The sequence below is a fragment of the Cervus canadensis genome, chromosome 2, assembly GCF_019320065.1.
Source record: "Cervus canadensis isolate Bull #8, Minnesota chromosome 2, ASM1932006v1, whole genome shotgun sequence".
Taxonomy (NCBI): Eukaryota; Metazoa; Chordata; class Mammalia; order Artiodactyla; family Cervidae; genus Cervus; species Cervus canadensis.
The window spans coordinates 18,100,626-18,168,451 of record NC_057387.1 but is presented as its reverse complement, the minus strand read 5'-3'; the positions used below and the strand labels follow the sequence as shown (position 1 = coordinate 18,168,451).

General features: G+C 43.6%; 6 protein-coding genes and 1 non-coding gene across 13 annotated transcripts in view; 4 read left to right on the top strand and 3 right to left on the bottom strand.

Annotated features, from left to right (window-relative positions):
* The window catches only part of CIART (circadian associated repressor of transcription), a 3,994-nt gene extending 3,641 nt beyond the window's left edge, over positions 1–353 (bottom strand). The window contains exon 1 of the mRNA XM_043457304.1: positions 1–353. This exon is cut by the window's left edge and continues 37 nt beyond it. The gene's annotated coding sequence lies outside the window, so the exon portion shown is untranslated.
* Positions 354–1,637: 1,284 nt separating this feature from the next.
* C2H1orf54 (chromosome 2 C1orf54 homolog) lies at positions 1,638–9,788 on the bottom strand. 2 transcript variants are annotated; one of them, XM_043457381.1, is made up of 6 exons: positions 9,681–9,788; positions 8,381–8,464; positions 7,672–7,730; positions 7,150–7,257; positions 2,377–2,475; positions 1,638–1,706 (listed from the first exon to the last, which is right to left on the bottom strand). In XM_043457381.1, exons 1-5 carry the CDS (start codon positions 9,724–9,726, stop codon positions 2,380–2,382), a joined length of 393 nt encoding a protein of 130 aa, XP_043313316.1. In that variant the 5' UTR covers positions 9,727–9,788; the 3' UTR covers positions 1,638–1,706; positions 2,377–2,379. The 2 variants fall into 2 exon arrangements, with proteins under 2 accessions (XP_043313316.1, XP_043313325.1); XM_043457390.1 differs by having other exon boundaries at positions 2,377–2,472.
* LOC122434165 (60S ribosomal protein L19-like) lies at positions 4,872–5,515 on the top strand. Its single transcript, XM_043457369.1, has one exon. It carries the CDS (start codon positions 4,903–4,905, stop codon positions 5,491–5,493), a length of 591 nt encoding a protein of 196 aa, XP_043313304.1. The 5' UTR covers positions 4,872–4,902; the 3' UTR covers positions 5,494–5,515.
* Positions 9,789–12,538: 2,750 nt separating the features above from the next.
* APH1A (aph-1 homolog A, gamma-secretase subunit) lies at positions 12,539–16,795 on the top strand. 2 transcript variants are annotated; one of them, XM_043457361.1, is made up of 7 exons: positions 12,539–12,878; positions 13,670–13,840; positions 14,012–14,085; positions 14,321–14,443; positions 14,598–14,725; positions 15,134–15,257; positions 16,522–16,795. In XM_043457361.1, the coding sequence occupies exons 1-7, from the start codon at positions 12,766–12,768 to the stop codon at positions 16,545–16,547; spliced, it is 759 nt and encodes a 252-aa protein (XP_043313296.1). In that variant the 5' UTR covers positions 12,539–12,765; the 3' UTR covers positions 16,548–16,795. The 2 variants fall into 2 exon arrangements, with proteins under 2 accessions (XP_043313296.1, XP_043313291.1); XM_043457356.1 differs by lacking the exon at positions 16,522–16,795 and adding an exon at positions 15,602–16,402 and having other exon boundaries at positions 12,540–12,878.
* On the bottom strand, positions 16,695–23,871 carry CA14 (carbonic anhydrase 14). 3 transcript variants are annotated; one of them, XM_043457340.1, is made up of 11 exons: positions 22,939–23,871; positions 20,789–20,809; positions 19,679–19,858; positions 18,883–19,025; positions 18,564–18,659; positions 18,303–18,369; positions 17,964–18,121; positions 17,741–17,861; positions 17,510–17,530; positions 17,304–17,388; positions 16,695–17,181 (listed from the first exon to the last, which is right to left on the bottom strand). In XM_043457340.1, exons 1-11 carry the CDS (start codon positions 22,991–22,993, stop codon positions 17,118–17,120), a joined length of 1,011 nt encoding a protein of 336 aa, XP_043313275.1. In that variant the 5' UTR covers positions 22,994–23,871; the 3' UTR covers positions 16,695–17,117. The 3 variants fall into 3 exon arrangements, with proteins under 3 accessions (XP_043313275.1, XP_043313267.1, XP_043313279.1); XM_043457332.1 differs by having other exon boundaries at positions 20,713–20,809; positions 22,939–23,076; XM_043457344.1 differs by lacking the exon at positions 20,789–20,809.
* Positions 23,872–52,617: 28,746 nt separating this feature from the next.
* Positions 52,618–67,143, top strand: ANP32E (acidic nuclear phosphoprotein 32 family member E). Of its 3 annotated transcripts, XM_043457269.1 has the most exons (7): positions 52,618–52,989; positions 55,920–56,069; positions 56,553–56,675; positions 57,663–57,828; positions 59,099–59,277; positions 63,885–63,942; positions 64,606–67,143. In XM_043457269.1, exons 1-7 carry the CDS (start codon positions 52,936–52,938, stop codon positions 64,674–64,676), a joined length of 801 nt encoding a protein of 266 aa, XP_043313204.1. In that variant the 5' UTR covers positions 52,618–52,935; the 3' UTR covers positions 64,677–67,143. The 3 variants fall into 3 exon arrangements, with proteins under 3 accessions (XP_043313204.1, XP_043313212.1, XP_043313218.1); XM_043457277.1 differs by lacking the exons at positions 63,885–63,942; positions 64,606–67,143 and adding an exon at positions 60,020–60,052; XM_043457283.1 differs by lacking the exons at positions 57,663–57,828; positions 63,885–63,942; positions 64,606–67,143 and having other exon boundaries at positions 59,099–59,260.
* TRNAR-CCU lies at positions 55,562–55,634 on the top strand. Its single transcript has one exon. It is a non-coding gene; the product is annotated as a tRNA-Arg (tRNA).
* Positions 67,144–67,826: the final 683 nt, after the last annotated feature.

Sequence of the window (67,826 nt, the reverse complement as noted above, 5' to 3'; positions counted from 1 at the left end):
ACTCTCGTTACTGAAGTTCACATCCCATTTGCTACAGCATACAGGGGTTCGGCCAATAAAGCGGCTGTCAGGGGACGATTGGTTGGATGGTAAGCATTCTGTGCTCCGCCCCTACATGCGGCTAGCAAGGAGGACCCGGTGATGAGAAAAGGAGGAGGATGGAAAAAGGGAGGAAAAGAAGGGAGGGGAGAAAAAGGGCGGAGCCCGTGGCCTTAAATAGGATGGTGGTGCGTGAAGCCGCGCGGCTGGAGTGTGCAGACTAGTAGTGTGGCCTGAGGTGTGAGTCTTGCCGTGTGGGACTCTTGGTTCTCCCTTGGTAACCGACCCCTGTGCCCCCTCTTTCAGCGCCTCCGCTCACAAGTGCAGCACGTGGAACCCGTCAGCGACTTGCGTCTGCAACGTGTGTGAGAACACGGACGTGTGCCCCTGTGTATCCTCCTCCTCCCCCCTCCGCGGCCCAGCCCTCGTGACTCCCGGGTCTCTGTTTCACTTTCCCCTCCTCCTTATCCTACAAGTTGGGTGCCTCCTGCCCTCTTGGGTGAAGAGGGTGGGGACTGCTGCCGAGAACACCGCGTCCTCTCCCCGGCTCCCGCTGGGGCGGCTCCTCCAGCCCTTTGCTTACATAACCCGCCGCGCACGTTACCAGCTCAGATGCCAGCCCGCCATCAATCTAGAGGTCAAAACCCAGCCGGGTCGTTCCTGACTTCTACCCGGGTTCCTCAGGCCCTGTGCCCTTACTTCCATTTTACTTAGCACAAGGAATGGGGAGGCGGGTAGGTCTGTGATTTCCTAGATTATGCCTTTGTTTAGCTTTAGTTTCTTCATTGGTCCTCTGGAGAAGATTTGAAGAAGGGAGGGTGGCAAAGTCCGGAGTTTACTATTCACCGCCCCTTGCAGGTTTTTTTTTTTTTTTTTCCCTTTGCTGCACCCCCGGGAGGCTTGCAGGATCTCAGTTCCCCAACCCGGGCAACAGCAGGGAAAGCTCGGAGTTCTAACCACTAAGCAACCAGGGAACTCCCCTTGCAGTGTTGAGAGCACCGTGGAGAGAAGGGGACGGGGCTCAGAGACTGTGGGCTGATTCAAGTTTTGACATTGAAGAGACCGCAAGGGGGCAGCCTAGTTCTGATTAGGGTCGCAAGGATAAAGGGAGAAAAAATTTTTTTAAGTTTGTCCTTGCATGCCCTAATTACTAACTGAAAATGGTACATATTTAGAGGCGGGGGTGGGGGGGTGGCTAGGGGTGTGGAGAGTAAGTAGAAGAGGGTGTGAATTTTTGAAATCTATTCTAAGTAGCTTTTGATGGTTTACGTTTGTTTAACAACGTGCTCATTTTATAAAAAGGATAAAAGGGTTCTACTTCAACTTTCTCCAAGCATATTGTTTCAATACTGTATATGATAAGGTAAAGCGATAGAATTAGAGGGAATTATAGGCCGTGAATAAACCTGTTTGTGGGTGCTTTTCTCTGTTCTTCCCAAAATTTCAGTTCCACCCTCCTCCCCATGGTCCTAATAATTCCCTCTAAATCTACTGTTGCCTAACTCCGTTTGTAATCCACCCTTCCCACATATCCTGGTGCTCTCTTCAGTGTTGTGGCTTTAGAACTGGCCCTCATAAAGGAGTAGAGAGTAACCAGATTACTTCATTTATTTATTTAATCTTCCACTGTCCTCTTCCCAGATCCCCATCAAGGAGTCTTCCTTCTCCTAGAAAACAAAGGGAGGAGGAGGAGGAAATCAGGGTCAGGAGACTCAGGAAACCTTTCAGGCTCTTCCACCTCTATGGAAACTGCCCAGATTTTATATTTTGAGCTAGATTTCCTCGTGACATCTATTAGATGTGTCCCCTCCTTCATTCCTTCCTTCTGCTAAACTTCTTCGTGCCTCTTACTGTGGTTACCAACTTAAATTCCTTCCGTATAATTCAAGTTTCTCTCCCCTCTTCCTTTCGCCCACTGTCTCTCCCCTTCGTTAGAGAACCATTCACGCCCCCACTCTGAACTTCAGCCTCTCAACTCTGTCAGGTTGCAGGGCCCCTCCCGTTTTGCCCTCTGGCACCTGCAGAACCTTAAACCAGTCCAGGCTGAAACCAGCTCTGATTCCTCAAGGCAGACTGGAACCTGGAGAAATTTCTTGTCCCTTCCACCTGCTTCTGCTCTAGGAGGTCCTGAAATCATCCCAGTTCAGAAAAAGTAATGACTCTTATGACAAAGGCCTTTGCCTCAACATCTCCTAAACCTTCTTGAAGTTAGGTAAGCTTTTTCTAAATGTGACCCCTCTTCCTTTAAGCAGCTGAAAATTGACCAGGCTGGGAACACTAGCTGGAGATACTGGTAAAACTTCAAAACTGCCCCAAGGCCAGTGGCTGCACTCTTACCTTTTACAGGAAATACATCCCCCCATGAACAAGGGCCCAGAACAGGAGTGGACCAGAACTCTGCAGACTGGATACAGCGTCATTCAGATCTGGACTCTGCTAAAATACAGACATCCCCTCATAGTAGGCTAGTATCATCCTCCTACCACCCAGTTCCCACTCTGGAAAGATAACCATCTCTTTATGCCAACCTCTGTCGTCTTTCTTCTGAGCTTAGAGAAAGATCCAGCCCTCCTCCCCATCACTATAAGAAGTCCTTTCCTCTGTGCCTTTCAGCCATTCCTGACCATACTAGGGAGGCCTGACTCAATTCAGTGACATGTTTTTTGTTTTTTAACCTATGCACGTGACACTGTGCTAGTCACTGTGATAGGTGCCATATTAGTCACTCAGTCGTGTCCGACTCTATGCAACCCCATCGACTATAGCCCGCCAAGCTCCTCTGTCTGTGGAGTTTTCAAGAATACTGGAGTGGATAATCATTCCCTTCACCATGGGATCTTCCTGACCCAGGGATTGAACCCGGGTCTCCGCATTGCAGGCAGATTCTTTACTGTCTGAGGCACCAGGTTCAGGCACAGGTGCCGTGTGTGGTAAGTCGCTTCAGTTGTGTCTGACTCTTTGAGACCCTATGAACTGTAGCCCACCAGGCTCTTCTGTCCATGGGATTTTCCAGGCAAGAATACTGGAATGAGTTGCCATGCCCTTCTGCAGGAGATCTTCCTGTCCCAGGGATCGAGCCTGGGTCTCTTGTGGCTCCTGCATTGCAGGCAGATTCTTTAACGCTGAGCCACTGGGGAAGCCCGCATGAAAGTGAGAGTAAAGTGAAGTCGCTCAGTCGTGTCTGACTCTTTGCGACCCCATGGACTGTAGCCCACCACGCTCCTCTGTCCATGGGATTCTCCAGGCAAGAATACTGGAGTGGGTTGCCATTTCCTTCTCCAGGAGATCTTCCCAACCCAGGGATGAAACCCAGGTCTCCCACATTAGAGGCAGACGCTTTAACCTCTGAGCCACCAGGGAAGCTGGGAAAGCCCACGTAGGGGGATATAAATATGATTAAGACATTGGTCCTACCCTCACAGAGTTAACAAGCTAAAGGGAGCCTGCTGCTGCTGCTAAGTCGCTTCAGTCATGTCCGACTCTGCGACCCCATAGATAGCAGCCCACCAGGCTCCTCCGTCCCTGGGATTCTCCAGGCAAGAATACTGGAGTGGGTTGCCATTTCCTTCTCCAATGCATGCATGCATGCTAAGTCGCTTCAGTCATGTCCGACTCTGCGACCCCATAGACGGCAACCCACCAGGCTCCTCTGTCCACAGGATTCTTCAAGCAAGAATACTGGAGTGGGTTGCCATTTCCTTCTCCGAAAGGAAGCCTGCCATATACTTCAAAATATTTATCTGTCCTTGTCAGTCATCAGCTTTCCATTCCTATTGATTCCTCCCATCTATGTTCAACTATATTCAGACTGCACTTCGGTTCTGCACTTTGGCCCTTTCTAGCTGTTGCTCCTCTCTCCCTCTGTCTCTCTCTTTGGCCGCACCTCGTGGCATGGGGGATCTTAGTTCCCTAGCCATGGATTGAACCCATGCCCCTGCATTGGAAGCATAGAGTCTTAAATACTGGACTTTCAAGGAAGTCCTCTGCTTCTTTTCTCATTACCAGATTTCTCAGATAGTTGGTTTATCCTCTCCCTCCACTTCCTCACAATGTATTCCCTTTCTAATGCCACAGGAAGTAGCTTGTGGTACAACCACTCAATTGAAACTGCCTTCTCTGTAGTTATCAATGACCTCCTTCTCCTTGGCCTATTGGTAGCTTTTCCCTGATTATATTAAACTTTCTCTTCTAGACTCTTTAATACAAATTTGGCTATCTACCTACCTCTCCAATCAATTTGTTTCCTTTTCCTTGGTTGATTCCTCTGCTACTAACTAAAGGCATGGTTATTGGCCTTTCCGTATTCTGTAAATACTAGATCTCCTGAGCTTGTCTGCATTCGTAACTTTGTGCTTAGAACTGGAGCATGGACTTAATTCAGCTACCTTTAGGACACCCTCACAGGCTGTGCAGAGAAGGTAACGGCACCCCACTCCAGCACTCTTGCCTGGAGAATCCCGTGGACGGAGGAGCCTGGTAGGCTGCAGTCCATGGGGTCGCTAAGAGTCGGACACGACTGAGCGACTTCACTTTCACTTTTTACTTTCATGCATTGGAGAAGGAAATGGCAACCCACTCCAGTGTTCTTGCCTGGAGAATCCCAGGGACGGGGGAGCCTGGTGGGCTGCCGTCTATGGGGTCGCACAGAGTCGGACACGACTGAAGCGACTTAGCAGCAGCAGCATAGGCTGTGACTGTAAATTCAACTTGGCCAATACCAAATTTATAACTTCCCCCCCAAATCACTCTGATCACAGTTCCCATTTCAGTCAACCATTTTCCCAGACGCCCATATTTAAAATTTAAAGTTATTTTTAAAACTCAAGTTATTTTCTCTTTCCTTTCGCCGCTGCGGCCGCGGCCATGAGTATGCTCAGGCTTCAGAAGAGGCTTGCCTCCAGCGTCCTTCGCTGTGGCAAAAAGAAGGTCTGGTTGGACCCCAATGAGACTAATGAAATCACCAATGCCAACTCCCGCCAGCAGATCCGGAAGCTGATCAAAGATGGGCTGATCATCCGGAAGCCTGTGACTGTCCATTCCCGGGCTCGATGCCGGAAAAACACCTTGGCTCGCCGGAAGGGCAGGCATATGGGTATAGGTAAGCGAAAGGGTACTGCCAATGCTCGAATGCCCGAGAAGGTAACCTGGATGAGGAGGATGAGAATTCTGCGCCGGCTGCTCAGACGATACCGTGAATCTAAGAAGATTGACCGCCACATGTATCACAGCCTGTACCTGAAGGTGAAGGGTAACGTGTTCAAAAACAAGCGGATTCTCATGGAACATATCCACAAGCTGAAGGCAGACAAGGCTCGCAAGAAGCTTCTAGCGGACCAGGCTGAGGCCCGCAGGTCTAAGACCAAGGAAGCCCGAAAGCGCCGGGAAGAGCGGCTCCAGGCCAAGAAGGAGGAAATCATCAAGACTTTGTCCAAGGAGGAAGAGACCAAGAAATAAAGTTCTCCCCCTCTTCTCTGTACATAGTGGCCTCGAGAATTGCATAGATCACTCATTCAATAAAAGACAAGCCTTTATCTGCCTAAAAAAAAAAAAAAAAAGTTATTTTAACTCTCCTCTTATTTATTGCCCATATGAAATTATCACTGGAGCAAGGCATTTTCTTCAAAGTGTTTATTTTTCTCTGCTCCATTAAAAATGCCACTTCTGGGGCTTCCCTGATGGCTCAGTGGCAAAGAATCCACCTGTCAATGCAGGAGACATGGGTTCGATCCCTGATCCAGGAAGATCCCACATGCCTTGGAGCAACTAAGCCCGTGGGCCATAACAATTGAGCCTGTGCTCAGGAGCCCAGGAGCTGCAACTACTGAAGCCTGCTCGCCCTAGAGCTTGTGCTCTGCAACAAGGGAAGCCACTGCAAGGAGAAGCCCTGGCAGCAATGAAGACCCGGCACAGCCAAGAATGAATAAACAAACAAACAAAATGCCACTTCCCTCATCCAGACCTTTAATGGATGCAAATCTCAATATCTCTCCAGTCCATTGCATCCTTCATACGACCAGATAAATCATTTTTTAAAAATACCACTTTCATCATGCATTTAGCACATGGGAGAACATACTAGGCCCCCTATTGTTTATAAGTCTGAAATTTACCTTGATACTTCAGACTGTAATTTGGCCCTGTGTTCCCATATGTGAAATTACCAAGCAAACACATGTAGCTTTGAACATTTTGTGTGTTAGTTTCCTACTGTTCCTTTCCATATACCATCTCCTTCAATCATACCTCAACCACTAAATATACCCTTCTTGTTCTGTCCTCCTTGTCTGTGTAGCTCTTTCACTCTTGGAAGAACTTTCTTCCGAATTGCTTTCATCCTTTTATAACTTACTGCCAATCAAAAGCTCACCTATTCTTCAAAGAAGTCTCTCAAGAACAGTCATCTTCTGAAAGTCTTCCAGACAACTTCAACCTGTACTAATCCCTCTCCTTCCAGTGCCTAAAGCACTTGTTTGTCGTATGCTGTCAAATTTGTATGCAATTTAACACTGTTAAAAACCTTTTCATTTTGTTCCAAATGTTTCATAAGTGTAAACTTGAGTTTTATGAATACTTTGAGGACAATAACATGATAGATTTCTTTTTCATTAGCAGCAACATCCTTAGCAGCTTTAGGCATAGGTTACAAAAACATGGTGGCCAAGTGGTAATGAATCTGCCTGCCAATGCCAGAGACACAAGAGACACAGGTTCGATCCCTGGGTTAGGAAGATCCCTGGAGAAGGAAATGGCAACCCACTCCAGTATTTCTTGCCTGGAAAATTCCATGGACAGAGGAGCCTGGCAGGTTACAGTCCATGGAATCACAAAGAGTTGGACATGACAGAGCACCAGACTCTATGTGTATGTAAACACATTAAATACTATTCAACTGAAATTTAACTGCACCAACTCTTCCCTGTGTTCTGTATACAGTATTAAATCTCAGTGAAAGAAATGATGGCTAATCTGAGATGAACACCTGCGTTGTAGTACTAGTTATTTGGTTCCCCCATCCACCAAAGCTTCCCTCTGCTCCGCATCACCAGTCTGGGGATCCATCCAGGGTAAGGGATGTCTGTCTCCCTCCCCACTTATCCCCAATCCACTCACTGGTTCCATTGTCATTGGTTTCTCTGTTACAGGCTTCTGATGGTCAGCGCGGTCTGTTTCATAACTAATGGTAGTCTCTGATGCTTCCACCTTCTCATCCAACCTGTTCTGCCCTCAGTAGGATTAGGAAACAGTTATCATTGCCTCCGTTCAACATCCTCATAGATTCTCTATTTAGATTTCTTTTTTACTTCACCACCTCTTCTCCCCTCCAACCCCTTATCCAAGACTTACACTCAGGGAGCTTTCCTACTTCATGTTTGCATGGATTATGTACCCACCCCATTCACCAACTCCCTTGACTCGAGGACTGTTCCTCCCTTTCAGTGTCTTAGCAAACCTACTGCATTCTGGCTTCATCCCCAGCTGTTATTAACAAATTTGTTTCAGATTCACTACCTAGTTTCACTTCACCTAAATAGTTTTTATTCCTGTTCATTATTTACATTTCAACAATGTCTAGTTTCTTTTTAACTGCTACCTATCCTGATCCTCCTAGGGGATCATGTAGATTTCACTCACCACTGTGTTCTCTGGCTCAAACATAGAGTAATCAACAGTGAAGTTCACACTAAAGTCATCTGGTGAGGAGAAAAAAAATAAGTAGTTACAAATCAGAAAGGTAGCACTAGATCCGGAAATGAGAAGAGTAAGAAATTGTTCAGAATACTTCAGTTTGCTCAAGTTATAAAATTAACTGGTATAATATAATTCCACAAACTTTAAGGACTTCTCAGATGGCATAGTGGTAAAGAATCCGCCTGCCAATGCCGGGGATGCAGGAGACTTGGGTTCGATCCCTGGGACAGGGATCCTGGAGTAGGAAATGGCAACCAGGTCTAGTATTCTTGCCTGGAAAATTCCATGGACAGAGGAGCCTGACGGGCTAAAGTCCATGGGGTCGCAAAGAGTCAGACATGACTGAGCGACTACGCACATGCACACAACAAACTCTAATGTTAAAAATGTTTGTGAATGTGTATGCATTTATATTTTCAACCTGATATCTAAAATCATGCCCAGATTTGAAATTTTTCAAGTTATTTCAACCAGTTTCTAAAGGATCACTAGTTCGAGAAATAACATCATGAGTTTGATGGCTTTTGCTCAGAGCGAAATTTCTCTCTGATCTAGTTATGCCATTGCAGAAGGAAAAGTCAGAGTCTAAGAACTGAGTAGCTCCCAAACCTCTCTCCAGCCTGTGAAGGATCAGAACCTTATATGTACTCACCATAGCTGGGGGTGATTGTGTAATAATAGATCACCTGATAATACTCATCCTCTTCCAGTTCTTCTCCATCCTCATATTCTTGTCCTAGGACAAGAACTAGAGGTCAAGGGGGCATCTGGAAAGCCTTAGCAATACAAGGACACCGGACGTTGACCTCAGCTCTATCAGTATTCTTTGTTTCTGCCTCCCCTTTATTATCTCCCTGCCTCTGTACCTCTAAACCCTTCTCTGTCTTCTGGACTCCTTAATGCTGACAAGGCCCGTTACTCTCCACCCTTTCATCTGGGAATCCCCAGAACTGAAAATGTGAAAATCCTCTTCACATACTGGAACCCAAACTAAGCCTTAAAAACGTAGGAAGCAGGGAGACACCAGAAATTAAGACCTTCAAATCTACTCCTCAGGATTATGCTCCAGACTTACTGTATTTGTGAGAGATCTCCTCTTAGCAGTGTCCCTCACAATTAACTAATACACCTGGCCTTAGGCTTTTGGACTTGGGCTTTAGTTCTCCTTTCAATGCTAACTAGCAGGATATCTCTGAACAACACAGTTAACAGTGCTTTCTTCAGATGAGTCAGAAGGACTAAATGATCCATCTGCATTAGTTTTTCTTCCTCCCCAGGATTAAAAATATGTGGCTTTGACGTGACAGGGTCAGGAATTCTAGGCCGCCTGCTTAATCGTTTTCTAAACTCCTTGCATGCACTCTCTTAACCCCAAGCAGTGACACAACAGTCTGGAGGAAAAGGAAACAATGAGCGCACCTGGAAGGCTGGGAACAAAGGAGGGAAGAAGCCAAGCTACTTCTGGGACCCTGTCACTGAAGGCAGCCAGTACTCAGTATTCTAAAGGTCACCCCTCCTGGGTCTTTACTAATACAAGGCTTTTTCTCCAGTTCTCTGGGAAAGAAGATACCCTGGCTTCCCTCGATAGTTTCAGACTGCTCCACCTTCAAGGAGCCTGCCTCAGTCCACTCTCACTTGAGTCCTTATCTCACTCAACTCTGATGATGGTGAGCTGAGCTCACTCTTGTTAGGACCTCCCCATGTCTGGGGCTCCATCCGCACCAGCTGCCTCTTCTTTGACAGGACTCTGCTCTCCTCCCCGTTTCCTGTCTCTAATTTCCAGGTCCTCCCGCTGCCCCTGCCATCTAACACCGATGGGAGAGTGTTGTCCCTCTTTCCTGAACCGCACCTCCGGCCCTCTTCTCATTTGCTTTTCTCCCACCATTTATGGTTTCTCCCCATTTATGGTTAGAAGGCCTGGCTCAAAAGCCCAGGGAGAGACGTGAACTTACCCAGGATGAGTGGCACAGCAAGAATGGCTACAAAGAGGACATCCATTCTGGATTCTGCTCTAGTGCCTTGCAAAAAGGAAATTACACAGTTTCCCACCAAACTTACCCCGCCTTCTGCCCTCCTCCAAAGCAGCGAAGGAGCAGCAGCAACTCTTCTCCTGGGGGGGGTGGGATTTCTCCGCCCACTTGCTGCCTGACTAGGCCATCAGCTACTACCGGTGCAGTCCTCAGTCACAGTGGCCCAGATTAGAGAGACAAAGTGAATTTTGAAGGGAACATGTTCACTGAGACTCCCTGGCCCTAGACCAGATCCAATCAGGCCACCTGCTGCCACTTTCTGAAAAACAAAACACACAAACGAAAAACCAAACCAAACAACAACAAAAAACCCAGCTTACCGTGAAGTTTCCCCTCTCCCCTACTTTCCTTCCTTGTGCCCAGTCCTCACAAAAAGCTCCCTCTCCCTCTCACTGTCCCTAACTGACTATCCTCTCCAGAACTGCTCTTCTCCCTGAGGCTTCATCACAGTCTCTTTCTTCACAGTCAAAATATTCTGAGGAAGGGATAAGCATTTTTTTCTAGAGTGAGAACAGTCCCCTCCCTCTGCTTATCTCAGACTACCAAGTATGGGAGCAGTATCAACATCACCATCCGACTCTATAAGCACCTGCTGCATTGATTCTCATTAAAAAAAAAAACAAAAACAACTTTTCAGTCAAGACTAGTTCCTTCCTCTCTGCTAAGTACTGACCTCAACTCACCTCCTTCTCAAGTTTCTGCACACAGGATGGGAGAAGGGAGGAAGCAGGTACTCTTTCCCTGCGGTACATGCCACACCTCTTCTCCCCTTTCAGTCCTTTGGTGTGTTCGCTTCCTCCTAGCTTACAGGGGTGGAGTTCATCTTATCCTCTCTGCTTTTATAGTTCCCATTTTCATTCCATCCAGTGTAGAAACATTTAGTGACATATTGCTGGGCACAGTGTGCTAGGCCTAGTCTGATAGGCAATTTAGGGTTCAGAGGCAAGGAAATAAGAATTTTTTTTTTTTTAAAGGGAGTTAATAAACACCTATTCAACATCTACTATGAGCCAGGCACCATGCAAGTGTCTGTGGAAACACTAATGAACAAGATAGGTTTGGCGCCTGTTCCTAAGTCAGAAGATGCTGTGATAAGAGCTCAGAGGAGAGATGATGTCTTATCCCCACCTCTTCTGGATTGCTATCTCAGAAGCAAGACAGTATAGAGTCTTGAGCACCGACCAGGATGCTCCCATCCTCTCAACCGTATTGGGGGCAGATTTGTATCGTTCGTTCTCATATAAATCTATATAATCTACCCCTTCAGCTCCTTTCCAGAATTTTCCAGAAAAAATGTAAAACTTTTATATGGATATACATCTATGCATTGCCATAAATCATTTCCAGAAGGAAAGGAAGGCTGGTTCTCTTTGAACAATTTTTATAGTGTTTTGGGGGTACTTTGATAACTTTCTCAAAAGCGATGTTCCAGTTTCCCTCACCTTCCCATCCTGGCACTCTTTTGCCAAAACATCCTCCCTAAGGACTAACCCTGCTGCTGCTGCTGCTGCGTCACTTCAGTTGTGTCCAACTCTGTGCGACCCCATAGACGGCAGCCCACCAGGCTCCTCCGTCCCTGGGATTCTCCAGGCAAGAACACCGGAGTGGGTTGCCATTTCCTTCTCCAATGCATGAAAGTGAAAAGTGAAAGTGAAGTCGCTCAGTCGCGGTTGACTCTTAGAGACCCCATGGACTGCAGCCTACCAGGCTCCTCCGTCCACGGGATTCTCCAGGCAAGAGTACTGGAGTGGGCTGCCATTGCCTTCTCCCAAGGACTAACCCTGCTGCTGCTAAGTCACTTCAGTCGTGTCCGACTCTGTGCGACCCCATGGACAGCAGCCCACCAGGCTCCCGGGTCCTTGGGATTCTCCAGGCAAGAATACTGGAGTGCAAAAAAAAAAAAAAAAAAGAATACTGGAGTGGGTTGCCATTTCCTTCTCCAAGGACTAACCTTACCCCCATCCAAATGAAGTTACAGTACCCTCTAACACTTTAACTTTCTTTCTAAAATGCATCCCTTGTGTCTTCCCTTCCCCCAGTCTGAGGAAAAGACACCCCTGATGTTCATTTTCAGAAAATAAATAAAGGAAGTATGACATAAAAGGAACTGAGTAACTTTGGTGGTGTGGGGGAAGGGGGTAGTTTTCCTTCAACTCCACAGCTATAATTGCTTTTTACAAAGAGCTTTAACTCCCAATTCCAACTCAAAATCCTCTCCAGCCTACCTAACATTGCTATCCAGGCTCCTTTTACTTCCTTCTTATTCGCTTCTCATTATAGATGAAAGCTTCATTAGCGACACTGTATTGTATGTTTCCTACACTAGCCTGTTCAAAGAGCACCTACCCTCAAGTGTAACCTTCATTTCTTCGGCAGTATCTCCAGCTCATTTCCTCTCATTCAAGTAAGAACAATACCCGTCCCTATCTTCCGGCACTCTCTATCCTGTGATTTCTTTGTATTTGTTCTTTAGTTTCTAACAGGATCTTCCCCCTCTGCAGCTCTTCAAGAAAACGTAGGATTGCTACCACCCTGCCCCATAAAATAACGAAAGGAAACAGCGACCAAGGCCGAACCGAACCGAACCAAGGAACCTGGGCCCGGGCCCAGCCCACTGCTTTTAACCGGCCGGAGCCACTCCCAGGTTCGAGGTCCAGGGCAAGGAGAGCTGGACTACAACTCCCAGCAGGTCGTGAAGCCACGCCCCACCTCCGCAGCTCCGCCCCCACGGAGTCTCCCTCCATTGGCCTCCAGGGGGTGGGTATTAGATGGGAGGTGGCCATGAGGCTGCAAAGGGGTTTGTTCCCTCCTCGGCTTCCGTAGAGGAAGTCGCGCGGACTAGTGTCTGGGGTTTCGATCTCCCCGCCTTCCCCGGGGGTCCGGGGGTGACATTGCACCGCGCCCCTCACGGGGTCGCGTCGCCACCCCACGCGGACACCCTAGCTGGCGTGCTCCTCCCCTTCCCCTCGCTTGGCCGGGTCTCCACCCCGCCCCCAGCTGCCCAGCCATGGGGGCCGCAGTGTTTTTTGGATGCACTTTCGTCGCTTTTGGCCCGGCCTTTGCGCTTTTCTTGATCACTGTGGCTGGAGACCCGCTTCGCGTCATCATCTTGGTCGCCGGGTGAGTTAGGGGGTTGGGGAGACGCGGAAGGACGCCGAAGAGTGAGATCCGAAAGAAGCTTGAGGACCTGGGGCGAGCCTGAGTCTTGCTCCTGCTCAGTGGTGTCCGGTTCTTTTACGACCCTATGGACTGTAGCCCGCGAGGCTCTTCTGTCCATGAGATTTTCCAGGCGAGAATACTGGAGTGGGTTGCCGTACTGAAGATGCTACTTCAGGAAATCGTCCCTACCCAGGGATGGAAACCGCGTCTCCTGAGTCTGCTGCATTAGCAGGCGGATTCTTTACCACTGAGCCACCCCTGGGACGCTCCAAGGGAAGCCTGAGTAGGGGGAGACAAGTTGGAGGTGAAGATTGAGAAGGGTCGAGTCAGGGATCTGAGTGATTTGCTCTTTCCCGCAGTTGGTTTCCGCCTTGCAGGGACCGCACAGATTCCTCCTGTACTCCTCCCGGCGACGTCAGAGGAGGCCCAGGGCCAAGACTAGTGAAGGGGCTGTGCTGACCTCACCCGTCCCTACGGAAGTATCCAGGAATGGATACCTCGCCCTCTTGTGCTCCTGCACTCTGGCTTTCATAGCTCTGCAGACCCTTTAATCAGATTTCTAGGCCTTCCCCTGCGTTCAGATCCCTACAAACTCCCTTGGTGGAGACACTTATCCTATCTCCTCCCCGTCTCCCTGGCCATCCAGAAGTCTAACTTCCGCTTTTTATGCTGCAGCCTTGATTGGTTTCTCTCTTTGATGTCTCAGGATGCCTTCTACCCTGGCTTGTCTGATTGTCCTTGTCTTTCCTCAGGGCATTTTTCTGGCTGGTCTCCCTGCTCCTGGCCTCTGTGGTCTGGTTCATCTTGGTCCATGTGACCGACCGGTCAGATGCCCGGCTCCAGTATGGCCTTCTGATATTTGGTGCTGCAGTCTCCGTCCTTCTACAGGAGGTGTTCCGCTTTGCCTACTACAAGCTGCTTAAGTAAGAAGATGGGATGGTCTGGAGGGGAGAAGGGGAGAGGACTGAACTATGAATGGGGCAGCCCTGGGTGGTGGTTTGGATGAGAAAGCACTAAGGGAAGACGTTAGAGGGAAAGGAGATTCCTGCCCTCCCTCATGTTTCCCCTGTCCCACCCACCCCACCACACCCCAGGAAGGCAGATGAAGGGTTAGCATCGCTGAGTGAGGACGGAAGATCACCCATCTCCATCCGCCAGATGGCCTATGGTGAGCCAAGGGAGAGGGACTGGAGGAGGGAGTTGGACACTCTTCTCTCCCAGGGAAGCCTCTAAACATCCACGTGTCCTAAGTGGCTTCTTGTTTTTCTTCACACCTGACTTCCAAGGATAGGTTGCCTGGAGGGAGAGAAGGTGGGGGGGAATTGTGCCTGGGAATGGGGAGGGATCACTGGCAGTCAGGCTATAGTGATCTCTGGCATTGATGAGACCCTCCCTCCCCCCAGTTTCTGGTCTTTCCTTCGGTATCATCAGTGGTGTCTTCTCTGTTATCAATATTTTGGCTGATGCACTTGGGCCAGGTGTGGTTGGGATCCACGGAGACTCACCCTATTACTTCTTGACTTCAGGTAAAGTCCACTTTCTTTCTTGCCTTCCTGCCCCATCCATCCCTAAGCCCTGACCTGATTTACTGGCCCTCCCTGGGAGACTTCTTTGGCTCAGCATCTCAGGAGGCTGGGAGAAGACGAGGGATGTATCTCATCCCCATCTCCCCCCCTGCAGCCTTTCTGACAGCAGCCATTATCCTGCTCCATACCTTTTGGGGAGTTGTGTTCTTTGATGCCTGTGAGAGGAGACGGTACTGGGCTTTGGGCCTGGTGGTTGGGAGTCACCTACTGACATCGGGACTGGTGAGTTGGGGACAGGGGCCTGAGTTAGAGAGAAAAGAACTTAATGGTGAGTGGGATGGAGGGGGAAATACATCCTCACTTCTTAACGTTTAAAAATCTGTCATGAGAGGAGGCAGAAAGGTGAATCTTGAGACGTCTCTCACCTCAGCATCAATTGTATATCCTGCTCTGGGGATTCCCTGGGGAGGAGTTTGAATGGATTAATCAAACCATAATGCAGATGGCCTGAGGTGAGCAGAAGTAGCAGAAACCTTTGGGGGAGCTGAAAATCACAAGATACTTACTGGTGCTCTGAAGGACTGAGGGATTTGAGGGAGATCTCTGGGGAAGTTTGGGTCAAAGGCACAATGGGAATATAGGGATTAGAGGGAGAATCTAACTTCTTTTCTATTCTTCCCCCATCACCAGACATTCCTGAACCCCTGGTATGAGGCCAGCCTGCTGCCCATCTATGCAGTCACTGTTTCCATGGGGCTCTGGGCCTTCATCACAGCTGGAGGGTCCTTCCGAAGTATCCAGCGCAGTCTCTCGTGTAAGGACTGACTACCTGGACCGATCGCCTGACAGATCCCACCTGCCTGCCCACTGCCCATGACTGAGCCCAGCCCCAGCCCGGGTCCATTGCCCAGCATTCTCTGTCTCCTCGTCGGTCTGTTCCACCACCTTCAGGGTCTTGCTTTGCCCACTCGTGTGTGACCTTTAGTCTCTAGGCTTTACCAGGAGCAGTCTGGGTTCAGCCAGTCAGTGACTGGTGGGTTTGAATCTGCACTTATCCCCACCATCTGGGGACCCCCCTTCCCCTTGTGTCCAGGACTCCCCATGTGTCAGTGCTCTGCCCTCACCCTGCCCAAGACTCATCCCCCTTCCCCTCTGCAGGCCGACGGCAGGAGGACAGTCGGGTGATGGTGTATTCTGCCCTGCGCATCCCACCCGAGGACTGAGGGAACCTTGGGGGGGACCCCTGGGCCTGGGGTGCCCTCCTGATCTCCTCGCCCTGTATTTCTCCATCTCCAGTTCTGGACAGTGCAGGTGGCCAAGAAAAGGGACCTAGTTTAGCCATTGCCGTGGAGATGAAGTCAATGGAGGTTCAAGGGTAGATGAGCTCTGAGTTTCCCAGTACCCCCTCCCCAGACTGGACATCTTGGTCTTTTTCTCAGGTCTGAGGGGAACTATTTTTGGTGTGATAAAGACCCCAAATTGCCTTTTTTTTTTTTTTTTTTGAGTCGGGGGAGGGAGGAGGTATGTTGGAATTCTTCTCCTAACCTCCTTGGACTGTATTTTCCCTCCTCAACTTGCTCCTTATGACTGGGCTTATACCTGTCCAGCTTTCCCCTTGGTCCCAGACTTTGGGGGAAAGGAAGGAAGTGCATGTTTGGGAACTGGTATTACTGGAACTAATGTTTTAACCTCCTTGACCACCAGCATCCCTCCTCTCCCCAAGGTGAAGTGGAGGGTGCTGTGGGGAGCTGGCCCTCTCCAGAGTTGCAGTGCTCCTGGAGGAGTCAGCCTACCATGACATCACAGGGAAGGAGGGCAGATTTTTTTCTAGTTTTTAATTGGGGTGTGTGGGGGGCGGGGAGGTTTTCTATAAACTGTATCATTTTCTGCTGAGGGTGGTGTATCCCATCCTTTTAATCGAGGTGTTTGTGATTTTGACTAATAAAAAGGACTTTATAATTGTGGGGGAACTTGGCTTTAAAAGGAGGGGATAACGTGTTAATGAGGTTTCTGTCCTCTCATGGCTGTTTTCCAACTGCCTTTCTAACCTGGCAATTTCTGGTTCCCTCCAAGGATAGCTTCGATGCGAGGCCAGGGAGTATGAACTCATGTCAGAAACTCTGGGTTAAGCATCTTCCAGAAGTGGATCTCCCCTCCTCCAGGATTGGAGTAAAAGGAGTTACTCACCCATGCTTCCGTTTGCCCACCTCTGCCATCTGAGGCATTAAGAAACACTCCCATTCTCAAGAGCTCCAGAAGTAAAGCCAGACGTGGGGTCAGCAGCTTTAATTTCCAAATATATTGAGGAAAAAAAAAAAACCCAAAATAAACAGCAGCAACCCTTTTTCCTAAGGGGAGATCTTACAGCTATATCTAGGGACAGGGCTATAAAGGGGACGGGGGACTGTGGGCCACATCCCCCTACAACTATACACAGTTGACCCTCTGCATTGTCACCATAGAGCTATCCTGATCTCCATGTTCTAAGAGGCTGAAGGTTCTGTTGGTCATCCTTGAATGAGAGCCTGTCTATACTTCTGTGTAGGGACTGTCTGGAGGAAAGAGGGGTGTTGGCCTACTCCTACATTATTTCCTGGCCAGTCCCAGCGCCTCACTTGACAAGCACCCTGACAGCCGAGCAAGTGGAAGGCATCTGAAGTGTCCAGGAAGGAGTCTATGCCTCGGTGGCTCGTGCTGAGGTGAAGACCACACTTTTCCGGTTTCTTAGTCTCTTCCTCCTGGAAGGGAGAATGATTCGTGGAAATGCCTAGTGTCCAATGTGAAGCAGATTAGAGGTGGACTAGGAGCATGCTTTTCGGGACAAAAGAAAGGACTGGAAGGATGGAGAGTAGGACCTCACCGGATCTTTCTAGCGATGAAATAAACAGCCAGCAGAAGGCAGAGACAGCCAACCAGGATTCCTGCTCCCAAACTCAGCATTTCACCTGGGAGAGAAATGGAGGGTGTCTGCCTAGGACTGACATAGATGGTGAGCCTTTCCCTAACTTGCTGAGGAGCACCATACCCTGTACCCCACACCTCGATACCTGGGAACGACCATCTTACCTGTGGTATACGAGGGTCCCACTGCAAGGGAAGAAAACCTGGGTCAGCGAGACCAGATCCCCACCCAGCTAGAAGCTGCCCTGCTCCAGCCCTGGGGGCATGGTGGGTCCCAGTCCAAGCAAGGCCTGGGAATTCCTTCCCCCGTTAGCCTTTTCCTTCCTAGAGGCATCCTAGTTCCTGCCATTGAATCCCCCAGTTTCCCGTCCCCTTTTCCAAGCCCTGTACAGTCACCTTGGATGAAAGAAGCAAAGACCATCCGCTGATTGAGAGGCTGGGCGGCTCGGTAGTTCTGTACCAGGGGCTCAGAGGGCTCCTCCTCCGTGGAGAACAGTGTCTCCCGAAGTTTTTCCAGCTGAGAAGCAGAAGCGTGGGGCTCAGATGAGCAGCCCTTGCTTTGGGGAGTGGGGAAGGGTTTGAGGTTACAATTCTGCCGCTTCACCTCTCCACTGCTCACCTGTTCCATGGAAATCTGGGCCCTTCGATGGAAGACCGTCCAGAGCACACTCTGGTAGCAGGGCGGAGTGGTGAGCGAACCGTTGTAACGGAAGTACTGCGCCAGCAGCGGCGGGAGCAGCCCTCTCACATTGAAGGGAGGCACAGAGGTCTTCTGATCTGGGCAGGGACAGACTCGGGCTCATCTCCCTCTCACTGCACCCTCGATTACCTAGACAGGGCTGCTAGAAGCAAACCCCTTGGTCCCTAACTCACTGTCTCATCCCAGGTCTCCCAGGCCTTGAGAAATTTCCCTGAAGTCTAATGTGACTTTGTCTTAAGATAGATTTTTAGGGCTCACCTTTGTGCTTGATTTCATGCAAGTGACTCAGAATGTGTTCATAAGCTGGATTCTTAGTCTCACCCACCTGGATGGGGAAGACGCGGGAGAGTGTTCAGGGTGAGTCCATGTTGGAAGTCAGACAATTGTGTGTAGGATACATGGTCTAAATGGGTTGCTGACTTGTCTTGGGAGGATGACCAGCAGCAGACATGGACAGAATAGGACTGAGGGATGCAGAGGGAGTGGAGGGGGGCCTCGGAGGGATTGGGGGCCACTGACCTCAATGAGGATGCCCAAGACAGCCAGGCCCTGAGGCCTCTGAGCAGCCTCACTCAGGCTTTCGTAGGACTCAGAATCATAATGTACGATGTGGAGCTAAGAGAGAGGACAGGGAATTGAATCATTTGATGTTTCTCCACTACCCAGTCCCAAAGGCTTTGATCCTAGCCACTGCCACCACCACCGCCACCTCTCGCATGCAGTAAATCTGCCCCACAAAGCTTGCCCTTTCACCCCAAGTGTGACTGTTCCAGTTTCCAGATGCCTGGCACCGACAGTGCCTACCACTACATCCTAATCCAAGCCTTGCTCCTGGTACCTCTGCAGCTGTGGCTTTGCCGTTGACCAGGTGCTCTGACCCCCAGGGGGTTCCTTTCTGACCCCAGTGCAGGTGGAGCTGGGCAGCTACATATTTTCGGGGAAGTCCTTCCAGATAAAGGGTAGAGGGCAGAGAGAGTTGTACTGTGAGGGAAAGAGAGCAAGTAGTTAGGGTTGGTGGAGTAATGTGGATGCATTCCTACCCTGCCCCCCCAGTTGCCATCACTTCTTGGGAAACTTGGCCAAACTTTTCTGTCTCTCTGCACAGCACCCAGTTCTTCCCATGTTGTTCAGTCGCTCAGTTGTGTCCAACTCTTTGAGACCCTGTGGACTGCAGCACTCCAGGCTTCCCTGTCCTTCACTATCTCCTGGAGTTTGCTCAAGTACTTGTCCATGGAGTCAGTGATGCCATTCAACCATATCATCCTCTGTTCTTCCCATAGGACACTGCTTTTCTTTTTTTTTGGTGGCACCCTGGGGCATTGGCATGTGGGATCTTAGTCCCCCAACTAGGGATTGAACCTGTGCCCCCTGCAGTGGGAGCCTGGAGTCTTAACCACTGGACCCCTGGCTGAAAGTCCCAGCCACTGCCTCTGTAGTGAAGATCAAGGCAGTACTATGATGCTCACCCACCCCTCAACCACCTTTGGCTGCAGGAGCCTCATCCCCATTCTCTTGTCTCCAAATTTATAGATAAAACCTTCTGAGAATTTAGAAGTTAGGAGAATGCTTCTTCACCTCTGACTCCTAAGAGTGGAATTGAAGCTTACATCTCCTTGGAGGCCAGGTCTTTTTACCTGTGTGGCCATTATTGTGCAGGTTCAAAGGCTCAGTGCCAGGCTGTTCATATCCATGGGGCTGCAGAGGTAGCAAGTCAGGGTCAAAAGTCACACTGTCTGTCTGGATATTGATGGGGGACTGGGCATTGCTTCCACATTCAGGGTAAGAGGCGGGCCAGTGTTCTTGACCATGTGGACCTGGTGGGGTTATCACAGACATTTGTCTTGCCCTCCAGCCCCAACCACCCTTCAGCAACCCTCCACCAAGCTATTTACCTACGTGGAGGCAGACATGCACTTCCCTCCACCCCATATGAAGCCCTCAGTTATGCGGGGCTGGGTGAGGGGGAGTCCTTGCTGGACTCGCTGCGGCAATTCCTTCCCATCGCCTATGCAGGGGCAGTGATGATTCCTCTGCTCTCCTGATGAATGGGGAGCAGTTGCCTTTACTTACTGCTTCTCTTGTTGAAGGATACGAAAGCTAATGAGAGGAAGAGGAGACGGATAGAGTGTCCGCAGAGCCAGAGGTGGATTTGAGTAGCAGCAGGAAAACTGGGAAAATTATTCTAGAGAGGTAGGGTCTCTGGGGAACCCCTATCAAGTGGCCTTAAGATTTAGACCTGCTGACTTCCCATCGTTGACTCCTTGCTTTCACACTGGAACTTGCATTGACTCAGGGACTTGATTAAGTTGAAAAGACCTCTGCCAGGGTCACACATTGTCCTGCTGGCCTCTCCCTCACCCCTGACCTCAGGTTCTGTCCCAGTTCCAGATTCAGGTGGGGGTGGGAGTGATCAGGATAGAAAGAGCAAGGAGGAGAACTGGCAGCTAAGCTCATGGCATCTTCCCCCACCCGCTTCCCTCTCCACTCCAGCTCCCTCACTCCCACAGAGATTGATTGAGGACATAACTGGCTTTTCTGCTGAATCAGGGGGTGTGGGATTTGATGCTTAGAACAGGGTCTAAGAATCAATCTGAGCGGAAGCTGGGGCATGGGGAGTTGGGGAAGGGAGGAGCTAGGATGAAAAGCTAACGGAAACCTCCCCACCCACGTGGCGTAAGTCTTCCCGCCAGGTGAAGAGGTCCCAGTGAGGAAGGGGTGTCGTAGGCCTGGGGTTCTGCTCTCACCCTCATATGTCCAGTGTTGACCTGCAAGGCAGAGTAACCTGAGTTACAGCCAGCATAGCCTGAGGCAGGGAGCTCCTCCGCTCCCCCCTCCCTTTCTCCTCCCTCCTTCCAGCACTTCCCAAAGGAAGACCTGAAATTGGACACCGCAGTGGAAAGGTCGGGGGTCTATTTAAAATCTCCAGCCAGGCTGCGCTTGTGCTGGCTGAGTAAAGGGGGAGGAGAATTGAAAAGAGATAAAGCCAGGAGACTAAAATTAACCTGGATCCAAGTGTGCAAAATGCCCAACCCTCACTTTTCTCTAGCCTGTGCCAAGCCAGTCTAACACTTGGGCTGAGGTGACGATGTAGGCAGAGGGTTTGGAGGAAGGGGACTGGAACAAGGGGAGGGGCAGGAAGTTCAGAGTTGGGGGCCATGTTGCTGAGAGGAGAAGGCGATGATTCCTTTGCTTTGAAGCTTTGTACAAACCCAGGCACTGAGCTTTGTAAATGTACAAACCCAGGCATTGAGCTGTAAATGAACATTTACGTTTCTCCTTCTTGTCCCAGTAACTCTAAAGCAAGCTTTCCCCATCACCAGGAACCTCTGCTCCCTAGGTTCGCAGATGACTAGGAGAGGTGGGAGTCAGGCAGGGTCTACTCTATGTGGAGCGTGATGGGTAGGCACAGGCAGCCAGGCTGGCAGGGACAGGATGAAAGTAAAGCATTGTGTGTGGAAATGAGAGCTGCCAGCCTGGTCACATGCCAGGCTCTCATGCAGTCCTGTCTTCTGGATGGGAGGTCTGGGGTCTGCTGGTCCAGCCCTCACCCAGGGCCAAACTGCTTCAAGGGGAAAAGGAGGCCTTCCTGCAGGTTGTCTCTGCATTTTTCAAATTGCTAGAAACTTTGGAGAAAAATTCTAAATCTCCACCCTCTGCCCCCTGCAACCTCCGCGCTCTTATTCCCTTAAATAAATCCCTTAGACTGCTAAGATATCCTTGATCTCATCACTGGGCTCTTTGACTGGCTCATCCCTCAGTTCACACAATTCTGAAAAGCAACCCAGGGAAAGGCTGGAGGCAGCCTTGCACTCACCATCTCAGTGGGACGCCTCGACAACTCAAACTCCCTGGTTCTGGGCAGGCTAACAGCCTTGCCTTTTCCCTCCCACCAAATTCTCAACACACTGGTCTTGCATCTCTTCCTCCCCTTTCCTGATCTTTTTTCCTTCCTCCTCAGGTAGAATTTGCAGCTCTCCTTGACTAGGTGCCCCTCCGCCCAGTCATCTTTGCATTTTCCTTCTGCCCTCTAGACACCTCCCAACCCTGTTCTTCCAACACACCTTAATTCCACATCTGCTGTGTGCTGGATACTGCACTAGACACAGGGATCACAGAAATGCGCGGTAAGGGTCCTGGGGACATTCCTGGAACACCTCAGCCATTCCCCCGAGAGTCCCTCCTCCTCTCCTGGGAGCTCCTGAAAGTCCTTTGTAGGTTGTAAAGGGACTAACAATATGGACTATTATTGCTACTGCTTTCAGGAAAAACCAGGAAATCGGTCGCCCCATGGAACAGAGACCACTCCAGTACTCTTGCCTGGAGAATTCCATGGACAGAGGAGCCTGGTGGGCTACAGTCCATAGGGTCGCAAAGAGTCAGACCCGACTGAAGTGACTTAGCACACACGCACCTAGAAAGGCCATGAGGTTCGTAGTCAGGGATGGGGTCTGAGTTTGCCAGGAGCTGTGGGAATATTCCCCTGACCACCCGCTCCATGAGTCCTCTATCCTTTCACTCCAGGCTTCTTTGGCTCCCTAATTGGATGAGTTTGTAAATAAAGAAGGCCAGGAGGGTAGCCTGGGACCAGGGCAGTGGGGAAAGAGCTCAGAAGAGACTTTGTAGCCTGCAAATCGATTCTGCGGGAGGCGAGTGTACATATCCTGCCCCAGGCTAGTTTGCCCCCATCCCCACCCACAACAAGGCTGGAAAAACAAACGGCAACGAAGGAAGGACAGTGGTCTCCTCCCGAGTCTTCTCTCTTTCCCTCCATCCCTGAGCCTGAACCTATTATTCTAGCCCCCAGGTTTCCTTTTACACTCCTCCTCCATTAAACATGCAAGGCAACATGTGTACATCAGCATAGACAGACACACAGACACCCAGATGTACCTACCCCCGTTGGCAGTCAGGGTCCAAAGCACCTCTAGCAGGAAGGTGAAGAACAACATGGTGTGCTCGGAGGAGTGCGAGGTACTGGGGGCCTGGGGACTAGAGGAGTAGGGCAGGGAGAGGGAGGGGGAGGGGAGGGGAGAGGGAGAGAGAGAGAGAGAGGAGGGGAGAGAGAGGGAGAGAGAGAGAGAGAGAGAGAGAAAGAGAGAGAGAGGGGGAGAGAGGGTTGGGGGGGAGGACAGGAGCTTCCTGGAGTTGAATGTATTTGTCTTTCTCTCTTGCTGTCTTTGTGTCTCTGCGGGCTTCCAGGGGGTTTGGTTTTCAGTGGGGGTACCGTGAGTTTCTGGTCCCAGGATAAATCTCTCGCTGCTTCTCTTTCAGCCCCCTCTCTTTTTACCTCTCTTTGCAGTCTTCACTTGCTGGCCAGCTACTTCCAATTGCCTCCTGCTTTTAAGGTGGCTCTGGACGGGTGTACGTGGGGAGGGGGGGCTGCCTGGGTTGCTGGCGAACAGCTCCTTAAATAGCCGATTAAGCATGCAGGATGGCCCTGCTCAGAGGAGAGCGCGCCTGTGAAAACGGGAGCCCTGGCCCCGGCTCAGGAACCCAGCTGGGGTGAGCTCTTCCTTCCTCGGCTATCCACACTGACACTGTGGAGAAAGGTGTCCCTGGGAACCGGCAGGAGCAAGAACGGAGGTTTTGGGGGTCCGATCCTTTGGGGTCCCATCCAGTCCCCCTCCAAGGGACTTTGGCTTCTCCTCTGAGGGGCCACTCCCTGGGTGTGGGGCAGATAGCGGGAGGACCCGTGCCCAAACCCCTGCAGAATGTGAGGTGCCCTGGAATAGGAAGAGTGCAGAGTTAAAGGGAGTTGGGGGACTCAGGGTGCAGCTGGAGGGTAGGAAGTCAAGGACTGAAACCTTGGTTGTGGAAAGTGAGGAAGAGAAGTGAGGCGGGAGAGGGGAGCTCGTTTGGAGCGCTTTCTCCTGCGCCTGTCACCACCCCCTTCCCACGGTGAGGCTGGGTCCACGTGCCTTTGTGGCCTGGGTGGGGGGTGGTTTTGTTTGCTGGATAAAGCCCATTTGTGTGCCCAGCGGGGGAGGGGCTGCAGCAGCACCAAGAAGAGACAGCGGCTGCAACTGCCAGACCCAGCCACCTCCCTCCCCAGGGAGCCCAGATCTAGGGCGGCTTTTGTCACTGAAGAGGACACAGACCCCGGGCAGGGTGGCCAGGGCAGGAGGAGAGGCGGGGAGACCTTAGAAACAATCACTACCACCACCATCAAAAAAACAAACAAAAAAAAGGTGGACTCCAGGCTCCGAGAGTGGAGGGAGCAGAGAGAGACCATGTGATCACATTGGAGTGGGAGAGGGGCCCAGGGTCTTCCCACCCGCCCAGCCAAAGGCTGGGGCAGGACTTTGGGGACTGAGTGAGACCTGCCACCGGAGAGCTGGGCTAGTGGAGCCGAGAGGCCGTTGAATCTCAGGAATGCAGGCTGGTGCTTGTTCCCCCACGGGACTGGAAATCCTGATTGGAATGTACATTCTAAATCCCTCATTATGGACAGTGAGACCCAAAGATAACCTCAGGCCAGACACTGGCCCCAGTTCTCCTTTCCCGCGCCAGAATCTCAGCCTGGAGGAGGCACCCATGTGAGCTCCCTCTGCCCTCCTTGCTCCTGCCCCGTAGCAATAAATAGTCAAAACAAAGGGAGCAGAAGCTAAATAAGGGGGCCGGATAAAAGCCAAGTGAACAGAAATAATGCATATGCTACATCATCAGTCCCTGCTGAAACAGGAGCCTGGGTGCTTTTCTGTCCACTGTGATTGATCTGCAAAGCAAAGCCATTTTGCAGATGCCATATCCTTTTTAATTCTTTCATCACCCTTCAAATTATTTTTCCCTTCCAGAAAAATTGTTTGTTTTGAGGTTCCCCCCAAACCCCTCTCATCCCATCTAAGAAGAAGAAAAGGCTTAAAGTGTAAATTAGACTTCCTGGGAGTCAGGACCGTTAATACAGAGGAACAGAAAAAAGAAAGCAACCTCTTTTGCAAGGTAGGAAAGAAGAGGCCTGGACAGAATGACCTCTGGCAGGACAAAGTTCCCTGGAGTGTCCGGGGCTGCGATGCAGCCTCCCAAGATAGATCAAGTGTCTTGTCAGGCGCCACCTCCTGGTTGTCTATGAATTTTTTAAACTTTTAAAGTTCCAGTTCAAAATGTTTTGCATGTGATTCCTTCTCAGAAGTGTTTCACTGCTGGTGGGCTTTGGGATTTTGCCTATACAACTGGAAAGCGTTTCACAGAAATGTCTCAGCCTCAAATCAGCGCCTTCCCACTTGGGAGTGAGCAGCCCCTCCTGGCCCTTGTGTTTCCCCAACGGACAAAGGCCCTGGTATGTAGGAAAAAGGGGAAAGGCGGCAAACTCCAGGGGTTGCCTGTATTTATTTATTTTTAAAAATTTTATTGGCATTGTCTTTATTTTTATCTTTGACTTTACTGTGGATATTTCTTTTGTCACCGGGCTGATTTGGAGTAGTGTCAAGAGGACCATTATATGTTAAAAAAAAACAAACAAAAAACTCTTCCCACCTCACCTCCCCCCACCTTAGTTGCTACTCAAACTGGCGGTTTTGTTTCAATTCCTAGGTCTCCCTCTCTAGCCCTTTGCCCGCTATGAGCTTGGTGAAAACTCCACTGGAAACCAAAGTGGCTTTCTGGCGCCATCTCCTGTCCTTCCAAATGCAGTGAAATGTGAACTGGGCAAAGAATCAGTGGTATCCCAGCGTGGTGACTTCTGGGTTGGTTTTTCTTAAAAGGTCCTTTTTAAAAACGATATTTAAACTGACTAAATATTCTAAATAGTCTAAAACACCTTACAAAAACCCACTAAGTGCTCTGAGTTTGTGTGGTGGGGAAAATGAAAGTCAGGGAGGGAGGGAGGCCAGATCAGAAGGAAAGAGGATGGTCAACACAGGGAACCTACTCAAACAGTCCAGCTGGTGACTCACTGCCTAGAAGAGAGAATCGATGAGGAGACAGAATTAGATGGATTCAGTTTCCTAAAAGAGCAAGCAACTTTGTGACGTAAGTAACACAGATCCAGAGATAGTCTATTTTGATACTCACATTTATTATCACTCTCTTGTCTTCTAACACACTGGTACTGAAGGCTCTTAAACAAACACAGAAGCTTTCAAGAATTTAAGTCAAAGTAATTTAGGGGAGAAGGTGGCCAGAACTCTTTTGGGTCATTTCTCGGTTTTCCAGTTCACATTGCATGGCAGATGCAGTATAAGAATCTTATAGACAGAAGACAGTTCCAAGGTTGTGGTCTGAACAATTTTAATTAAAAAGGAGTAAATTTGTGTCATACACTGATTCCATGCTCAGAGCACTGCCTGGTACATAAATATTTGCTGATTGAATAAATGCATCTGGTCATTGGAACATTTATTTACTTTCTGCCTTTTCTCAGAATGTTAGGCTAGAAGGGTCGTCAATCATCATTTCAGCTCCCTTGTTATACCCTTTAAAGACTGAGTTTTGAGGGATTTATGGATTCTCCCTTGGCTAGGTATATAGCTGCTAAGCTAAACCAGGATAAGGACTTAGGCACCACTGAACTTTCCCCTTTGGGTTCTCAAACATCATTGTGCATCAGAATCACCTGGAAAGCTTGTTAAAATACCAATTTCTGGGCCTCTGCCCCCAAAGTTTCTGATTCTGTAGGTCTGGAGTATGTCCAGAGATTTGCATTTTTTTGATAAGTAAGAGGTCGATTTGCTTCTCAGATAGCACTAGTGGTAAAGAATCCACCTACCAATGCAGGAGTCCCAAGAGCTACAGGTTTGATCCCTGGATCGGAACGATCCCCCAGAGAAGAAAATGGCAACCCACTCCAGTATTCTTGCCTGGAAAAGTCCATGGACATAGGAGCCTGGTGGGCTGCAGTGCATGGGGTCGCAAAGAGTTGGAGAAGACTGAGCATGCACGCACACACACACAAGAAGTAGATTTATTAATATGCCTTGTAAAGAGGTTGCAGGAAAATGGGGCACAAGAGGATGGTCATGTCCCAGGTCTTAGTCAAATTCCCGGGGACAGGCTGTCAAGTGAGGGTCCTTGGATCGGCACAGGAAAGAATTCAAGAGCAAGCCATACTAAAGTGAGGCATAGTAAAGTAGAGGGCACATTCCATAGGCAGAATGTGGGTCCTCAGAAGGTGAGAGTGGCCCAGAGATTTACATTTCTAACAGGTCACCTGTTAGATGGTACTGGTCTGAGGGTCCACACTTGAGAATCAATGCTCTGTATCCACTGAAGGAGCAGAGGTGATAAACAGCTTGCCTTTTGGTTGGTTTGTTTTGGCTGCACCACATGGCTTGCAAGATCTTAGTTCTCTGGATGGGGATTGAAACCGGGCCATGGCAGTGAAAGCGCCGAGTCCTAACCACCAGACCACCAGGGAATTCCCAGGAGTTTGCCATTCTCTGTAGAGATTCTAGCCAACTAGAATTGTTCTTTGCAGTCACTTTTGCAGAGGTTAGCAACAATACCGTCACTACTTTACAAACATATATTGAGTACTTCTACATGCTAGGCAACAGGGAAGACTCTAGAAATGAAAAATTAATAAGCCACAATCCTGGCCCTCAAGAATTTCACAGTCTCTTTAGAGGATGCAGATACCTTACCCAATTACCAGAATACAACCATGAGAAGTTCTAAATAGCGGTGAAACAAAGTGTTATGGGAACCAAGGGGGATGGGCAATTAGTAGTGAAATTTTCTTTACCTGATGTCAACAGTCTTGTGATGGTCGCATAGCCTGGGCCTATAGTTATATATAAGAACATAAAAAATGCCACTCCACAGCAGGCAGACCCATGCTTCATTGTCTCTAAGAGTGACACCAAAGAATATGTTGTGTTGAAGCAGGGTTTTCCTTAATGTATTTAAGAAGCTGCCTTCCCTTCAAGGAAGGATATCATGATGCATGCATGCTAAGTCGTTCAGTCATGTCCGACTTTTGCGACCCCATGGACTGTAGTGGAGGTGATGGAATTCCAGTTGAGCTACTTCAAATCCTAAAAGATGATGCTGTTAGTGTTGCACTCAATATACCAGCAAATTTGGGAAACTCAGCAGTGGCCACAGGACTGGAAAAGATGTTTTCATTCCAATCCCAAAGAAAAGCAATGCCAAAGAATGCTCAGACTCCCACACAATTGCACTCATCTCACACGCTAGCAAAGTAATGCTCAAAATTCTCCAAGCCAGGTTTCAACAGTACATGAACCGTGAACTTCCAGATGTTCAAGCTGGTTTTAGAAAAGGCAGAGGAACCAGAGATCAAATTGCCAACATCCATTGGATCACCGAAAAAAGCAAGAGAGTTCCAGAAAAACATCTATTTCTGCTTTATTGACTATGCCAAAGCTTTTGACTGTGTGGATCACAATAAACTGTGGAAAATTCTGAAAGAGATGGGAATACCAGACCACCTGACCTGCCTCTTAAGAAATCTGCATTCAGGTCAGGAAGCAACAGTTAGAACTGGTCATGGAACAACAGACTTGTTCCAAATTGGGAAAGGAGTACGTCAAGGCTGTATATTGTCACCCTGCTTATTTAACTTATATGCAGAGTACATCATGAGAAACGCTGGGCCAGATGAAGCACAAGCTGGAATCAAGATTGCAGGGAGAAATATCAATAAACTCAGATATGCAGATGACACCGCCCTTATAGCAGAAAGCAAAGAACTAAAGAGCCTCATGGTGAAAGTGAAAGAGGAGAGTGAAAAAGTTGGCTTAAAGCTCAACATTTAGAAAACTAAGATCATGGCATCTGATTCCATCTCTTCATGGCAAATAGATGGGGAAACAATGGAAACAGTGAGAGACTTTATTTTCTTGGGCTCCAAAATCACTGCAGATGGTGACTGCAGCCATGAAATTAAAAAGATGCTTGCTCCTTGGAAGAGAAGCTATGACCAATCTAGGCAGCATATTAAGAAACAGACATTACTTTGCCAACAAAGATCCATCCAGTCAAAGTGATGGTTTTTCCAGTAGCCATGTATGGATGTGAGAGTTGGACTATAAAGAAAGATGAGCGCCAAAGAATTGAAGTGTTGGGTAATTAGTGTTGGAGAAGGCTCTTGAGAGTCCCTTGGATTGCAAGAAGATCAAGCAAGTCAATCCTAAAGGAAATCAGTCCTGAATATTCGTTGGAAAGAGTGATGCTAAAGCTGAAACTTCAATACTTTGGCCACCTGATGTGCAAAACTGATTCTTTAGTTTGAACGCAAACTAAAGAATGCTGGAAAAGGTTGAAGGCAAGAAAAAGGGACGACAGAGGACAAGATAGTTGGATGGTATCACTGACTTGATGGACATGAGTTTGAGCAAGCTTCAGGAGTTGGTGATGGACAGGGGAGCCTGGTGTGCTGCAGTCCATGGGGTCACAAAGAGTCAGAGAGGACTGAGTGACTGAACTGAACTGGACTGTAGCCCGCCAGCCTCCTCTGTCCATGGGATTCTTCTGGCAAGAATACTGGAGTGCGTTGCCATTTCCTCCTCCAGGGGATCTTCCCTCCTTCAGGGATTAAACCCAGGTATCCTATGTCTCCTGCATTGGCAGGTGGGTTCTTTACCACTAGTGCCACCCTGGAAATTATAATAATTTGTTCCAGCTTCTCTGGTGGCCTCCTCATTCTGCCTGACTTTTCCCTTTTCTTTTTATTCTCTACCATTCATCTAATCCAAATGAAGGTTGTGTGTGACAACTCAAACAAAAGAGACTAACACTTATGCTGCTTCCCTTCAGTAGTGAGAAGATTCTAGTTAAAGATATTTTTTCCTACTATTTTTAAAGAATTGTTATGTCCAAATTGCTGTAGGAATGGGAACCAGAGAATAATATAGCAAAGACAGATCTTGTGACCACAGGTAGCTCATCACTGGCTTAGTGCTGTGTTCAATCACCTCAGTTGTGTCCGACTCTCTGTGACCCTATGGACTCTAGCCTGCCAGGTTCCTCTATGGGATTCTCCATGCAAGAATACTGGAGTGCGTTGCCATGACCTCCTCCAGGGGATCTTCCAGACCTAGGGATGGAACCCACGGCTCCTGCATCTCCTGCATTGCAGGCAAACTCTTTACCTCTGAGCTACTGGGACACCCCTACTATTGGCTTAATCATCCCCCAGATAATTAGTCTGTTCTCAGATCAGATAGTGACAAATGATTTGGTTTTCTTTGAAACCTTAAAGCAAAGAAAAGGCTGTGCTTTCACTGACATTTTATTTGCTTCTAAATATCTATACTTTTCTTTTTTTTTTTAAAGCATGAGTCTTGAAGGGTAAAATGACTTGACTGGGGTCATATGGAAATATTACTAGGACAAAGAATCAGGCTCTGAGAGACTCACTGCTCAAAATGCGTTGAGACTTTAAAAACAAAACCAAAAAATTTTAAAACTGGTGACATTTTTGACTCTGGCTGCTTCTGCCTATTCCTTGCAGCTGGCGGGGAGGCATTGCTTTGAGGAGGAAATACAAAATCAACAAACCTTTTTTTTAAAAGCTTCAAGTCATTTCTGGGCAACATCTGCAAACGTGAAATGCAGTTATTAATTCTCCCCTTTCCCCTCATTTTCTACTATCAAACATGCTTATTGTTTCATGTGTTTTATTTAAATAGCATTGTCACAGGTTGGTTACAAATCCATACACATGGGGAAGAAATGACTGTTTACTCCTTTTTTAAAAAATGAAAAGGAAATGTTGGAGTTGGTTCCAGAATGGTAGAGAATATCAGATCTTAGCAATGTCTTGTCTCTTTTCCTCTTAAATGTTATTTTAAAAAATAATACCTGATTATTTTAAGGAAAAGAGAAGATTATTTTAAGGAAAAGAGAAGATTCAAAATAGCAAAAAAGAAAACTAACATCACTCAAAATTCTCCCAATTAGAGATAACCCTGTTACCATTCTGCTATCTTACAAATTTTTTCTATGAAGCTATAACTAAATGCACATATTTTGTGTGTATAAATATTTTTTTTACAAAAATAGGACCAAACTATATACATAATTATAACCTTTTTCCTTGACACTATTTGGTAAACACTTTTGTGTATCAGTAAGTGTATATCTCTGTCAGAAATTTTAACTGCATAGTATTGTATATTAGAAACCTGTTTAAACAATCCTGTGGCTTTGGACTGGTAGCTTTTTTTTCAATTTTTACCTGTGACAAACAATACTTCAATCAGAATATTATTGTTCATATATATTTACATATTTGTTCAACTGTTTTCTAGAAGTAAAATCAAAAGAGGGTGTATAGTTTAAAAAAATATGAAAATTTTACACTCATTCCTTTTGTTAAAGTCAGGTTTCTGGAAGTATAACTTATGTACAGTAAAATTCATCCTTTTTAGTGTAGAGTCCTATGAGTTTTGACAAATACATAAAGAAGTGTAAGCACCATCATAATCAAGACATCGCCCTGTCCCTGACATAATTCCTGATCTACTTCTGACCTTATACGTTTGCCTTTACCAGATTGTCTTACGGGTTAAATTATGCAGCATATAGCCTTTGACACTGGCTTCTTTCACTCATCATTCATTCATGTTGTTTCATATTAGAAGTTTGCTTCATTTTACTGCTGAGTTTTTCCATTACATAGATGTTCACAGTTGGCTTATCCATTTACTAGTTGAAGAATCTGTGGGTTGTTTTTAGTTTTCAGCAACTGCAGGTAAAACCATTCAACTACAGGTTTTTGAGCGGACATATGTGTTTATTGTTCTTGACTAAATACAGGGACCCCACAGAGACTGAGACAGAACTGTGTTTGGGTGTCTCCTGAGGAGGTACGGGTCAGCAGTGGGCTGCCGCAGGGACAGGGTCTCTGGGTGCAGCAGACCTGGGTATGGCATGAGGCCTCTTGGAGGAGGTCGCCATTAACTCCACCATAGAGCTGCCAGAATCTACAGAGGCCTGGGAAATAGACTCTTGGAAGGCGCAAACAGAAACTTGTGAGCACCAGGACCCAGGAGAAAGGAGCAGTGACCCCACAAGAGACTGACCCAGACTTGCCTGTGAGTGTCCAGGAGTCTCCAGCGGAGGCGTGGGCTGGTGGTGGCCTGCTGCAGGGCTGGGGGAACTGAGTGTAGCCGTACATGCTTGGGAGCTTTTGAGGGAGGTCACCATTATCTTCCTTACCTCCACCATAGTTTGGCCCCAGGTAAATAGCAGGGAGGGAACACAGCTCCACCCATCAATCGAAAATTGGATTAAAGATTTACTGAGCATGGCCCTGCCCATCAGACCAAGACCCAGTATCCCCCTCAGTCAGTCTCTCCCATCAGGAAGCTTCCATAAGCCTCTTATCCTTATCCATCAGAGGACAGACAGACTGAAAGCCACAATCACAGAAAACTAACCAATCTGATCACATGGACCACAGCCTTGTCTAATTCAATGAAGCTATGAGCCATGCCATGTAGGGCCATCAAAGACGGATGGGTCATGGTGGAGAGTTATGGTAACATGTGGTCCACTGGAGAAGGGAATGGCAAACCACTTCAGTATTCTTGCCTTGAGAACCCCATAAACAGTATGAAAAGGCAAAAAGATAGGATACTGAAAGAAGAACTCCCCAGGTCGGTAGGTGCCCAATATGCTACTGGAGATCAGTGGAGAAATAACTCCAGAAAGAGTGAAGAGATGGAGCCAAAGTAAAAACAACACCCAGTTGTGGATGTGACTGGTGATGGAAGCAAGATCCGATGCAGTAAAGAGCAATATTATATAGGAACCGGAATGTTAGGTCCATGAATCAAGGCAAATTGGAAGTGGTCAAACAGGGGATGGCAAGAGTGAACATCAACATTTTAGGAATCAGTGAACTAAAATCAACTGGAATGGGTGAATTTAACTCAGATGACCATTATGTCTACTACTCTGGGCAAGAATCCCTTCAAAGAAATGGAGTAGCCATCATAGTCAATAAGAGTCCGAAATGCAGTACTTGGATGTAATCTCAAAAATGACAGAATGATCTCTGTTCATTTCCAAGCCAAACCATTCAATATCACAGTAATTCAAGTCTATGCCCCAACAAGTAATGCTGAAGAAGCTGAAGTTGAATGGTTCTATGAAGACCTACAAGACTTTCTAGAACTAACACCCAAAAAAGATGTCCTTTTCCTTATAGGGGAGTGGAATGCAAAAGTAGGAAGTCAAGAAATACCTAAGTAACAGGCAAATTTGGCTTTGGAGTACAGAGTGAAGCAGGACAAATGGTAATAGAGTTTTGCCAAGAGAACGCACTGGTCATAGCAAACAGCCTCTTCCAACAACACGAGAGAAGACTCTACACATGGACATCACAAAATGGTCAACACCGAAATCAGATTGATTTTATTCTTTGCAGCCAAAGATGGAGAAGCTCTATACAGTTAGCAAAAAGAAATCTGAGAGCAGACTGTGGCTCAGATCATGAACTCCTCATTGCCAAATTCAGACTTAAATTGAAGAAAGTAAGGAAAACCACTGGACCATTCAGATATGACCTAAATCAAATCCCTTACGATTATACAGTGGAAGTGAGAAATAGATTCAAGGGATTAGATCTGATAGACAGCATGCCTGGAGAACTATGGACAGAGGTTTGTGACATTGTACAAGAGGCAAAGATCAAGACCATCCCCAAGAAAAAGAAATGCAAAAAAGCAAAATGGCTGTCTGAGGAGGCCTTACAAATAGCTATGAAAAGAAGAGAAGTGAAAAGGAAAGGAGAAAAGGAAAGATATACCCATTTGAATGCAGAGTTCCAAAGAATAGCAAGGAGAGATAAGAAAGCTTTCCTCAGTGATCAGTACAAAGAAATAGAGGAAAACAATAGAATGGGGAAGACTAGAGATCTCGTCAAGAAAATTAGAGATAGCAAGGGAAACTTCCATGCAAAGATGGGCTCAATAAAGGGCAGAAATGGTATGAACCTAACAGAAGCAGAAGATATTAAGAAGAGGTGGCAAGAATAAACAGAAGAACTGTACAAAAAAGATCTTCACGACCCAGATAGTCATGATGGTGTGATCACTCACCTAGAGCCAGACATCCTGGAATGTGAAGTCAAGTGGGCCTTAGAAAGCATCACTACGAACAAAGCTAGTGGATGTGATGGAATTCCAGTTGAGCTATTTCAAATCCTGAAAGATGCTGTGAAAGTGCTGCACTCAATATGCCAGCAAATTTGGAAAACTCAAAAGTAGCCACAAGACTGGAAAAGGTCAGTTTTCATTCCAATCCCAAAGAAAGGTAACAGCAAAGAATGCTCAGACTCCCACACAGTTGCACTCATCTCACATGCTAGCAAAGTAATGCTCAAAATTCTCCAAGCCAGGTTTCAACAGTACATGAACCGTGAACTTCCAGATGTTCAAGCTGGTTTTAGAAAAGGCAGAGGAACCAGAGATCAAGTTGCCAACATCCATTGGATCACCAAAAAAACGAGAGAGTTCCAGAAAAACATCTATTTCTGCTTTATTGACTATGCCAAAGCTTTTGACTGTGTGGATCACAACAAACTGTGGAAAATTCTGAAAGAGATGGGAATACCAGACCACCTTACCTGCCTCCTGAGAAATCGCATGCAGGTCAGGAAGCAACAGTTAGAACTGGACATGGAACACAACAGACTGATTCCAAATTGGGAAAGGAGTACATCAAGGCTGTATATTGTCACCCTGCTTATTTAACTTATATGCAGAGTACATCATGAGAAACGCTGGGCCAGATGAAGCACAAGCTGGAATCAAGATTGCCAGGCGAAATATCAATAAACTCAGAGATGCAGATGACACTGCCCTTATAGCAGAAAGCAAAGAAGAACTAAAGAGCCTCATGGTGAAAGTGAAAGAGGAGAGTGAAAAAGTTGGCTTAAAGCTCAACATTCAGAAAACTAAGATCATGGCATCCAGTCCCACCACTTCACAGCAAATAGATGGGGAAACAGTGGCAACAGTGATAGACTATTTTTTTGGGCTCCAAAATCATTGCAGATGGTGACTGAATTCCTGAAATTAAAAGATGCTTGCTCCTGGGAAGAAAAGTTATGACCAACCTAGACAGCATATTAAAAAGCAGAGACATTACTTTGCCAACAAAGGTCCATCTAGTCAAGGCTATGGTTTTTCCAGAAGTCATGTACGGATGTGAGAGTTGGACTATAAAGAAAGTTGAACACCGAAGAATTGATACTTTTGATCTGTGGTGTTGAAGAAGACTCTTGAGAGTCCCTTGGCCTGCAAGTAGATATAACCAGTCCATCCTTAAGCAAATCAGTCCTGAATATTCATTGGAAGGACTGATGTTGAAGCTGAAACTCCAATAATTTTGCCACCTGATGAGAAGAATTGACTCATTTGAAAAGACCCTGATGCTGGGAAAGATCGAAGGTGGGAGGAGAAGGGGATGACAGAGGGTGAGATGGTTGGGTGGCATCACTGACTTAATGGACATGAGTTTGAGTAAACTCCGGGAGTTGGTGATGGACAGGGAGGCCTGGCGTGCTGCAGTCCATGGGGTCTCAAAGAGTCAGACACGACCGAGCAACTGAATTGAACTGAAATACATAGTGCTGGGTTGTGTGGTAAGAGTATGTTTAGCTTTGCAAAAACTGCCAAACTGTTCTTCATAGCAGTTGTACTGTTTTTCATTCCTGCCAGCAACGTATGAAAGCTCCAGTTGCTCCAGCACCTGATATGTTGTTTCAGGCACTCAATTGTTTCCAACTCTTTGTGACCCCATGGACTGCAGCACTCCAGGCTTCTGTGTCCTTCACCATCTCCCAGGAAGAAAGGAAGGAAGAAAGAAAGAAAGAAAGAAAGTGAAGTTGCTCAGTCATGTCCAACTCTTTGGGACCCCATGGACTGTAGCCTACCAGGATCCTCAGTCTACGGGATTTTCCAGGCAAGAATACTGGAGTGGGTTGCCATTTCCTTCTCCAGGGGATCTTCCCGACCCTGGGATCGAACCCTCTCCCGCACTGTAGGCAGACGCTTTACTGTCTGAGCTACCAGAGATGTCCATTGAGTTGGTGATGCCATCTAACCATCTCGTCCTCTGTCATCCCCTTCTCCTCCTGCCTTCAATCTTTCCCACACCACAGTCATTTCCAATGAGTCAGTACTTCACCTCAGGTGGCCAAAGTATTGGAGCTTCAGCCTCAGCATCAGTCCTTCCAATGAAAATTCAATATTATTTTCCTTTACTATTGACTCGTTTGATTTCCTTCCAGTCCAAATGACTCTCAAGAGTCTTCTCCAACACTACAGTTCAACAGCATCAATTCTTTGGTGCTCAGTTTTCTTTATAGTCCAACTCTCACATCCATACATGGCTACTGAAAAAACCATAACTTTGACTATACAGACCTGTTTTGGTAAAGTAATATCTCTGCTTTTAATATGTTGTCTTGGTTTGTCATAGCTTTTCTTCCAAGAAGCAAGTGTCTTTTAATTTCATGGCTGTAGTCACCATTTGCAGTGATTTTGGAGCCCAAGAAAATAAAGTCTGTCACTGTTTCCATTGCACTTGATATAATAAGTTGAAAAAAAAAAAGAGTAATCATTCTGGTAGGAGTGTAGTGATATTTCACTTTGGTTTTAATTTTGGGTGTGTACTTTTTAAGGATTTTTGCTATATTTATTGCCATATTGCCTTCTTTAAAGTTATACTCCTCCAGAGATATAGACACAAATCGTCACTCTCTTCATTTTTTGGAGAGATAAACAAAGGACCCTGCAATTGGTCTTCCCCAACTAGGCAAACGTTCAGTATATTTTCCCTCTCTTGTGACCTTTTAGCTATTGCACAGACATAAATTTCACTTGTCAGTTCAGTTCAGTCGCTCAGTCGTGTCCGACTCTTTGCGACCCCATGAATCGTAGCACGCCAGGTCTCCCTGTCCATCACCAACTCCCAGAATTTACTCAAACTCATGCCCATCGAGTCGGTGATGCCATCCAGCCATCTTATCCTCTGTCGTCCCCTTCTCCTCCTGCCCCCAATCCCTCCCAGCATCAGGGTCTTTTCCAATTAGTCAACTCTTCGCAAGAGGTGGCCAAAGTACTGGAGTTTCAGCTTCAGCATCAGTCCTTCCAATGAACACCCAGGACTGATCTCCTTTAGGATGGACTGGTTGGATCTCCTTGCAGTCCAAGGGACTCTCAAGAGTCTTCTTCAACACCACAGTTCAAAAGCATCAATTTTTCAGCCCTTAGCTTTCTTCACAGTCCAACTCTCACATCCATACATAACCACTGGAAAAACCATAGCCTTGACCAAACAGACCTTAGTTGGCAAAGTAATGTCTCTGCTTTTTAATATGCTATCTAGGTTGGTCATAACTTTCCTTCCAAGGAGTAAGTATCTTTTAATTTCATGGCTGCAGTCACCATCCACAGTGATTTTGCAGCCCAAAAAAATAAAGTCTGGAAAAAAAAAAAAAAAGTCTGACACTGTTTCCACTGTCTCCCCATCCATTTCCCATGAGGTGATGGGACCAGATGCCATGATCTTAGTTTTCTGAATGTTAAGCTTTAAGCCAACTTTTTCACTCTCCTCTTTCACTTTCATCAAGAGGCTTTTTAGTTCCTCTTCACTTTCTGCCATAAGGGTGGTGTCATCTGCATATCTGAGGTGATTGATATTTCTCCTGGCAGTCTTGATTCCAGCTTGTGCTTCTTCCAGCCCAGTGTTTCTCATGATTTCACTTGTATCATGGTTAAATTTCTGTGCAATGAATCCTATCTTCTTATGGACTTCGAGTACAAAGTGAGAGATGTGCTCATTTGGAGAAAATTTTAGCTTAAAGATGAATAAAATCTACATTAGTGAGTATAGCATGCTTTTCAAATACACATATTGAAAATACCCATCATGCTATAAGAAGTCATCTTACTATAGAAATTTATACTAATGCAAATACTGCTGGTCAAAATAGCAAGCAGGAGAAGATGCTAATTAAAATAGATCATATTCCACCAGTCACCCAGTTTCTATCAAATTTCAATATATTTCAGAAGGATTGCATTTAACTCTTTGATTACTAAGATTTTGATATTTTGTGAAAGCCATGGGTTTGATTGAGCTGAAGTTAAATAGAAACACAAGCATAGCCTTGGCAAAAATCTAAACTGTATTAAAAAAATAAAGAAACAAAGTAACATAGTTTTTGAAACACATGGCAGAAGAGTATACCAGCATCCTGCCCAAAGTTCTCTATCTTGTAACTATAAGTTTAGATATGGCAATCTAAACTTCTGCATAGCAAAATACACCTATATTCTTTTTTCTCTTTTTTATTTTTTAAATTATGAGAGTATGATAACCCATTTACAGAACACTTGGAAAACACAGAAGAAAGTTATGTATGAAAATGAAAGTGTTAGTTGATCAGTTGTGTCTGATTCTCTGCGACCCCATGGACTATAGCCTGCTAGGCTCCTTTGTCCATGGGATTTCCCAGGCACAAATGCTGGAGTGAATTGCCATTCCCTTCTCCAAGGGATCTTCCCAACCCAGCGATTGAACCTGGGTCGCTTGCATTTCAGGCGGGTTTGTTACCATCTGGGACGTGGGGAAAGCCCCCAAAATTACATATAATTCTACTATATATTATGGGCTTCCCTGGTGGCTCAGACGGTAAAGCGTGTGTCTGCAGTGCTGGAGACCCGGGTTTGATCCCTGGGTCAGGAAGATCCCCTGGAGAAGGAAATGGCAACCCACTCCAGTACTCTTGCCTGGAAAATCCCATGGACAGAGGAGCCTGGTGGGCTACAGTCCACGGGGTCGCAAAGAGTCGGACATGACGGAGCACCTTTACTTACTTTACTACTATATATTACAATTATTTTTTAAGTAGATAAATTGAGACTTTTAGTTGGAGTTTTAATATCAAACTCTCAAAAATTAATAGAAAGAATAGACAAAAAAGTAGAAGGATATAATAATAGTAGACCTGGAAAGCACTATGAACCTATTCAACATAATAAAAATTTATACAATTTTCGTACAACAGCAGGATACAAATTCTATTCAAGTTCCCATACACTATAAACCAGGAGACACTAGAACATATCCAGGGATGTAAAGCAAGGCACAAAAATTTAATGGTCTGAAAGTATTGAAATCATAGAGTCTGCTCTCTTATCACTGTCAAAATACACCTATATTCTTATCTTCTACCACAGAATAAGAAAAGCAGATACTGGTTTGAAGATAGCTGATCCACTCAATACGTTTTGTTGTGTTTCTAGATAGTTCACAAGCCAGTTCTTAGTTACTTTATATTATTTGTAAATTTAGTTTTTATTTTTATCAAAATAGTAAGGTACACAGTTTTAAAAGTCAAATAGATCAGTAAAAGTCACAATAAAACGTTGTTTCCCCATGTCCAATTCCTACTTCCTAGAGACAATCACTGAGAATTATAAACTATTTCTTTTAGTCCACAACTCCAGATTTCCAAACATACGTTTATAGAGCTATTTCTTGATTTTTCAGTTTTAGATATTGTTATCTATGAACTTTCAACTGTGAAAGATAAGGATTTACCTCTTTTACACAACACTGTCTCCCCTATACATTTTTTTTACCCTGTCCTGATACAATTATTAAACCACAATTTTAGTTAAATCAGAATTTAGCATTTAAATTGTCATCAATAGTTACAATTGTGTCAAGGAGTATATTATATTTCCTTTCTTGTACAACTTTTAATCTTACCTTGAATTGATAATGATCTTTTTTCCCTTTTAGTTTAGTTTCCTAGTTGCTTATTCATCTCGAAACTCACTGTTAAAAGTGTAACTCCTTTCTCATTATGTTCAAACATATAAGGTAATTTATCATAATGTTTTAAAAAGAATTTTCCTCTTTGAACCCTCCATTCTCCGGTTCTGAATTAGATTGGATTCTCTATTCTTGGGAGCTTTTTAATTTCTTTCCTTTATCCTAAATTTTCTCTAATTTCATGTTAACACACCTTGGTCTTTTTTATCTCTTGGAAGGATACTCAATAGGCTCATTTGTTTAAAAGCTTATATACTTAAGCTCTGGGACAGTTCCTCATATTATTTCTCTAACAATTTTGTTTTATACGCTCTCTATCTGAAGTGTCTGTCAATTGTATGTTGAATCTTCTGGACTGATCTCTAATACCCTTAACTTTTTTCTTCTATTTTTCCATTTCTTTGCTCTTTGTTCTACTTTCAGGGAGATTTTCTCAACTTTATCTCTTCCTTTCTTTTGAATTACTACATTCTGTGTTCATATTTTTAATTTTTACAAGCTCTTCTAAGAATTTTTTTTTAAAGATTTGCTTTTTGGATGTGGACTATTTTTTTAAAGTCTTCATTGAATTTGTTACAATATTGCTTCTGTTTTACATTTTGGTTTTTTGGTCATGAGTCATGTGAGCTCTTAGCTCCTTGACTAGGAATCAAACCTGTACCCCCTGCATTGGAAGGCAAAGTCTTAACTACTGGACCACTAGGTTAAGTCCCAAGAATATTTTTCTTACCGCAGTATTTTCTTTTATTTTCATGAATACATTATCTTTTATGAAATTAACTTAAGCTTTCTTTTGAAAATTGGTTTCTTCTGTATCCTTTCCTGTCTGTTTTCTTTGAGTTCTTTTTCCTGTTTATTTTTGGCTTTTCTTTCATGTAAAGGGGTTTTCTAAAATGTGATCTTTAACTATCTACTCACATTTAAGAGTGAGGTACATAAAAAACACTTAAAAGGCGTGTGTAATCATGTATGAAAGTTGGTAGGCTGCATGGTGGTGAGGGGATGGAACAGGTATTTGGCCATTTTCTACTATTTTGTCAGGATGTCTGGACTTGTGTCTTAGGCTAATCAGTTTCTCCAGAGAGGAAATCTCTTTTTTACTTGAAGTTGCATCCAATTGTAAATGGAGACAAGAAAGGGGTTGATTTTTCAAGGAGAGTTCTCATTGAAATATAGATTTTCCACTTTTTTTTTTTTTTTTTGCCAGTTTTCATTACATCTAACCTACCTTAGTTACGCCTGGTATCTCTGATTTTATTTTAGTTTATTTTGACCTCTATGGGCCAGAGTTGGGAAGGGAATTTAGTTGTTTTTAACATGACCTTTTGCCATTTCTTCTGTTTTAGCCTTACACTCACCCTCATCTTCAAGGGTTCTTGGTGTCTCCAAATTTAGCATCTTTGTGGGGTTCTACAGTGTAAATCAGATTGTCTTTCAATTTCCTGCAGACAGTAAAGTTTTAACTTTCTCCTCTCTGCTAGGGCAATTACCTCTAGTCTAATGGGATTTCTAAGGGGAATCCCCATAATAGCATTCCTGAACATTCCTGAACAAGTTGAGAAATGAAACAAGAAGTAAATATGGAGGTCAATTATTACTTTTAGAGGCCTTATTACTATCAGAGGCCAGGTTGGAGGGTGCAGCTTAGTGTGAGAGTCTGTGGGCCTGTTAACTGTTCCCCAGAGCCAGGCAGCCTGGCTGGGGCAGACGTAAGCGTGGAGGAGCACAGCAGAATGTGTGTGTGCTGGTGAACAGGCTCCCTCTCCCAGGAGAACAGAGGATGGACGAGGTGGAACACTCCACTGAGGGTGCAGGAACAGAGGGCTGGGAGAGGCCCAGCTACACTAACTGAGCTCTTTTTGTCCCAAGAAGGAAAACATCAGAAGTGAGGAAAATGCATTTCTGAACTACATGGTCCATGAGCTTTATAGATTCCAAAATTTTGTTGCGCTCTCTCAACTCTTCTCTCCTTGATCAGTCTCTTTGTTCTTTTGGGTTTAGGTTTATCTCTTTAAAGTCATTTTAATTGGCTTGGGAAGGAATGGAGTTAAGCAGGTACTGTATTAAATTCTCCATGCTTAACTACAAGTTTAAAGTTATTTTTTGAATGTTACCTTGTTATTGAGGTTACATATTTCTTTTAAGGCAAATATTTATTATCTGTGCTACTGGAGAAATTCAGTGATGCAATAATTCTTAGAATGCAAAATCTCTAAATCATTTCTACTTGCAAATCTATTTACAATATGGATTTATTTCTGGGAGACTTACTTTCCTAACTTTGTTTGACTTTGACTAATGTTAAAACTGGTTTGTACTTTCTTAGCATGTAAAGAGGTGACTCAAACTGCGAAATCTCAACCTAGAATTTTAATCTGTTGCAGATATTTCACAGAATTTGGTATTCACATAGCAGTAGTCAAGAATTTATTGATATGTATGCTTCCTTCTTTGCCATTCACTGGTAATCCCTACAGAGAAAAGAATCCCAAATTTAAAAAAGAATGTGATTAGAAAAACCTAAAGAATGTGTGGTAGTTCAAACATTATATAGTACTCATGGTGCCAATCAAAATCTCTTCTCAAAAAAGTCTGATAAATATCTTCAACTAAGTTTTAATAGAATAATTAACTATACTTATTAATTAACCTATGCCCCAACCATTAACGCTGAAGAAGCTGAAGTTGAACGGTTCTATGAAGACCTACAAGACCTTTTAGAACTAACACCCAAAAACGATGTCCTTTTCATTATAGGGGACTGGAATGCAAAAGTAGGAAGTCAAGAAACACCTGGAATAACAAGCAAATTTGGCCTTGGAGGACAGAATGAAGCAGGGTAAAGGCTAATGAGTTTTGCCAAGAGAACGCGCTGGTCATAGCAAACACCCTCTTCCACCAACACAAGAGAAGACTCTACACATGGACATCACCAGATGGTCAACACTGAAATCAGATTGATTTCTCCTGTATAGGAGAAGCTCTATACAGTCAGCAAAAACAAGACTGGGAGCTGACTGTGGCTCAGATTATGAACTCCTTATTGCCAAATTCAGACTTAAACTGAAGAAAGTAGGGAAAACCCCTAGACCATTCAGGTATGACCTAAATCAAATCCCTTATGACTATACAGTGGAAGTGAGAAATAGATTTAAGGGACTAGATCTGATAGACAGAGAGCCTGATGAACTATGGACGGAGGTTCGTGACATTGTACAGGAGACAGGGATCAAGACCATCCCCATGGAAAAGAAAGGCAAAATGGTTGTCTAAGGAGGCCTTACAAATAGCAGTGAAAAGCAAAGGAGAAAAGGAAAGATATTCCCATTTGAATGCAGAGTTCCAAAGAATAGCCAGGAGAGATAAGAAAGCCTTCCTCAGCGATCAATGCAAAGAAATAGAGGAAAACAACAGAATGGGAAAGACTAGAGATCTCTTCAAGAAAATTAGAAAAAAAAAAAATCAGAGATACCAAGGGAACATTTCACGCAAAGATGGGTTCAATAAAGGACAGAAATGGTATGGACCTAACAGAAGCAGAAGATATTAAGAAGAGGTGGCGAGCATAAACTGAAGAACTGTACAAAAAAGATCTTCACGATCCAGATAATCACGATGGTGTGATCACTCGCCTAGAGCCAGACATCCTGGAATGTGAAGTCAAGTGGGCCTTAGAAAGCATCACTATGAACAAAGCTAGTGGATGTGATGGAGTTCCAGTTGAGCTATTTCAAATCCTGAAAGATGCTGTGAAAGTGCTGCACTCAATATGCCAGCAAATTTGGAAAACTCAGCAGTGGCCACAGGACTGGAAAAGGTCAGTTTTCATTCCAATCCCTAAGAAAGGCAATGCCAAAGAATGCTCAAACTACCGCACAATTGCACTCATCTCACACACTAGTAAAGTAACGCTCAAAATTCTCCAAGCCAGGCTTCAGCAATACGTGAACCGTAAACTTCCAGATGTTCAAGCTGGATTTAGAAAAGGCAGAGGAACCAGAGATCAAATTGCCAATATCCGCTGGATCATCGAAAAACAAGAGTTCCAGAAAAACATCTATTTCTGCTTTATTGACTACGCCAAAACCTTTGACTGTGTGGATCACAATAAACTGTGGAAAATTCTGAAAGAGATGGGAATACCAGACCACCTGACCTGCCTCTTGAGAAACTGGTATGCAGGTCAGGAAGCAACACTTAGAACTGGACATGGAACAACAGACTGGTTCCAAATAGGAAAAGGAGTACGTTAAGGCTGTATATTGTCACCCTGCTTATTTAACTTATACACAGAGTACATCATGAGAAACACTGGGCTGGAAGAAGCACAAGCTGGAATCAAGATTGCAGGGAGAAATATCAATAACCTCAGATATGCAGATGACACCACCCTTATGGCAGAAAGTAAAGAGGAGCTAAAAAGCTTCTTGATGAAAGTGAAAGAGGAGAGTGAAAAAGTTGGCTTAAAGCTCAACATTCAGAAAACTAAGATCATGGCATCTGGTCCCATCATCTCATGGGAAATGGATGGGGAGACAGTGGAAACCGTGTCAGACTTTATTTTTTTGGGCTGCAAAATCACTGTGGATGGTGACTGCAGCCATGAAATTAAAAGACGCTTACTAAAAAAAAATAATAATAAATAAATAAAAAAATAAAAGACGCTTACTCCTTGGAAGGAAAGTTATGACCAACCTAGATAGCATATTAAAAAGCAGAGACATTACTTTGCCAACAAAGGTTCATCTGGTTAAGGTTATGGTTTTTGCAGTGGTCATGTATGGATGTGAGAGTTGGACTGTGAAGAAAGCTGAGCACTGAAAAATTGATGCTTTTGAACTGTGTTTTTGGAGAAGACTCTTGAGAGTCCCTTGGACTGCAAGGAGATCCAACCAGTCCATCCTAAAGGAGATCAGTCCTGGGTGTTCATTGGAGGGACTGATGATGAAGCTGAAACTCCAGTACTTTGGCCACCTCTTGAGAAGAGTTGATTCATTGGAAAAGACCCTGATGCTGGGAGGGATTGGGGGCAGGAGGAGAAGGGGACAACAGAGGATGAGATGGCTGGATGGCATCACCAACTCGATGGGAATGAGTTTGAGTAAACTCCGGGAGTAGGTGATGGACAGGGAGGCCTGGCATGCTGCGATTCATAGGGTCGCAAAGAGTCGGACATGACTGACCAACTGAACTGAACTGAACTGAACTGAATTAATTATCCTGGAGTTTTTGCATCTCAACAGGGGTCCTAAGATTAGATATCTATGTGTGGCATTTTGAGCATCAATGGTAGGTAAGGATATCTTAGGGAACATAATATTTTGTGTACATGAATTAAACATGATTATAATGGTTCCCTTTGAAAATAGATTTGAAGTTTGATCAGAGGAACTGGGTTTGGGATTCACCTTCACGAAGCACTAATCATAAGACCTTGGGCATATCCCTAGTTTTTTAGTTATTTATTCCTATTGTTTAGTTATCCATTGCTAATAAGTCACCCTAAAACTGAGTATTTAAAAATAACAACCATGCTGGGAATTCCCTGGAGGTCCAGTGGTTAGAATGGCCTGCTTTCACTGCTGGGCCTGGGTTTGATCCCTGGTTGGGGATCTAAGATCCTGCAAGCCACATTTCGTGGCTGGAAAAAAAAAAAAAGTAATAGCCATGTTTTATTTGCTCAAGATTCTGAAATTAGGGCAGGGCATGGCAGAATGGCTCATCTCTGGTCCATATGGTGTTGGCTTGACAAGGACTTGGGGATCCAAAATGGCTTCACTCACATGGCTGGGGCCTCCACTGGGCTGGGAGAGCTGGGGGATGTCTGGGTTCTCTCTCTTTATAGTCTCTCTTTCTCTAGGGCCTCTTTCTATATATGGCCTCTCTTTAGTTGAACTTCTTTATATATATAACAACTTACTTTGCCTTGGAGAGTGTTGACCTGGAAGCTTTCCATAGCATATTAAAATGCTGGGCATTGTAGAATTATGTTCTCTCGGTATTCATCATCTATGCTCTTGTCAAGAGGGGCAGTAGTGACCCTGTTGGATGGTTTTCTGGAATTTTTCAGAGGTATGGGCAGGAAAAATTTCTGGTGGTTCCAAATCAGTCTGAACTCTGGAGAAAATGCACTTGCATTGGTTGTACCAGCTTAGTTTTGTCTTGAGGCTGCAAGTAAACTAGTTTGGAAAAGGGAAAGGTAAAAAGTTAAGAGAAAGTGAAATTTGAAGTCATCCTTAACTCCTTTCTATTCTGTCACCTATGCCCCAAGCAGGCATTAACCAACCTCTTTATTTTCTAATGGAAGTATGAATTTATTTATTTATTTATTTTTGGAAGTATGATTTAAATTACCATCTGAGGGTTGAGACACAGTCAATCACTAAACATGTCTTGAGGACCCACCTTGTTCTCAGCCCTGTGCTAAGTCCTGTGAGTGATGCCAGAGGAAGCTGAGCTATTGGCTTGTTTTCTCTCTAGGAAATTCCACTTTGGTTGGGCAAACCAGAATTAAATAACATAAGAAATGGCAACCCACTCCAGTATTCTTGCCTGGAGAATCCCCATGGACAGAAAAGCCAGCAGGCTACAGTCCATGGGGTCACAAAGAGTTGGACATGACTGAGTGACTAAGCACAGCACATGAGTAGGAAATGGCAACCCACTTTAGTATTCTTGTCTGGAAAGTTCCATGGACAGAGGAACCTGGCAGCCTACAGTCCAAGAGGTTGCAAAGAGTCAGATATGACTTACAAGGCAGCATAGGATAAATGTTGAATAGGTAGTTTAATAAGTTCTAATGATTCAGGGGAGGTAAAATCTTTTTGGTTAAAGTAGGAGAAAAGCCTGGTGGTTTAGTCGCTAAGTCGTGTCTGACTCTTGCAACCCCATGGACTGTAGCCCGCCAGGCTCCTCTGTACATGAGATTCTCCAAGCAAGAATACTGGAGTGGGTTGTCATTTACCTTCTCCAGGGGATCTTCCCCACCCAGAAATCAAACCCGGGTTTCCTGCATTGCAGGCAGATTCTTTCCCAACTGAGCTATAAGGGAAGCCCAGATCAGCCTAAGCAAAACTAAGAAGAGTAGAATGACTATCACCTGTACAGAACAAAAGGATACTAGTGAGACTTGATCAGAAAAATGTGATCTATGGGGTTATTCAGGGCTTCCCAGGTGGCGCTGTGGTGAAGGGCCCAGCTGCTGATCAAGGAGACACAGGAGATGAGGGTTCAATCCCTGGGTCGGGAAGATCCCCTGGAGTAGGAAATGGCAAACCACTCCAGTATTCTTGCCTGGGAAAACCCATGAACAGAGGAGCCTGGTGGGTTACAGTCCATGAGGCTGCAAAGAGTTGGACACACCTGAGCTAGAGCTAGAGAGGGGGTTGTTCAAGCTCCTATTGCTGTGTGAGAACTCCAAATTGGGAGGGTTAAAGCAGTTGTGATCATTTTATAATTTCTCATGACTTTGTGGGACAGGAAGCAGAGACGGGTTCAGCTAGGTGGTTCTGGCTCAGGATTTCTTATGTGATTGCAATCAGACAGTGGCTGGAGCTGGAAACACAGGGTCCTGGAGAAGCTGAGGATTGGCTGGGTACCTCTCACCTCTTCATGTTGGCTGGAGGCTTCTCTATGTGATTTCTCTCGTTGGTTAGTTTGGGCTTCCTTAGAGGCCCCAACTTCCAAAAAATACTTCAACCTTACTCTCCTCCAGACTTCTGATTTCCTGCCAGCACCCCTCCCCCCTGGACCAAATACAGGAAGTCATAGGACTTGATGCACTTCATGTGGCTTTGGGTCACAGATCAGTGTGGAGAAGGGTGAAGAGTAGATCTGGAGAGGCAATAGAAAATATTCAGCAGCTGATAATTTTAGTTTTTGAACATTAAAGACATACTGAGTTAAATAATATCCTGATGCATGGTTCTTATTGGTGAATTAACCGCCAATCTCATTCATTCCATACCTTTGATCCTAAATACTTAATCTCACTCTTCATTCGGCCACTTAAACCCCGCCTCGTTCAGTTCAGTTGTTGCTCAGTTGTGTCTGACTCTTTGAGACCCCATGGACTGCAACACACCAGGCTTCCTTGTCCATCACCAACTCCCGAAGCTTGCTCAAACTCATATCCATCAAGTTGGTGATGCCATCTAACCATCTCATCCTCTGTTATCCCCTTCTCCTGCCTTCAGTTTTTCCCAGCACCAAAGTCTTTTACAGTGAGTCAGGTAAATTCTGATTCTTCGCATCAGGTAGCCAAAGTATTGGAGTTTCAGCTTCAGCATCAGTCTTTCCAATGAATATTCAGGACTGATTTCCTTTAGGATGGACTAGTTGGATCTCCTTGCAGTCCAAGGGACTCTCAAGAGTCTTCTCCAACACCACAGTTTAAAGGCATCAATTCTTTGGCACTCAGCTTTCTTTATAATGCAATTCTCACATCCATACATGACTGGAATGGAAAAATCGTAGCTTTGACTAGAGGGACCTTTGTTGGCAAAGTAATGTCTCTGCTTTTTATGAAAGTTGCTCAGTCATGTCTGAGTGGGTAGCCTTTCCCTTCTCCAGGGGATCTTCCCAACCCAGGGATCGAACCCAGGTCTCCCACATTGCAGGCAGCTTCTTTACCAGCTGAGCCACAAGGGAGGCTATCTCTGCTTTTTAATATGCTGTCTAGGTTGGTCATAACTTTCCTTCCAAGGAGCAAGCATCTTTTAATTTCATGACTGCAGTCACCATCTGCAGTAATTTTGGAGCCAAAGAAAATAAAGTCTCTCACTGTTTCCATTGTTTCCCCATCTATTTGCCATGAAGTGATAGGACTGGATGCCATGATCTTAGTTTTCTGAATGTTGAGCTTTAAGCCAACTTTTTCACTCTCCTCTTTCACTTTCACCATGAGGCTCTTTAGTTCTTCGCTTTCTGCCACAAGGGTGGTGTCATCTGCATCTCTGAGTTCATTGATATTTCTCCTGGCAATCTTGATTCCAGCTTGTGCTTCATCCAGCCCAGCATTTCTCATGATGTACTCTGCACAGAAGTTAAATAAATGTGGTGACAATATACAACCTTGACGTATTCCTTTCCCAAATTGGAACCAGTCTGTTTTTCCATATCTAGTTCTAACTGTTGCTTCTTGACCTGCATACAGATTTCTCAGGAGGCAGGTAAGGTGGTCTGGTATTCCCATCTCTCAGAATTTTCCACAGTTTGTTGTGATCCACCACACAGTCAAAGGCTTTGGGGTAATCAATAAAGCAGAAATAGATGTTTTTCTGGAACTCTCTTCCTTTTTCAATGATCCAACAGATGTTGGCAATTTGATCTCTGGTTCCTCTGCCTTTTCTAAATCCAGCTTGAACATCTGGAAGTTCACGGTTCATGTACTGTTGAAGCCTGGCTTGGAGAATTTTGAGCATTACTTTGCTAGCGTGTGAGATGAGTGCAATGTGTGGTAGTCTGAACATTATTTGGCATTGCCTTTTTTTGGGATTGGAATGAAAACTGACCCTTCCCAATCCTGTGGCCACTGCTGAGTTTTAAAAATTTGCTGGCATATTGAGTGCAGCACTTTCATAGCATCATCTTTTAGGATTTGAAGTAGCTCAACTGGAATTCCATCACTTCCGCTAGCTTTGTTTGTAGTGATGTTTTCTAAGGCCCACTTGACTTCGAATTCCAGGAGGTCTGGCTCTAGGTGATGTCTGCCTCATTATTTCAGCTTAAAATGTATTTAAGTTCATGAATTTGGCTTTTTCTTTAACTATATTGTTTTTAAAAAATTAATTAGTTATGTTTTTGGCTTGCTGGGTCTTTGTTGCTGCGCATGGACTTTCTCTAGGTGCAGTGAGGGAGGGCTACTTTTTGCTGAGATGTGCGGGCTTCTGACCGTGGTGGCTTCTCTTGCTGCACAGCATGGGTCCAGAGTTGTGGCTCAGTACTTGTGGCACACCAGCTTAGTTGCCCTGCAGGATGTGGAATCTGCCTGGACCAGGGATCGAACTTGTGTCCCTGCATTAGCAGGCGGATTTTTAACCACTGGACCACCAGAGAAGTCCTTTCTTTCATTTTTTTTAAATTAAAATTAAAAAAATAAAGTATGATTGATTTCCAATGTTGTCTTAGTTTCTGGTATACTGCAAAGTGATTCAGTTATACTGTACATATATAAATATATTCTTTTTTTATATTCTTTTCCATTGTGATTTACTATAGGATATTGAGAATATAGTTTCCTGTGCTATATCATACGGCCTTGTTGTTTATTCATGCTGTATGTAATAGTTTGCATCCCCTAATCCCGAACTCCCAATCCATTCCTCCTCTGCACTGCCTACCCCTTGGCAGCCACAAGTCTGTTCTCTATATCTAAGTCTGCTTTTGTTTTTTATATAATTTCATTTGTATAATATTTTAGAGTCCACATATAAGTGATATCATATGATCTTTGTCTTTGTCTGACTTAATTCACTTAGTATGATCATCTCTAGGCCCATCCATGGAGCTGCAAATGGCATTATTTCATTATTTTTTATGGCTGAGTAATATTCCATTATATTATACATATACACAATATACATCTTCTTTATCCATTCATCTTTTGATGGACATTTAAGTTGTTTCCATGTTTGACTGTATTTCATCTTTTATCCTTCACTTAGCTCCATGCACTTGTCCACTAGCTTGGTGGTATTCTTCATTCAACCCCTTCTGAGGCACCTTTCTTTCTGTGCACTAGCCTTATGGGGAATCTTTCCTGTCCCGCATCTTGTTTATCCTAGCTTCTTGACTGAGACTAGAAAGTTTCAAGGTATTGAGATATGAAGATAAAAGATGATATGAGGGTGGGGATAACAGGTATGGGGGTAAGGTCCACTTTTGGAATCCCTGTCTAGGCTTACTATGGCCTTTCCTCACGTTCATTATTTCTAGCCCAGTCTCCCATTCTACCTATTGTGTTCTGATAAAAAAGTCCTACTGTTTAACCCCAATAATCATCTATCCCTTGAAACTCTTTGGCTTTCATATATTTCCCCTCTACAAATTCACCTCCTTTTCTTTTTTTTACCTCGTTCTTTTCTACTTGCTCCTTAGCTTCTCTGACAGCTTTGGTAGACAGCTTAACGTCTGTTTCCTCAACCATGTTTTGCTCTCCTTTGCCTGATAAGTCTTATATACATTCTCTGCGGACATCTTACTTTGTTCTCATGCCCTCAGCTATCACTCATATATGGATGACTCCCTAATCTAACGCTTTCCCCGAACTGTCTTTGGGATTCCACTCAGAGTTTCAGATTGCAATGGCTAGTGGGATCAGAACACAGAACTTCCTAAACTGGTACTAAAATGTGATTCTTTATAGTCCCCTTTTTCCTTGTCTTGCTTTAAAAAAAAACAACACAACAACTCTTGTTGAACTGTTCCTCAGTTCATTTTGATTCATTCTTGTATCATCTTGACTTCCTTTGGCCTGTGTTCAAACAAAGACTAACTCCAAATACCTGCCCCCATCATATCATTTTATACCAAAATCTCTCCTTCTTCCGCTGTTTTTATCTTCATAAAACCTCCTTTTCAGGGAATTCAAAGGAAACACTTGGCAAGGAAAAGACAATCACTATTTTGTTTTCTTTTATTTAACATGACAAATTCCAAATATTTACATTTTAAATGCAAGCCTGTTTCAGGAGCTGTGTGTTTTGTTAGGGAGAAGTATGGAAGGTGGGGCAATGTGGAGCCCTTAGAAATCTGATAGGAAATCCTAAGGTCTCTAACCTGAAAAACTGGAAAAATAGTAAAGAAACAGTTCTGAAATTTGGACTAAGTCACCTACTTCCTTCCCCAAGGTAGCGGGACTTTCTTTGGGTATTTATCCTGAGAAAGGTGTAAGGGAATGGAAAGAACAGAATTTAAGCAAGAACTAAGAAAGGCTAAACTCTCAAGAACAAAAGTTTAAAAAATCATTCTTATACCGCTTTTATATTCCACATTGACAGACTTTTAAAAGCACATTTAAACTACAGATTTCCTTGGAAACCGACCAAAGGGATTTTAGAAAGCAGAGGCATTGCGGTGCTATTCGTATGCGCACTGATGTCTGATTTTCGTTAGGCCAGCATTATTTTCCCTCCAAGGCCTTAGTGTTTATTACAGCAACAATTACCTCAAGAACAAGTCCTCTAGGGTAGTTTTGTTTAAAGGTGCCTAACTTATCATACTTCACCCAACTACTTTCAAAATCGTTTAGTCCTTCATGCTGAAAGTTAAAACTATCATCCTTATCCCTGTTCTGGTTCTGCAGCTGAAGCCTATCTCCCGCAGGACAGCGCCACGAAGGCATGCTTTTTACGTGATGAGCACGTTGCTGTGCACCTTGGCTGCAAAGCAAGAGCTGCGTTTTAAAACCGCCAGGAGCGGGTGGGTGCAGGGTGCTCAGTTATCTGTCTCACAACTTCCGCACGTAAGAAGGATGTTTTCTTCCTTCCTTTAACATGAAAAACAGATAAGACAAAAACAAAAAGAAATCCAACAAGCTTCAGAACCGTCCGATCGCCTAGGGAAAGCGCGCCAATCACACAAAGAAAAGGAGGGGGGCTACTGGGATTCAAAATCATTTCTCCGGGACGAACACCGTCCTGGACCTATCGGAGTTAACTGCGCGCTTGATCGCAGCCAGTAAACACACTGTTTCTGGTTCAGGTCCGCCCTAAAGACTGATAGACGTTGATGTAACCCAATGGAGGAGTGAGATGCTGAAGAATCCACCAATACATTCTGGAGGTGGGTGGAGTGTAGGCCAGGGGGTTGGCGGTGCGGTGTCATGGAGGCTCAGTCTCCGAGCAGCCATTGAAGGGGAAGGAACTGAGGGTGTGTGTATGTGTGTGCGTGTGAGTGCGCGCGCGAGTGTGTGGACAAGGAGGTGGGGGCAGCCGAGTTAGAGTCCCAACTCCTTGGACTCCATTTGCGATTCTCTTCTTTCTTTCCCATACCTATCTGGTGGTGGTGGGCGTTTATATTTGCCTTTCTTTTCATTCATTTCCAAATCTTTTAAAAATTTAGGGTTGGGGGTAGTGGGAAAGGCAGGAAAAGGTAAGGGAGGAGAGTGGTAGCAGAAGAGCAGGAGGAGGACATGGAGATGAAGAAGAGGATTAACCTGGAGTTAAGGGACAGAGCCCCGGAGGAGGTGAGATGACTCAGCCCCCTCCCCTTCCTTACCAGCCCTGTATTCGGAGGATCGGGTTTCTGGGGGTCCTGGTGGGCGTGTGGGGAGGGGTAATGAATTAACCCCCATCTGGGGTTAGGGCTGGAGGGAAATATTCCATTTTAACTTTTAAATCATTAAAATCTTAAAATGGCGAAGGGTTTAAGTTTCTAGGGGGCGTTTTTGTGTGTGCTTGGGGGCTTAGCCCCTTCTCCCCTCGAGTCAGGCGTCGTGGCCTCGTGGGGGCGGGAAGCGGGGTGTTGGGGGTGGTTCACCGGCTTCGCTGCCCACGGTCCTGCTCCTCAGGGCCGGCGGCGTGGGCGCGACCCCCCAGTCCCATTCGCCTCTGCCGCAGCCATCGTCGCCTGAGAAGTTAGTCCAACTTTTCTGCAGAGCTGCCAACTCTTTTTTTGGGCCAGGGGGCGTCCCCGGCCTCGAGGCCCCTGGACGTTCGACGACATCGCGCCGGGCGCTGCCTGGGGTCGCTTGCGTAGTCGGAAGGACCGCGGGCTGCCGGCGGCGCCCACTCCCCCGGGAAGCGGCGCGCGCCGACCGCCGCCAGGCGGAATCTGGGTCAGCGGCTGGTTCTCTGGCCGCGAGGAAGTTTTGGGACTCGTCGTAGTGACCGGAGGTGGGGAGGGGACACGAGACTTTATCCCCTTCGTCCTCCCGCGGTGTAACAAAATTCGGCTCGGCGTGTCGTGTCGTGGAGGCTGCAACTCCAGTTTTGATCCCGGGAGACGGTTTCACAAAACTAAACAAATGGGTCGTAGAAGTTTCGCGTCTTAAAGATAGGTTCGGCGAAACTAAATGATGCGCTCTCTGCTGTCGCCTTAGTTAAAGAGACAGGCTTGGGAGGGGCCACGTGAGGCGGGTCGCGGTCAACTTTTCGGGGGTCGGGCGGAAGGCGTTTCCGCCTCCTTTTTGGAGGGAGCCTTCTCGACTTCACTCAGTCCTCCCCGCCCGGGGCGGAGGCGCCGTGGGCAACGCGGGCTCGGAGGCGACCCCTCTTTTCGTTGGGGAGTCCCCGCCCCTTGTGGGGTTTCCCGTCGGTCGGAGCGGCAGGTCGCGAAAGCGGGGCCCATGGCCAGCGAGGAACCTCGCGTTTCTGGTCGCAGTGGAAAACGTCTAGAGTCTTGCTAATTGCAGCCTTCGAAATAAACGTAGAGTTGCAATATAGGGGGTATATTTTTTCGGGAGGGGAAGAGGTGGTGCTTGTGCGTACCAGCGTAGGGTCCTTTCGGTAAGCTTGCAGCGGCGTGAGGAGTGGGAATCCGAGATCTTTACGTACTTTTTAGAAAATATCTTTCCATGAAATTGGTGGGGGGCAGGGAGGAGGAAAAAGTCACTACTATCATCCCACAGACAACTTCAAGTTTCCTAGGGCCTACTCTTTAAGGACTTAAGGAAAAAACAAAATCAAAGTCAAAAAGCTGTCTCGCAGAAGCACACATTTCGAATGCGCTTTTTTGTCTTGGTTGGAAAAGTGGGTTTCCCCTCCTCCCCCATTTTTGTACCTGTCCTATCCCTAGTAATTTTCTCGCCAGTTTTGGGGAGTCCCGGATGTCACGTTTTTGCAGCCCTGTGGTGTAATAACGGTCTCTTATATTTGAATAGCCCTTTACAGTTTACAAAGCACTCTTCGTGTTTGTTATTTACTTTACTACTTCCGACCAACTTGTAAGGTGGATGGTATAGTTTTAGAATCCAAATTAGCAAACGGAGTCTCAGGGCAGTGAAGTTACTTACTCAAGTGGAAAAACTGGTTTTCTGACACCAAATCTAGTGGCCCTCTCCTCCACTCAGCGAGTCCCGAGACTGCGCGCAGGCACAACTCGGCCACACACTGTGACTGACCCCAGGCAGCCGTGCTAACCTTCTAGGCCTTGACTTCTGCTCTAAACAGATTATGATGCCTTCCTTTGCTTCCTGAAATACCATGTCATGTTCAAATAGAGAAGGTGGCATTCCTAGTTGCTAACATTTATATCTCAAAATACCCCAAGCATATTTTTGCATTGAGAGTGGAGGGCCAAGATTTCCTGCCTCCCTTCTAAGTTTAAGTCCATTTAGGCCCACACCAGAAAGTTTTCTGCTCCAGCTCTGACTGGATAGAGGATCCAGCATATGCCTTTCCACGACTGGGGAGAAGTCACAGAAATTCTACCAGGGTGGCAGGGAAAAATAACATTTGGTCAAGGATGTGTTGTTCTGGGTGATACTGATATTAGAACAAAGAACATCTGAAAGCTGGGCTGTCTGAGAAGGAGCTTTCTAATGTTTCTTCATGAAAGGTAACAAGGTATTTTTGAGTTATGGTGACATCAACCAAAGTTAAAGGAGTTTTAAAGTGAAAGAGTGAAGAAAACAATTGCCTTTCTTCTCCCTATTTTAGGGCTCATTTAAATCCTTTCTCAGTAACCTGGGTGTTCCCTTACTGCATAAATATATGCTCTGATGTTGAGGGTCCTTTTCACAAGTGTCAGAAATATGTTTCATGTGGGACCTTTTCAAAGGTTTATTTCTTATGCAGTTAAATTTAATTAGTGGGACATCCCTGGTGGTCCAGTGGGTAAGACTCTGTATTCCTAATGCAGGAGACCCAGGTTCAATCCCTGGTCAGGGAATTAGATCCCACATGCTGCAACTAAGACCCAGTACAGCTAAATAAATAAATACATATTAAAAAAAAATTTTTATTAGTGATTTGAAGCAGGCATTGACTGTCTTAGTCCAAGTTTAAATTTTAAAAAATTAACTTATGATATCAGACTTTGTATTTCAATTTTGGGGGAGAATGAAAAGGATCTATATAAGAGGATTGGTGGTTTTAATGTTCATGTTTCCAGAGTGTCAGGACCCAGGTCTTTTTGCTAAACAAACTAAAGAATCATTCATATTCTCTCTTCTAGGTAACAGAATTGGTCCTTGATAATTGCCTCTGTGTCAATGGGGAAATTGAGGGCCTGAATGATACTTTTAAAAAACTAGAGTTTCTGAGTATGGCTAATGTGGAACTAAGTTCACTGGCCCGGCTGCCCAGCTTAAATAAACTTCGGAAGGTAAGTTGGCATGAGGCATGAGAGTATCATGATTTTGATGCCAAGGGCTATTATGCACATTTTTTCCCACATGAAATGATGATTCTGCCTTTTAATTAGAAGCCTCTAAGTTTCTAGAGGTAAGAAAATGGGTTATGTAGCATTTTGAAATCCACTCTAATATTGCTTTGGTTGTGGAAATTTAAATTTAACAATGAAATCACTTTATGACATGAATTTAACACCTACCAAATGTTTTTCTCTGAAGTGTAAAATCCAGCTATTATACAACTGGAACCAAACCTGGTTAGAAGTCTTTAGAGATTCTGATATTTTATTTGGCGGTCATAGATGGGAATTTGGAAATTAAAGACTTGTGAAAGTCTTTCTTGAAGCCAAAGAGAATGACAATTGTTTTCTTCTTTAAATTGATATATTTTAGAAATCTTTAATGTGTCCTAAGCCTTTGCCATTCTTTGTTTTCTTCTCATGTTGAATATATAGTTGGAACTTAGTGATAATATAATTTCTGGAGGCTTGGAAGTCCTGGCAGAGAAATGCCCAAATCTTACCTACCTCAATTTGAGTGGAAACAAAATCAAAGATCTCAGTACAGTAGAAGCTCTGGTAAGTGGACAGGTTTGTCTCTGGACTTGCTCTTTCTGGTTGAATTTTCTGAGATTTGCTTGAGTTTTGTCCTATTGACTTGTAATTCACTCTTTTAAAACTTTTGACTTTCTTATATGTTGTGATATAGATGATACTGCTTTATTTTCCTTTGGAGTAAAACATTCAGATAAATGTTTAAATCGGTAGGAAATTTATTTTATCATCAACTTCTGGAGTTGAATATCTGGTTGTAAAATTTCCAGTATTTTCTTAAATTCTGTTCCTTCTTTCTTGATTATTTTTTGAGTTATTTCATTATTTGCTCCTCAGTTTCCTGGTATGAGGGAAGGAAAGGAGATGAAGTGAAACTCTGAAAATTTACCAAAAAAAAAAAAAAAAGCTTGGGGGGAGGTTGAAATTGTTGAAAATAAACTTGATTGTGGATTTAAACTAACCATGTTATTGTTTTTTTTTTTTCTTTTTTCAGTGGGTTTTGTCATACATTGACATGAATCAGCAATAGATTTACACGTATTCCCCATCCCGATCCCCCCTCCCACCTCCCTTCCACCCGATTCCTCTGGGTCTTCCCAGTGCACCAGGCTCGAGCACTTGTCTCATGCATCCCACCTGGGCTGGTGATCTGTTTCACCATGGATAATATACATGCTGTTCTTTCGCAACATCCCACCCTCCCATGTTATTGTTGTTGCCTCTATGCACAGATTCAGTCAACAAAGTATATTGAGTGCACACTACAGGTAAAGCACTAAGCCAGGGTGCTAGAGATAGCAGTGAACAAAACAGAGTTCCTGCTCTTGTGGTGTTTATATGCCAGGGACTATTAGGAGAATTAGCTGTGCTCGATATAATAACCCTTCATTATAAAATTCTAAACATCTGAAATTCTTTTGACTTCAAGTTCTATACATTTTCTGGTTCATGCATTAAAAAGAAATAACATTTTAAATCGTGAATGTAATTTTTTACTTTTTACCTTTCTAGCAAAATCTTAAAAATTTGAAGAGTCTTGACTTGTTTAACTGTGAGATCACAAACCTGGAAGATTACAGAGAAAGTATTTTTGAACTGCTGCAGCAAATCACATACTTAGATGGATTTGACCAGGAGGATAATGAAGCACCAGACTCAGAAGAGGAGGATGATGAGGGTAATCATTCTTAATACTATAAATGTGTCACAATTATAGCCTGTACCCTAGCTAGTAAATTAGACTGGACTTGGGTATTTAAGTGTGGGGGATAAAAGATGTAAGACAAGAAAACCTTAAAACCCACAGCCCTAGTCCTATATTTGTTCAGATTTCTGATTGCTTTGGGGAATTTAATGGTTATTATAGTATTAAGCTCCATGAAATTTTATATTTATGTAAACTTCACCACTGCCCAGTAAAATGGTAACTTTTTTTTTTTGGTAACTTTTGAAATAGTATTAAAAACATGGAGAAGGAATTGGCAACCCACTCCAGTATTCTTGCCTGGAAAAGTCCATGGACAGAGGAGCCTGGCGGGCTGCAGTCCATGGGGTTACATGACTGAGCATGTGTGCATGAGGGTGGAGGGAGATGGGTTGGTAGCAATAAACTGGTAGAACTAAAAAAGGAAAAAAGTATTAAAAACAAACCAAAAACCATTCATCACATAATTATCCATAAAAGTCACAAAGTAGAGACAACTCAAGTATATATCAGTTGGTGAACAGATAAACAAAATGTGATGTATCCATACAATGGAATCTTAATCAACCATAAAAATGATTGAAGTACTGATGCATGCTACTATGTGTGTGAACCTTGAAAACATTCTGCTAAGTGAAAGAAGCCATATTCAGAAAGCCACATATTGTATGACACTGTTTATATGAAATGTCATACAATATGTGTGGCATTTGCCTCAAATTCGTAGGCAAATTCATAGAGACAGAAAGTAGAGTAATGATTGTTAGGGATCTGGGAGAGGAGAATAGTGAGTGACTATTAATGGATATAGGTTTTCTTTTGTAGGGGGTGATGGAAATGTTCTAGGAGTTGAACATTTTCAGATAAATGGGTGACTAATAGATCAGATGACAGAACAGCTGTTGTTAGTGCTGGGACACTGTTGCTATTGGTTGAAAAGTTATTCACTTGTAAGAAGAAATTAGAGGGATAAACAGTGTTACAAAATGATGGAATGATTGACAGGTTTTGAAGACTGTGAAGTAAAATCAACTTCAGTACATGTAATGTTTTGATGAGAATCTATACATTGGGAAAATTTTAATATTTAGATACTGTATTTCTCAAATAGTAAATAGGGATGTTATAAAAGAAATCTTAAAATCACCCTGAGATACTTTCTACCCGTTGGCTTAAGAATTTGAGGGGCCAGAGCAAAAATATTTGTCCAGATGTTTGCTCATCTTTTAAAATATTCTAAAAGATGGAGATGAAGATGATGAAGAGGAAGAGGAAGATGAAGCTGGTCCACCTGAAGGATATGAGGAAGAGGAGGAGGAAGAAGAGGAGGATGAGGAGGAGGATGAAGATGAAGCAGGCTCAGAACTGGGAGAGGGAGAAGAGGAGGTGGGCCTCTCATACTTGATGAAAGAAGAAATTCAGGTGAGTAGACCTTCTTATGTGCAGTGAAAATTAACTCTTTCGGCATAGGGTTAAGTAATATAAAAAGTAAGTTGTGTAGAAATTTGAGAGTTGTTTTTCACAACTCTGTGTGTGTCCACCTGCTTTTTTTCCCCACTGCCCCCCAGTTTATACTATATCCAGATAATCATAAACCCTATGATTTTGCCTCCCAGATATCTTTCAAATCCATCTTTCCTTCAGTAGCATGGTATAGTGGAAACATTTTACAAGTGTTTCTGAGCCCCAGTTTCTGCGTTTATGTAACTGAGATTTATACCAACTTCATAGAGTCGTTAAGGATTTAACAAACTAATATGTGTAAAGTATCTAGTTGCTGGCACGTTGTAGGCACTCATGGAAACTTTCCTTTCCCCTAATTATTTTTTGCTTATGCTTTTCTAGTAGTTTTCTAAATGGTCTCTCTGAGAACAGTGTTACTACTTAGGTGTATCCTCCACAGTGCTTGCCTGTGTGGTCCGCATGCAAATGTGATTGTATCACTAGCCTGCTTGAAACCCTTTAATGTTTCCCTGTTACCACCACGATATACAAGGCCCTCCATTATCTAGCCTCTGCTTCCTTCTCTAGCTTCATCTCCCTTAGTACCGAATTAAATCATCACACAAAGCTGTTATTGCCTTTCTGTCTGTATACACATTGTTTACTTTATCTGAAATGACTTGCTAGCCATGCCTTCTAATGAACTTTTCTTTTTTCTCAGGTAACATCAACATACTAAAGCATGTAAAGTGGACCGATTTTATGTACAACTCCATGAAATATTATATATGTACATACTTGTGTAACCATTACTCAAATTGTGCCTCATGATTCTTTTAACACTCAACTCTGGAGTTGCCTCATTATTGAAGCTTTCTATAATTTTAAAGGGACAGTCACTCCTTCCTCTTTTAACTTTGAACCTATAGACATTTTTTAAAAACTTATTTGGCTACTTTCTACTAGATAGGTCCTTTAGGGAAGGGCTATTCATCTTTGTGTCTCAGCATCTAATACATTGATTGGGACATAGTAGGTTCACAGGAAATGTCAGTTGACTAGAACAAATGATCTGTAGTCCCTGGGAGTTTAGATAACTTACTAGTTTTCTCTTAATGTAAAATTACTGAGTTTTGTTTTCATCATTCATAATTTAATGTTTATTATTAAAAATAACCTCTTATTTAGACTAGAAATTGTATTTTTATTTGTTTTCCTAATGACTTTTACATTACTTAAATAGTATCACTGATTAATGATGATTTTTCTCTGATACCATTTTAAATATGAAACTAGTATAGAAAAAAAATGGCACTTAAATTTGTTTGGCGCCTTAGTGAGTTAGGATCTTCACAATAATGAAGAATAGAACTTCTAAGTATTCAGGGAGAAAGGCAACCTATTCAATTCTTATCAGCATACAACTTGAATATTTTCCCCATAAGTTTTAATTTAGTTAGTAAAATAATAGACTTATTATTTTGTAATTTGACTTATTTTTGCCTTTGGCTGCACTGCTCCATTTGTGCGACCTCAGTTCCCTGACCAGGGATCGAACCCATGCCCCTACTACAGTGGAAGTACAGAGTCCTACCCACTAAACCACCAGTCCTTGCAGTTGACTTTATTTTCTGTGCCAGTAATTCTTCTTTAAATGGTATTAAGTCATTTAAAAATGACCTTCTTCTAACTTTGAATGTGTTTATATTCATCCTTCTGTTGAGTATTGGGAAATATGAACTAAAAATGATGTGGTGAAGTATAGAGCAAACATTTCTAAGATAATATATACAACATTAAGTCAATGTGGTACCCAGGTAGCTGAGTCCAGAAGTTTTCAATCATGATGAGGTAATTTGGGTGTTTTTTAAAATGAAGTCTTGTTTTTAGAAGCTAAGAGCCAGAGAACCTTCAGAAAGTAAGATTAAAAAAAAATTTAGAAGGAAATAGAAATGATATTTGATTAGCTACTTTTTTGTTTGAGTTATTTCTATTTCAGCTGCTCTTCAAATGTAAGGAATTAATATGTATAAAGAAGGACTTACATGTAGTATACTTCATTAAAAATGGAGATGGGGGATTTAGGAGAACTGGGAATTACGGTGTTTTTGCACTATTCGCAGTATTAACACAAATGAGGAAACATTTTATAAACCACTAATTAGGAAAAGACCATAATCTTTACTGAGCAAATATCTGGTAATCTAATAGATTGTGTGTGTGTGTGTGTGTGTGTGTGTGTGTATTTAGCTGTGTTGGGTTTTCACTGTAGCACACAGGATTTAGTTTCCTGAACTCCAGGCTCCCTGCCTTGTAAGCACTGAGTCGTAGCCAGAGGACCACCAGAGAAGTCTCTAGATGATATATATTTTTTTAAAGGCACAAAAAGATGATATATATTTTTTAAAAGGCATAAAAACATGAATTGATTAATCATGTTTTGTATAAAACAAAGTCCAGAGAAATAATTTGCTTTTTAAAGTTGAGCTTTTCTTAATTACCATGGAATATATGTGATTAGTATTTCAAGTGGTTTGGTTTTTAAAAAATTTATAAATATTTAAATACCCTCATTTGTCACTCCTTGCAGATTTGAAGTGTTTAAAAAAATGTTCTTTCTCCTTTTCCTCTCCCTTTCCCTCCTCTTCTCTCCCCTCTCTTCTACCCCCTTCTCTTCCTTTTTTATGTAAGTGTAAGCCCACACATTTTTCCTGATTTTTACTATAGTTGCTTAGTTTATTTGCTACCTCATCAATTGCTTATGCTTTTTGTAGCTTGGATGTCCTGGTATGGAGTGTTTTAAGGTTTAAATTGACTAAGAACGGTTTCTGATATGTGTCATGCAGTTTAGTTTCTCAGGGGCTTCAAGCTAAATGTGGGAAAAATAGGTTCTGATTAATATTTCTAGACACAAATGGAGCTGTGGTTATTTTGAAAAAGGTGGGTTGTCCAAGTTTTTCTTAACTACCAAGCAGTTTTTAACATTTGCCATTTAAACTATTTTTAAGGAGGTGCAAACTGTTTTGAGGTTGGAGAGGGTCCCTAGATTGATTGCATTTTTAAAAATATATATTAGAACTTAACCATTTGGAACACAACCAAGCACAAGGCAGTAATGTTTAAAATGTAAAAGTATAAAAGGTCTAAATAACAAAAGACGTTTTCTTAGTAGGAGAATATTCAAACTGTTACTCTAAACTTATTTTCTCTTTTATATTCAGTTCTCTGGTAAGCTTGTTGATCTAGTTTCTGAATCCATAGCAGATTAAAATTGAAATAGTAAGTAACTATAAAAGAGCAGGCATTAGGAAGAGATACAATTCAAAGTAGAGGCCAAGAGTCACTTTAAAAAGGAGAAAACCATCTTACATATATTAATAGTCTTTGAGGGAATTGGCATATACTAATTAGAATACTGCTCATCATCAAAATGGTGACTATGATAATTCAAGGGAAAGGTTTAGCATAAAATGGTAGAAGTGTGCAATGCATTTTAGAGATTTTATCCCAATTTGCTAAAAAAAAAAAAAAACAAAACAGGTTATGATGTTTGAAGGCTGTGTTTAAATCTTAGTTATCCGAAACACCTCATCCCACGAGTTGTAGATCAAATTCAAATTTTATTGTGATTTTTATTGATATTTGCTATTTTGCTGTGTAGAATTTTAGATGTAGAAAGAACTTAGAGATCTTTCTAGATGAATACTTCTTTCATTGATTGGAAAACTGAGGTCCAGAGAGATTAAGTGATTTACTCCATACGTATAACTCTGTTGGAGCTACGATTCAGGTGATTCCTTCCTCAGTTTATGAAACAGAAGACTATGCTATGTCTTTGAAATAGTCGATAATTACTCTGTCTATTAGCCATTGGGCACATTTGCTTATTTAGTTAAAGTAAAATAAAATTCAGTTCCTCATTTGCACTGGTCACATTTCAGATACTCAGGTGCTGTGTGTGGCTAGTGGTTACTGCATTGAATAGCACAGATGCAGAACTTTTCCGTTGTTGCAGAAAGTTCTTTTGAACATTGCTGTTCTCAACCATAACTTATTTTCATGAAGAAACTAGGTTTAGTTAGGCTTTTAAAAAGACCTCTATAAGTCAGGCAGAGGTTGTCAGAACACAGGATGACCATATTTTTTTTTTTCCTGCTGGAATGTATTGTTATCAAAGAGTGAAAAGCCCATGTCATGGGTTGTTTATTCTCAAACTGAATTTTTTCTTTTAATTGAAGTATAGTTGATTTACAGTATTGTGTTAGTTTCTGGTATATAACAAAGTGATTCAGTTATATATATATATATATATATATATATATATATATACACACACACACTTTTTCATAATCTTTTCCATTTTGGTTTATTGCAGGATATTAGATCCCTGTGCTGTACAGTAGGACCTTGTTGTTTATCTATTTTATGTATATAGTGGTTTATATCTCCTAATCCCAAACTCCCAGTTTATCCCTCCTTCATCCCCTTTGGTAACCATAAGTTTGTTTTCTGTGTCTATGAGTCTATTTCTGTTTCGTAAATAAGTTTATTTGTGTCATATTCAAACTGAATATTTGAATCTCAAGGATGAAGAAGATGATGATGACTATGTTGAAGAAGGGGAAGAAGAAGAAGAAGAAGAGGGTGAGTTACATTAGCCATTTAAAAATCCTAAAAAGCCTTTATTCATGGGTTTTAAAGAATGTGTCTATAATTCAAATTATCACTGATCTCTTTGATATTGGTAACATATCACACAATTCCTTGAAAGGTATAGAACCTTTTTAAAGAGGAATTTTCTCAGGACATTCATTAATTCCATTTAAAAGAAAAGAAAAACAACAGCTTATAACATTTGTTTCAAAAGAGGAATGAAGAGATAATGGGACCATAAGCTCAATTTATTATTTTTTTTATAGCCTTTCATTTTGGAGAGGGTGAAACCTTATTTATGAGAGAAGAGCAGTTGAACTCCAGATAATGCCTATTTTGGATTTGCCCTCTGCTTCTCTTTACCTATGTCTTTCAAGAAATTTAAAAATTTAGTAATAGTTCCACTAATGTTTCTTGATCTGTACTTCATGATTTGGCCACAAGGGTGCATAGCAAGCTGTCAGTATTTATGGATTTCTAAGTCTATTATGGTTGTTTCAATACTGAACTTAAAAGTAATGCAGAGGGGAAACCTAACCTATAATTTTCTTGTGGCATTAACTTTAACTAAGATAGATTCAAAATTTTTTAGCCTAACAAATATTCATTTGTTAAAATTAAGTATTTTGAACAGTTTTCCTTTTATTTTTTCAGAAGAAGAAGGTCTTCGAGGGGAAAAGAGGAAACGAGATGCTGAAGATGATGGAGAGGAAGAAGATGACTAGATCATTCTAAGACCAGATTCCCTAATGTTCCTGGGTGTGCAATAGAGTGATCACATCTTCTTTGTTTCTTCTTGTATGATAGCTATCCCTACAGAATATAATGTGTAACTTTTTATAGGAAAAGTGTGGTTTTACTATTTTTGCCTTATCATTCCAAATAAGATAACTAGTCTGTTAATGATCATATTGTATGTAGAGAAAAATTTTCATTGACCCCCCCCATTGTGAAATTCCCTAGCCATTTATTTAGAATCTTAATTTTTCTAATTAAAGCTCATTGTATTAGTCATTTTTAGCATAATTAAAATATGATCGCTTTTACACAGGCATAGTATGGTGCATTTCATTCATAGGGTTTTAAAGTTATTTATAAATTCACTGAAATCACAGTTGGCTGAAATATGGAATGAAAATAGTCTCTTGAATGATAAGTTGGTTATTTTTTTAGAGGCAACCCAGAGATCTTTAGTTTGAAGGCAATGCCTTTTTTTTGGCTGAGGGTAATTGAGTGCTTTTTTGTCACATGAGTAGCTTGGAAAGTAGGAGCAGAATAGTAAAGGTTCTATTCAACAATAAGTTCATGGCATTTGTGGAGCCTTCTAAAACCTTTTAAGCTAGGTGACTAAGAAGATTTTTGTTTTCAAGGAAAAATTGCTTTTACTGAGTTGAGAGACATGTAGGTGAGCCCTTTCTTGTTCCAGTTGATGATCATGACCTGCCAACAGTTGTTATTTTAAGTGTGCACTCTTGTTTTCCTCTCAGTGATTCTCTTATGATCACCTCCCTTTCTTGTTTCACTCCCTTCCCTCTTCTCAAAAAACAGTTGGGAAACAGGGACACCCAGGATGACTCTGTTTTATACCTCAACCACCTTGTCAGACCTGTCTCAGTCTTAAACAAGCTAAGTGAAAGAAACTGAGTGTTTTCTGAAATACAAATATTATTATCAACACAGTTTTATGCAACAGACTCTGCTTACTGTAAATCTTTCTTGACAAGATGTACAGACTGTATTAGGAAGATGGAGAAAGAAAAGAACGGAGGAGACTCTTGGAAGCAGCACTGTGTTCCTCAAAAGTCAGAACAATTGCCTGGTGATAATGAGACATTCAAATCAGATTAGCTTTCCAAATGATTTAGATACCATGCTGCAAAGCATGGGCTTCCCAGGTGGCGCTAGTGGTAAGGCGCCAGTACAGGAAACATAAGAGATGCAGGTTTGATCCCTGAGTTGGGAAGATCCCCTGGAAGAGGGCCTGGCAACCCACTCCAGTGTTCTTGCCTGGAGAATCGCAGGGACAGAGGGGCCTGGGTGGCTATAGTCCACAGGACTGCAAAGAGTCAGACATGACTGAAGTGACTTAAGAACGCACACACTGCAAAGTAGTTCTAATTTTTCTGAGTAGAACCTTTATTCTTTGTATAGTTTTAAAGCATTATTACCAGTTATAACATTTAATTGGAATACACTGGACAGCTGGGAAAATATTTGAAACTAAATCAATATTAAGATTTGTTTTCAGGTAGATGTCTATTAAAATAGAAACATTTGGGATAACCGAGTGTGTGTGTCTTATACAACTACTAAATATAATATTATGAATAGGCAAGTACATCTTTGTTTTTTGTTGTGGAGGCTCCATGTTCAAGGCAATTGTTTTCTTAATTTTGGCTAGATAAAAAAATTTTCCCTTTGTTTTGAATATGTGTAAGTTTTTAAAACGTATCAGCAAATTAGTTGGTTACATTTTCATACTGGGACACATTTAAATTACTGAGAATAGTATTACTTCTTTCTTAGTTTAAAATGTATGACAGGGTTTTAAAGTAAATTGCAAAGTTATTTCTGGATAAACTAAAAAAGCTGCATAACTGAAATAAAACTGTTGAGATAAGTTTAGTTGGGGGGTTTGAATCTCCAAAAGGCTAACATTTTACTCCTTTTTAACAATTGTAATACCCTGTTTTAGTCCCTAAGAATTCTTATTGCATAATATGCCAGATTATAAGATACTTTAAAAGTTAAATCTATATATTGCCTTTCTTATCAATCATCTTATTGTGCAATCGAAATGATCAAAATTAAGAGTTCTTTGGTTTGAAAACAACACTTAGAGCCTCCAAATAACTTTTTAAGAGTTATTTAGCTTTGTGGGTGATATTTTCATGCAAATAAGTAAGGGTGGGTTTTATATTTTGTAGAAGTTTTTGGTCCTATTTTAATGCTCTTTGTATGGCAGTATGTATATAGTGTGTTAAATTCCTCAAGACCCTCCTTGAAAACTTTGAAGTTAATACTTTTGTGCAACTGTGTTTTGAATAAAGCCATGACAGTGTTAAAAACATAAAAAGGCAGTACTGATTATTATTTTATTGTTTCTGACCCCTGTTTTTTTCTGTGACTGCTGTAATTTAAAGTTTTTGAAAATGAATTGCTTCAAATAAATTGAAGAGTTGTTACTGATTAGTTTCACTGTATGGTATTCATTTTTTTTAACATCACCACTGTTCAACATCACCAGAATCAGCTTGAAAGTTAACATGCAAACACGAATGTGATATGAGGTAATACAGTGTAATAGTTTAACTCATTAACTTTTCCCAAAGGGTTGCAAACTGAGCCAGTATTTTGTATTTTGATTTGAAGTAATAACTTAATATCTACAGTTGAAGCAACTATTGTTTATAGTTACCCAAAGTGATTATAAACCTCTTGTACAGCAAATAGTTTTCTAAAATGAATCTAAAGTCTCCATTAATACTGTATGTTTATCTTCGGAGTCCTTAGATAATATAAATACAAATATAAATAATTCTTGCATGTTTATCTTGAGTAAATCCAACCTGAAACAAAACTTTTTCTGCTCTCATTTTGGATTTCCTGTGATAAGTGGTTTTTTAAAAGTTTCATTTGTAGGCAACTCTGGAATCTGATAAAGTCAAGGCACAAGTATAAAGTAATGTTTTCATGTATTTTAATTATGGAACTCTGCTTCCTGAGAGATGGAAAATACTGAAGTACATTTCAACTGCAGGGATTATTGAAATTAATATGGTATTTTTTGGTTTTATGGCTTAAAAAAATTAAAAACTTATTCCTTCTAGGTTAAAGATGATTGTAATACACTAGTTTTTGGTGGAGATGTTGGG

Coding starts and splice junctions, on each gene's coding strand:
- LOC122434165 (XM_043457369.1), top strand. CDS start 4,903: ATGAGTATGCTCAGGCTTCAGAAGAGGCTTGCCTCCAGCGTCCTTCGC.
- C2H1orf54 (XM_043457381.1), bottom strand. CDS start 9,726: ATGGATGTCCTCTTTGTAGCCATTCTTGCTGTGCCACTCATCCTGG. Junction 7,258..7,671: donor TTGAGCCAGAGAACACAGTG/GTGAGTGAAATC, acceptor TACTGAGGGCAG/AACAGGTTGGATGAGAAGGT. Junction 2,476..7,149: donor AACCAATGACAATGGAACCA/GTGAGTGGATTG, acceptor TCTGTATTTTAG/CAGAGTCCAGATCTGAATGA.
- APH1A (XM_043457356.1), top strand. CDS start 12,766: ATGGGGGCCGCAGTGTTTTTTGGATGCACTTTCGTCGCTTTTGGCCCG. Junction 14,086..14,320: donor CATCCGCCAGATGGCCTATG/GTGAGCCAAGGG, acceptor CCCTCCCCCCAG/TTTCTGGTCTTTCCTTCGGT. Junction 14,444..14,597: donor CTATTACTTCTTGACTTCAG/GTAAAGTCCACT, acceptor CCCCCCCTGCAG/CCTTTCTGACAGCAGCCATT.
- CA14 (XM_043457332.1), bottom strand. CDS start 20,794: ATGAGGGTGAGAGCAGAACCCCAGGCCTACGACACCCCTTCCTCACTG. Junction 18,370..18,563: donor TCTTGGGCATCCTCATTGAG/GTCAGTGGCCCC, acceptor TTCCCCATCCAG/GTGGGTGAGACTAAGAATCC. Junction 17,862..17,963: donor CCCAGATTTCCATGGAACAG/GTGAGCAGTGGA, acceptor TCTGCTTCTCAG/CTGGAAAAACTTCGGGAGAC.
- ANP32E (XM_043457269.1), top strand. CDS start 52,936: ATGGAGATGAAGAAGAGGATTAACCTGGAGTTAAGGGACAGAGCCCCG. Junction 56,676..57,662: donor TCAGTACAGTAGAAGCTCTG/GTAAGTGGACAG, acceptor TTACCTTTCTAG/CAAAATCTTAAAAATTTGAA. Junction 63,943..64,605: donor AGAAGAAGAAGAAGAAGAGG/GTGAGTTACATT, acceptor TTATTTTTTCAG/AAGAAGAAGGTCTTCGAGGG.